Below are 72,089 nucleotides of genomic sequence, written 5' to 3' on the forward strand. Positions count from 1 at the left end.
GGGATCGAACCAGGGACCTCTCCATTTCCACTGGATCGCTCTTCCAATGGACCTTTTCCACATACCGACGGCACCAGGCGGTGGCTGCACGAACTAAAAATTGAGGAAGTGACCTACCTGCGCTACCAATCGATATTGGGAGCTACGCTACCAGTTTCTTCGCTCTCCGAGCTGCGGCGCGTGCCCAACGCGGCCCAACGCGAGCTTAAAGATGGGCATCCGTGGCGTCCACCCAAACGTTGTGTTTTTCCTTCCGTCCACTTTCTTTTTTTGTGTAACCCAATTAGATATATGCTGCAATTACCTGTTCTGCTCGCTCATACACAGGCTCATTCCAAATTTCCTCGATTTTTCGTTCCGACTTCCACCGCTTGGCATCGGGCGCTCGCGCGTGCGCAGAACGCTTCTCGGAAAAGGTCCATTGAGCTTATTGGGCGTTACATGTCAGTAGAGCAAACGGGTTTTAACAGCTGCCGCCAGTCTAACACCAACAAGGATGAAGACCCGAGAGGATGGATGCTTGGGCGAGTTGGGGACCATATTTTGTTTTCCTTTATTTGTTTTGCGGAGTTGTTTCCGCAGAGTGGGCAGAGATAAAGGCACAATGCCTGACACAGCCTCTGCCCCCCCCCCCCCCCCCCGACCATTGTACAGTTCAGCATGGAGCAACACAAGTTACAATCAAACAAAAAAAAAATATAAAAATAACCGCTGTAACGAGATAAAACAACGCTTTGCACAGATAACGTAATTGATGATATCATTAATAAACACGAAATGAAGCGTTCACAAAGACAGGTCAAACAATTCTTTGAAGATAAAAACAAAAACATCTGCACACTCTGTAGATGGGCAAATAACACAATATTCAAAAAGTTAAACAGATACTGCAATGCAAATTTGAACTACAGAAAAAAAGTGCACAACGTTACACCCAGAAAAGGAAAGAAAACAAATTATACCAAAGAAAATGCTACGTCACTTGCCACTAGAATTTTTCTGCAAAAATGTTTTAAACTACCAAACGGCTGGTCAAAGTTTATGTTGATATCTGTTCTATTAAGCATTTTAGTGATCTGAAAATGTGAGGCTTGTCGACCATAGTTTGTTCTTACGTATGGGGTTTTTCGAATTGAGTTTCGTAATAAGTATGGATTAGAACTGGTAATGGGCGTCGAGTAGAGTTTATTTCTATGTATCAATTGCAACAGTTTGAAATAATAAATTTGATTTGCCTTAAGAATATTATACTTGATAAAGATTGGCTGCGTTCTTAAAATCCTTATGTCGTCTCAATAATGTTCACATCTCCGTAGTATGTTTCGTACAATGATTACTGTATTGTAGCTTGTAGCTGTTGTTGTATCCCACACTATGATGCCGTAACTTATCCTAGAATAAAATAGGGAGTAATATAACGTTAGTTTAAGCCAGGCAGGAATTTATTTTGAATTTTATAAATCATGCCTGTAACTCGGGACAAGTCGGCTTTTAGTTTGCTGTCGTGCGTATTCCAAGAAAGGTCCTCAGTGAACCAAACACCTAGAAATTTTTGTTCAACCACCTGCTCAAGTACCGTGCCTTCAAATTTGGTGTTTATAATGCTGTCATCTCGGTTGCCCGTTGGCTTAAAAATGAGATACTTAGTTTTATTGGTATTGAAGCTTAAACTATTTATTTGTAACCATTTTGATAGTTTTGTAAGATATTCATTGGCTAATTTTTCTACACTCTTTTTTGTTAAACCTGGAAAAAACACATTTGTGTCATCTGCATACATTGTCGTCTCGGGGCAACCTGGTATATCCGTTATATCATTTACATACACTAGAAATAGCGTCGGCCCTAAACTAGAGCCTTGAGGAACCCCATAACGTATTTTCATTTTACTTGATATCATATCATTTACGCACACGTATTGGTACCGATTTGTGAGATATGTTTTAATTAATTTTAACGCCACTCCACGTATTCCGTACATTTCAAGTTTTTTAAGTAAGATACTGTGTTGTACGGTGTCGAAAGCTTTTTTTAGGTCTAAAATTAAACCTAGAGTGACACGTTTTCTCTCAATATTCTCAACTATTTTATCTTTTATTTCAATCAGGGCTGATTCGGCAGACTAGCTTTTCTGGAATCCATACTGGAATTTAGAAATAATTTGAAATTTTTGAAAAAAATCAATTAGCCTCCCATTGATAACGCGTTCAAATATCTTTGAAAACACAGAGAGATCAGATATCGGCCTGTAAATATTAACTTCAATTTCTCCTCCGCCCTTATACACATGGATTACTTTTGCAACTTTTAGCTCATCAGGGAACTCACCAGTCTCTAGCATCTTGTTTATTATATTCCATAATGCTGGAGTTATTATGGAAGCGGTGCATTTAATTGGGAAAGCTTTAATTCCATCTTCACGTGCAGCTACATTGTTATCTAAGCTTTTTATTATTTTGAAAATTTCTTCATAAGTCGTTGGAGCAAGCATAATCAAATTGTGTTGATTTTGGTTTTTATCTTATACAGTGATAATTTGTTTATTTTTAGCCGCGCACGTGCCAATAATAATAAAATGCGAATTCACTGCGTCTGCGAGCTCTTTCCATGCCACACTTACATGATCGATTATCAGTTCCGTGACACTACAGCGTTTTTGCTTTTTGTATGTTAGATCGTTTACTGTATTCCAAACTTTTCGATGGTCATTGTGAATATGCTGAGATTTATTTTGATAATTCTCACATTTTGCTTGCTTTAAGTCAGAGGTAAACTTGTTTCTAAATTTTTTAGACTCACAGAGTAAACTTAGATCCCTATGATGTATGAAGGCATGGTACTTGCGGTCTTTTATTTTTATTCTTTTATTTAAATTATTTGTTATCCACGGTTTTCTAATCTATTTAGGCTTTGTTTTAGTTTCACATAGAGGAAATGCTATATAATAAAAGCGTTCGAATCTAGACAGGAAGTAATTATAGGATTTTGTCGGATCATGTTCGATATAAACGCCTTCCCAGTTTTCTTGATCTATTAAGTAACCAAAATTTCTTAGCGCTTCTTCTGTTATTTTGCGGTGATAACGTTTTTCTTTATTTAGATTACTTTTCGGGGTTGAGAGAGTTGCAATGCAAAAGATAGGTAAATGTTCGCTTATGCCGTGCAAGATAACGCCAGCTGAGATCTGGTTACATTCTATGTTTGTTAGACAAGCGTCAAGTGATGTCGCGGTGGCTGAGGTAACCCTAGTTGGCAACGTTATGGCGTTGTTACAGGCGTATTGTTGAATAAGATCTCTGAATTGGCTTGCGTGTCCGTCATCCAAAGCAGAGTCTATATTCATATCACCAAGAATCATAAATGGTACGTTAGGCCACAGAGCACAAAATAAGTTTTGAATGAATAACATAAATGCAAGCACGTTGCCGTTTGGCGGCCTATACACAGCTGCGACTACAGTATGTGGGAACTTAACAATCAAACATTCTACATCATCATTTATTGTTGTTAACTCTTCTATAATCTGATATTGTAAGTTATCTTTTACATAAATGGCTCTGCCGCCCCCCCCCCCCTTTTTGTTAACTCCGCACACATTTTCACATCTATAACCACGCAGAAGTGGTGGCAAATCCTCGTTTTTTAACCAAGTTTCTGTGAGTGCGATTGCATCGAATTCTATATTTAAAGAGTGTAAAAGGATTTCAAGATTGTCAACCTTATTTTTTTACACTTCTTGTATTTAAATGTATTGCGGAAAACTGCCTATCATTTCTTTTGTATTTTTTGTTAAATGACAGGCAGTCGTACTAATTACAGTTGGTGAGAGCTTCTTCGGTCATCATTGCTACGATTGTCCAGAAGGGCTGTCACAGTGATTAGTTTGCTATCGTTTCAACATCCGACAGGCAAGCGATCCTGATGGCGTTCACATTTTCGGTTTTTCTGGCAAAGGCCTTGCCCCCAGATGACCACACGAACTTCCATCCTACGCTCTCTTTCTTTGAGATGGCAGCACCAAGTAGTCTTTTGTTTGAGCCAGTTAGGTGTTCGTGGAGGTGAAACGGGGTGATTGCTCCCCCCGTAGCCAAGGTCTTTGGTCGTGAATTGGTGCTTTTTGCTTTTCTGTAGGACCTTATCTTGTTTTGTGTGCTGCACGAATCGGACCATTATATTCTTATCTGATATTTTGAAAGACGGGACTCTGTGACACACGTCGATACCTGAATCTGAGATCGGCTCGTCTAGAATAGTTCCAATACGTTTTACAATGTCGTACGGGTCACCTTCATCTGGCACGCCTTTAATTTCAAGATTGTTTGATCGCTGGTGCTGCTCGAGCTCCTCAATCTTCTCGCTCAGCCTTCAGTTCTCGGAGGACAATTCTTCATTTTGTTTAGTCAGCTTTTGCATTTCCTTCCGAATTTCGTGTATCTCTTTTTTAATTTCATTCACACTATCGCATGTGTCACTGCAGTTTTTGACACTATCCTTGATATTTCGAAGGTTAACTCTGATTTCACGTCTTAAGTGATCAACAGCCGTTGCGATTTCCTCACCTGTTTTTTTGTTCATAGCTCAGACTAGGAACGCGAAGTTACGCAGTCTACACAGCAGAAATTTGACACTTTAAGAAGATCAATCACAAAAACAAACAAAAAAAGAATAACAATGTGCTGTGTTCGGCAGCAGTGCGCAAAACAGGTATATGTATATTCTCTTTTAAGCAGAAAAGTAATTCTCACCTGCAATAACAGACGGTTAGTGTATGCACTGCTTGCGCGCCACTGCCGAACTGAAGACCAGGCCGGTAGACTGGCTTCCGTTTACGAAAAAATCCGCCGCTGGTGTCGCCCTGGTTGCGTCTCGAGGTGTTATCGGGGTCGGATGATCACGATGTGATTCTTGAAGTGATGGGATCCTTGTATGGACACGGAAAACTGCAATAACAGACGGTTAGTGTATGCACTTCTTGCGCGCCACTGCCGAACTGAAGCGCTGTGACAGTGACAGAATGAAATAGTCGAACACACAAGAGTTGTACGTTCAGCGCGTGTGCTCGCCTTTCTGAGTATCTGGTGTGTGATTGTATCTGTGCGCTGTCACCGGAGAATATGAAGGTCTGCATTTTTTAGGTTATAGCGTTAATTCAATTGATGCAAAGGTGCAGTGAGCTGGGCAAGAATAACGATAATCCACGGAGAAGGGGAACAGGGGTGACAAAGGACAAACACAAATTTCCAAACACAGCTAGCTGATTGGTGCGCGACATAAAACGTCCGCCTATCCTTGTATCGAACCATGGACCGCTTCATTTGCAGCGGAGTGTTCTACTAACTGACCTTACCAAGAGTTAGACGTCAGTAGAGAAAAAAGGTTTTATCAGCTGCCACTAAACTAAAACCAACAAGGTGAGCGGCCAGAAATTTTAAGGTTATCATGGTAATGGCAGTGTTTGAAGATTTTTGTTCGTCCTTTGTTCCCATTGTTCTCGTTCCATAGGAATTGTTATCGTTATTCTTGCCCAGCTCGCTCACCTTCGCATTAATTGAGTTAATATCATAACTTTAAAAATGCAAGCCGTTCATCCTTGTTGGTGTTAGACTGCTGGCATCTGTTAAATCTGGTCTGCTCTACTGACGTCTAAGCCCTGGTTAGCTTAGTTGGTGGAGCGCTCCGGTGAAAATGTAGAGGCCCTTTGTTCGATACAAGGACCAGGTGGATTTTTTTTAGTCGCGCACCAGTCACCTAGCTCTGTTTGGAGATTTGTGTTTGTACTTGTCGCCCTTGCTCAGCCTGTCCACGGATTATTATCTTTATATTTGTCCAGGTCGCTGCATCTTTGCAATACTTGATTGAACATCCCAGCCTTAAAATAGCAGGTCGTTTACCCTCATTAAAGTATACTGATGCAGCTGTTAAAACCCCTTTAATCTCTGGAGGTCTAACACCTGGTTAGCTCAAAATAAAGATATCAAACCTGGTTTTCTCAGTTGGTAGAGTGCTCCATTTGAAATGAAGATGTCTCTTGTTCGATACCAGACGGATTTGTTTAGTCGCGCACCAGTCACACAGCTATGTCTAGAGATTTGAGCTTGACTTTTGTCGCCCTTGATCCCCTTCTCAGATTATTATTATCGCTATTGTGTCCAGCTCACTGCAACTTTGCATTAGTTGCATTGAAATCCCACACTTCAGTTGTTTTTTCCTCCTGAGGTCATCACGTTATTTTCATGTTGTTTTGTTTTGGCCATACAAAATGCATGCAGCAGCAATAAAAAATATATTTTCTGGCAAGGCTTCTGCGTGGTGTGCATTATTAAAGGAAAAGTAATGGTTACAAAACACCAAATATTCAGATGAGACACATGGTCTTCAAAATTTTTGGTATTTATTACAAGGTAGCGATGCAAATTATTGTATAAATAAACGCAGATTCACGGGAGGATCTTATTCCGCCCAATCGAAAAGGTTTTCGTCATGTTTTATCGTTGAAGTTCTACGCTATTTCTGAGGTTACCAATGCAATACGTAAGTAACGCTCTAAAACAGGGCCTCATTCTGCTTTCATATGGAGAGTTAGGAGTTTAGAGGGGGCGGGGGAAGAAAGTGTAGCTATAGTTGACCTCTATAAATTGTTCATCCTGAGCTATGGCTTTACGTTTTGCTTTTGACAAAGGGATATAATCTCCATGAAAGAAATGGTCTTGATAAATTGCAACCCCTTTGACGGCATCTACGTCGATGCTTTAAAAGAAGAAAAACACGAGGCCTCCAATTTAGTTTGCCTGTCGCTCGTTTTCGCAGGAGCGCTGGCACGGTGCCGTTATTTTCCCTCTCCATAAACATGCCGCCCGTCCTGGGAATTACGGCCGCGTTGATAAGGCTGTCCCGCAGCAGCCCTGGACCGCACAAGGCACGTTCCCTTGCTTCCTGAATTATGGCGCTTATCTCCCAGTTCCGAACAAAAACATTTTCTTACGGCCATTTCTAACTAAACCGCCATGCGTGAACATTGCACGCGCTAACCGTGCTCAGGAACGTATCACGCTCTCGTTGTAGCTGGCGTGCTAAAGCAATCTGTGATGTGATTTAGACTTCTCGAAGGCAGGACAGCAATGCCAAGTGTCACCCATAGGTTTCATTTCGCCGAATATGTGTCAAATTTATTATTCTTATATTGAGGTAGGTTCGCCTTGCAGTACGCCAGATGCAGATAAATAACACGGAGAAAACGGTTTAGTGATCAAGGATTTACACTTTGTTAAACATGAACAACACTAAAATTGCGAAGTGACGAGCGGCGCGCAGTTCTTGTCATACCTTATAAAGGTGACGCTCGTGCGGTGCGCGTGGCCACCTGGGTTTCTACAATGCAAAGCACCCGCCTACGGGTCCTGTTGTTTGCTATGGGAATCCTGATCACGGCTCGAATTTTGACAGAGGCATATTGCTGAAAAGGCTCCGTATAGCCTAGATTCTGGCTGTATGTCAAATGACCTTTGGGTGAACGAAATTAAACTTTAGCTCGCTGGGGCATGAATATGCGCTTCGTTGCTGCGGCATGTAAACCAACATATCTTGATTTTGTGCGACGTGCGCGAAGCATAACGCTTTTAGGCACCATGTGGGCAACATGACCGTCATGTCTGCGTGCAGCCAGGGCTCTCACATTCTGATTTCCTTTAATAATCAAGGTGCAAGTTTCAGCATCTCCTTTCTGGTATCTAGGAGGTGCGTACTTTAGAGATTGACTCAAGGGTACTTGAAGCCAAGTGGACGAAGTCGTCTGAAACGACTTGGTGTAATCGCGGTGCTGTGCTGCAGTAGCAATCTTCTGAGCCGTCCCTAGCCCTCCACCAACACTCAGGAAGCTGTCGTGTCCGACCTTAGCAAAAGTGCAGATCAACTTGGAGGGTGTTGATTATCCATTCAGGACGATAGTCAACGCCCTCCAAATTTGACGTCTTGAAACCATTGCACTCAGCCCCAGATACCGTGTCCTTCGATTCAAAAGCATGGGGCAATTGTGCAAAACAAAAACAAAGTGGGCGATGAGAAAAATTTAGAAATAAAAAACCGGAAAAAGCACGGGACAAAGTTGAAGAAACGCAACCACACACACAAACACACACATACACACATGACAGACGCACTAAGCGTGTTTCTCAGCTTTTCTCACGCCCTTCTTGCTCTTTTATGCTATGTCGATCAATCAGTTAGAATATCCAACTACTATTTTAGAGCCGATTCTCTTAAAACATACGCACACAGAAGAGTTAACGAATTTCAGCCGGACACTCAACACCCTTTTTTACAAATCCACACACAAACACACCTAATTGAAAGGGGATTAGCATTTCCCTCATTCTTGTGAGCTCGTCAGTCTCATCCCTCGGAGCTACGCTCTCAATAATTTCTTCCTCGATTTTCTTTGTACCTGAAAAAAAACAAAAAAAACGCGAGTACGCTGCAGATAAAAGTTTTAGTGAATAATCTGCAATGAACGATGATCAGAGCTATTAATTGTAAAGTGACGTTAATCAGCTTGTGTCAGGGCTCCTATTTGTTTTATTGAAATCTATTTATTTAAATACAATGTCTGTAAAGAACAAGGTAATTCGTTTAAAATAACGTTTTACAGAATTTTCATTTAAATTTTCTGCCATCATATTAACTAACACTTGGAGCACGAGTGAATATGATGTGCTCAGGTTACCAAACTACACGACTTACTATTTAGAACAATCCAATAAACGAGGCGTTGGAATTGCGTTACTGCTCTGCGACAATGCTTAATGCCAGTTACTTGATTGTTACAGTTTAATTACGGCGGACTATAAAGTACTCTCTCTGTGTTCAGATGACGCAGTGTACTTTAGCGCGATTCGCGGAGTGGGTATACTCACGTGATACGTTCACGGCGACGGATTGGCCGGAAGCGCTCGTCGCGTCCACCGCGGTCTACCGCAAAGCTGTATTTTACCGGCCACCTAATGGAGATATTCTGATTGTTTTTTTTTTAAATCCTACGATCAATTCCTAGCTTTCGTAGGATAAAACAAAAATGCATTAATGGCTGGAGTAGGTTTCAACATTGACCTGGGTAACAATAGCTAAGCTGCCAGGAATTTTAGTACTGCCATAATATCTAATGGTTTTTTCAACATGATTATTACGCTGACTATCGTCGCAACCGAATGCCAATCGATCCTTGATCTGCTTATTACAAATTTCTTGCAGTCGTGAGATGAGGCGGGAGTGAAATCCTGCAGCTTAGTGACCATCTCCTTGAGCTACTTGTGTAGAGAGAACTCAACTAGCAACTAACAAAAGCCCTAAAAGTATGTACTAGTTACGGATAAAGCCCTTAATTTTTTTCTGCGTTTCATAGCTGCTGGCGCCTCCCGTTCGGGAGGCGAATGATGTTTACAATGAGTTTATTGACATTTTCAAAAAGGTATATACTGACCACTTACCTATTAAAAAACGTAGACACAGTCAAAAAACACGGAAGCCGCGGGGTACGACGGAGCTGCGTAACGTAATAAAATTGAAAGACAAGCTATACAGATGCTTCCTGAATACTCGTGCACTTGATGATTTGGAGGATTTTAAACAGTACCGAAATAAATTGACGAAGACGCTGCGATCTGCGCGGACTGATACCACTCCTCAGTTTACACGATAAAGCAATCGCCATGACGTTTTATGGTTCAGACTAAACGAACTATTACGTCGTGGTTCCCAGCATGCACCTGTCTCAAAACTACAAGTAAATGGAAAAAAAATTGTCTGGCGTCGAATTAGCTGACGCTTTTATTTATTTCTTCGCAAACCTGACTACACATGGTAACTCGTCGGCTGCTCTCGAATATGTGAGCTCTTGAAATGACAAATTAATGTTTCTACATCCGGTCACCACACCTGAAGTTATATCAGTAACCAAATAACTAAATATTAGCAGTAGCTGTGATATTGAAGCCCTCCAGATACGGCCTGTAAAGCATGCAGCGGATATAATTGCGCCTATTTCACTGAGATATTTAACACCTGTTTAGAGACAGCTGTCTTCCCATCAAAAATGCAAGAAGCAAAGATTGCAGTGCTTTCAAAAAAAGGAGATAGAAAGGATCTGGGAAATGATAGGCCAATTTTCATCTTGCCAATTTTTTTCAAAGGTATTTGAAAAACATTTGCACTCGAGACTTTCGAGATTTATTGATAGTATAACTTGCTGACGCCACACCAATTCGGCTTTTGTAAAAACAAATCAAGCGAGTTAGCATTACTTGATCAAAAATATTATATACTCACACAATTTGTAAACAAATCCGTCGTTCTTGGTGTATTCGTGAATTTTTTCAAAGGAATTTGACTTAGTAATTTATGACATGTTGCTGGAAAAGCTTAAGTACTACGGTATCCGGGTGTTGGATAAAGCTACACTGATCAGCCGAGCTGATGAAGCTCCGTCGCTCGTGCGCATGAACTCGTGTCTTGCGCCCGTACCTGGAACGTTCCTGGCTCTGAGCCGATCGCCTTAATAAACCTGTGGTCTTACCGAGCTATCGTGTCACCGTTTCCTGGCGCAACTTGCAGCACAACTTGCAACACGGTGTAAGAAGTAAGATGCCGCCAACGATGAGCCGATTTCAAGAGTTCTTCGCGGGCAGTGCCGCGCGAAGCAGTGACCCACACGAAGGTAGGAGACTTTTCACTCGGGAATCTTCGGCTGCAGCTACGCCATAAATTATGCCTTCCTTTGTCATATTACCCCCGGAAGCATTTTGCTTCTCCTCGCCGACCGAGTGGTCGAAGTGGAAAAAACGTTCTGAACGTTGGCGCACGTCCTCCGGACTTATCGCCAAGCCCGAGCACTCCAAATGGATGCCTTGCTTTACATCTGAGAAACAAAGTGGAAGATATCGATGTCACGTTCCAGCTGTCTGCCAAGGAAGCCAAGAAGTTTACAGTCATCATGGAGCAGTTCGACAAGTATTTTATCCCGGGGCGAAACGTCATCTTCGAACGAGCTCGTTTCAACACGAGAGTTCAAGAAGAATGCGAGTCTGCGGAAGATTTTGTCATGGCTCTCTAGGCACTTTCGAAGCACTGTGACTACGGCAAACTTCAAGAAAAGCTCGTCAAAGATCGTTTAGTAGTAGGAATCAAAGATCAGAAGCTCTCAGCAAGACTTCAACTCGACGCCGACCTCACGCTTTAAAATACGCTTGAGACGGTCCGACAGGTAGTACGTCAACAGCAGGCTGAGCTGAATCCCGACAAGTCCACAGTCCACAATGTCATCTCGGCACGTCAACAAGGAGCAAACCAACGACGTTTAGTCAAGAATTCTGGGAAATCTGCTCGCCCGAACGACGAACAAGCTCACCCAGAAGTGGAGCCATCTTCAAGCTCGAGCAAGAGCGGTGTTCAGAGACCGTGTCGCTGGTGCAAAAGGGACCAGCATATCCGCGCCCCATGCCCAGCGTGGTCGGGAGTGTGCCGTAATTGCCGCAAGAAAGGACACTATTCGTCTGCTTGCAGGTCTCGACGAGTTGATTTGGTTGAAGTGGATAAAACCAAGAGCGAACAAGAATTTTTAGGAGCAGTCAAGTCCTGAAAAACTTAGGAATAGAAGACCGCCATCCTGGTTAAAGGCCAACCCGTAAAATTCAAAATCGACATGGGCGCCAACGAAACTATCCTTTCACAAGCAACATTCAACATGCTCAATTGTCAGCCTCTGCTTTCAGAATCACCTCGTCGACTCTACTTGCCCGACGCAAAGCTTTCGCAACTAAAGGCGTTGCAAGGCCCGAACTCGTCTACCGCGATAGGACAACAACCCAAGACGTCTACGTGCTTCACAACATCCACACGTGCTTGCTCGGGAAGCCCGCCATCAGTGTTCTGCTGATGCTCAGATTAGTCAACAACTTCGCCCAGAAGGTAATCCCGTTAGTTGAATTTCCTTCACTGTTCCAAGGTCTCGGCAAGTTGCAAAAAGAACACCGAATTCGCTTGCACGATGAAGCGGAACTATTTTGTATTAACTCTCCTCGCCGCATCCCGATACCCCTGTACGAGAAAACAGTTTTGGAGCTACAGCGAATGCAGACAATCTGTCATTTTTCCCGTCGACGAACCAACCGAATGATGTGCGTGCATTGTAGTCGTCCTCAAGCCAACTGGATCGGTAAGAATCTGAGTCGACTTTACTGGTCTAAACCACAGTCTCCTTTGTTTAATGTCTCACTGAAACGTCTTTCTAATAAGAAGAAACGTTTTTTTTTTCGTGCTGCGAAGTTCTCTGCCCTTACTGCTCGTTGGGATCTTTACAAAGAAGTTTCGAACTCCTATAGGAATGCTGTGAAAGAGGCCAAAACGATTTTTTTTAATGTAACCTTACCTACCATGTCATCCAATAGCACCAAGCAATTTTGGAATGTTGCGGACGGCCCCAAAAGAACTGTTCTTTCACTTACAGGGGATGACGGTGTAGATATTTCGAACGAGCACTATGCATCTGTACTAAACGATATTTTTGTGAAAGCGTTTTCTACTGATGTTGACTCTGATTGCCCCACTTACCCTGTTCGTAACTTCTTTGGAATGGACCCGCTTGTTTTTGGTTATGACGAGATTTTTAAACAAATCGATGATCTTAAAGTGTCCTCGTCGAGTAGTGTTGATAACATGAGCTCTAAATTTCTTAAATCTACAAAAAGTTACATTTCAGTTTCCCTTCTAAACATTTTCGAACAATCACTTGACCTTGGCATTTTGCTGGACGATTGGAAAATAGGAAAGGTGATTCCATTGCATAAATCAGGTAACAAACATAGTCCTCTTAATTATCGACCCATTTCCTTAACTGCACGCCCTGTAAAATTTTAGAACACATCATTTACTCTAATCTAGTTAGTTTCTGAGATTCTGATTCTTTTTTTTTCACCCTCGCAACATGGATTCCGCAAATCCCTGTCATGTGAAACTCATTTTCTAACTTTCACTAATGACCCCTTTTCCATCCTTGACCGTGGATCTAAGGTTGACTGCGTCTTTCTCGACTTTCGCAAAGGCTTTGATAAAGTATCTCGCCAACTATTGTTTCTTACGCTTGACAAACTTAATATTGATCCTAAAGTCTTGTCCTGGATTAAATGTTTCTTAACTAATCGATCACAGTTTGTTACTACCAATCAGGCAAATTCTTGCCTCAGTGCCGTCACCTCTGGTGTTCCCCAGGGGTCCGTTTCGGGAGCCCTTCTGTTTCTTATTTATATTAATGACTTATCAATGTGTGTATCATCCCCTATTAGCTCATTCGCATATGATTGTGTAATATATCATGAAATTACTAACGAATCCGACGCGGCACTTCTTCAAGCAGATTTATGCGTGGTATCGGAATGGTGCAACTTATGGCAAATGACTCTGAATACTAACAAATGTAAAACTATGAGGGTGTCTCGTCGTAACACATCACCGTCACCATACTCAATTGTATTATTCAGCTGGCATCTGTAACCTCTTTCAAGTATTTCGGTGTTCACGTCACTTCTAACCTATCATGGAAAACTCATCCAGATCATATAATTGCTAACGCAAATTCAATATCTTGGATATTTAAAATGAAACTTTTCCTTAACCCCTATGTCCCTAAAACTTCTCTTGTATAAGACTTTAATACGTTCAAAGTTGGAATATGCCGCAGCAATCTGGGATCCAGGTCACTCAACACTTATAACAAACATCGAAGCCCTGCAAAATCGCGCCGCATGATTCGTAGTCTGCAACTATCATCGCACCGCAAGTGTCTCATCTATCAAAACTACCCTAGCCCTGCCTCTTCTTTCCTCACGTCGGAAAATATCTCGTCTATGCCTCTTCCATAAAATCTATCCTTCCAACGCTTCACTGAAAAACAAACTTTTCATTAGCCCCCCCCCCCCCCGGCTTCATTTCTCCCCGCACTGATCACAAACTTAAAGTTGGCATACCTCATTGCGAAACTTCTGTTGACATCAACTCCTTCATTAGTAACTATTCCATCAATGGATTTATTTAGAAAAGCTCTAACTACTCACTTTTCCTAGGATTATGCCGTACTAACATTTATAACCAAGTTGCCTTGTTTGAATTTTATGCAGAGCCAATATTTTATGTCACCACCTCTGTAATGCCCCTGGGCCCTGAGGGTATTGAAATAAATAAATAAATAAAACATCACGTCCTGCGAGAATGACATTCCATTCCTTACGTTGAGCACACACTCAGACTGCTCCACGGCGTGAAGATATTTTCAAGGCCAGATGCTAATTCGGGATGTTGACAAATTTCAGTAGACGAAGGCAGCAGGAAGCTCGCCACCTTCATTACGCCGTTGGGAGGTTTTCCTTCAACAAACTACCTTTCGGCATATCGTCTTCTCCAGAGCACTTTCAAAAGCAAATGTCTAGTTTTTTGCAAAGCATTAACGGTGGTCTGTCACATGAACCACATCCTCATCTGGGGCTCAACTGAAGAGGAACACAACGAGACGCTACGCACTGTACTGCAGCGATTAACCAAAGCTGGATTGACGCTAAACGTAAACAAATCCAAGAGCTCAAGTTCTTAGGCCATCAACTATACTACAATGGCATCAGACCCGATGAGAGGAGGGTAGAAGCTATTCTGAAATTGAAGCACCCGACAAACAAAAGTGAGCTGCAAAGAGTACTAGGTATGGCCACGTACCTTGCACGCTTTGTGCCAAACCTTTCAGAGGTTCTTCAGCCACTTTCATCCTTGTTGTCGAAGAAGCAGGAGTTTCTTTGGGACTCTCCACAGCAACAAGCATTTGACAAATGGAAGACACAACTATCTTCTCGTCCCGTACTGGGCGTATACGACCCCGGAAAGGATACAGTCGTCAGCGCAGACGCTTCCTCCTTCGGACTTGGAGCACTGATCCGGCAGCGACAAACAGATGGCAAGTTTGCTGTCATTGCGTACGCCTCAAGATTGCTCTCAGACACCGAAAAGCGCTACGCGCAGATATTGAAAGAGACTCTTGCCTTAGTCTGGGGATGCGGGAAGTTCGAGGACTACCTGGATGGAAAAATGTTCAAGCTGGAGACCGACCACAAGCCGCCCGTTCCTATTCTCATGTCAAAACCTCTTGACGACTTGACGCTAGACTCCAGAGGCTAAATATGAGGATGATTCTCTACCAGCACAGCGTAGAATGTGTACCAGGAAAAGACCTACTAACCGCTTACAAACTTTTCCGAGCACACCTACAGCAGAAGGGGACACAGACCTTCAAAAAGACGTTGACGCTTTCGTCTGTTCCGTGAACAAAGCTATCCCAGTCAAGAACCATTGTCTACAATGGCTAAAAGAAAGCCAAAAATCGGACACAGTTTGTAACCAGCTACGAAAACTAAGCTCAAAGGAGTGGCCAGCCAGGAGAGACTTGTCACAAGGCCTGAAACCTTTCTTTGAGCACTGACACCAGCTCACAGTAGAAGACGACTTGCTCCACTATGCAGCCCGTGTCATCGTTCCTGTTTCCTGCAGACAAGAGATTATGCGTCTCCTTCCCGAAGACCACTTCGGCATCACAAAAAAATAAGCAAGAGCAAAGGACTGTGTATCGTGGCCGACAATAGCCGCAGAGATAACTGTCACAGTAAAGTCACGGAACAAACGTATCTAAACCGCGTGCAACCGCAAGATGCCACTTCAAAACACGGAATTTCCTGACCGACTATGGCAGCGCGTTGCAATGGATATTTTCTAGTTCAACAGCCACTGGTGGTTGATAATGACAGATCATTTCTCAAGGTACCCTGAGACATCACTGTGACGGTGTCGCGTGAACGCTGGAAGAAAAGTAAAAGAAGAAGAAGATCGAGCTGGAAAAGAAAAAGAATGTCACCACGCCTCAACGGAGCCGAACATTAAAAGAGATATTTCGACGACCAATCGAGCTTCGTCGCACTTGGCGCCCGAACGGGGACTCCGTAATGAGGTAAATTTATGTGGGGACGGCGGTCACTATCAAATCGCCCATTGAGCTCTTCGCATCAACGAGAAGGCTTAACTACAACGTCAGCAACGATGGATGAAGACGGCGCAAAAAGCGGCAGTGACGCGTCGTTGCAAGCTAAAGTTGAGGCGGCAGTTGCACGGAGCGAAGAACTTCAGCAGATCCTTCCGAGGAGGGACGAAGAAATCGCTGAATTGAGGCAACGCATCGCAGAGCTTCTTAGCCGACAACAGACTGTACCCGCACCGACGCCTGCCTATTCTGCAAGTGCTGCTGGGGATAGCGCTTCTCTGAAAGCCATGGAGACCCTGGTGTGCGGATTACTGTCCCCAGTAATCGAGAGACTGAACTGCTTGGAGGCCGCGAGCTCGAGAAGTAACTTTGAAAGCAGCGACGAGGGCTCCAAGCACCAAGGGCAACCGAATAAAATATCCAAGAAAAAGAAACGGCAGCAGCGGTCGCTGGATACCGAACTACAAGAGAGCGTTCCAAACTCATGCAGTACATCTCAAAGCAGAGACAAGGGCTCGAACCAGCAAAGCCAGGGGAGAGGACTGGGAGATACCATCAACCATCGAGTTCAGCCATCCACCTCGGTCGTAAGTGCAGCTCCCCTCCTTGCCACTGACGTAGTTGGTTGGTTCCATCAGGTCGAATTTTGGCTGAAAATTTACGGGCTGCCGGAAGATATCGCACTGCCGCTGCTCATATCAAAGCTACCTTCCAAAGATTTTGCTTGGATGCGCTTCGAGCTTAACTCCAAGAAGATGAGCACTTGGAATGACGTGAAGTCCGCGTTTCGGCGGCACTACAATTTAGAAAGCCCTGTGGAAAATCAAAGAGCAATGTTCGCTCGAAGACAGACCTCCACAGAAACGTGCATGGAGTACGCTATTCAGAAGCTGCAACTGATAGAAGAATGTGTCTTCACAGGAAGCGAAGCTGAGAAGTGCGAATTGCTTCTTGAATCGCTGAACGACAAGACAAAGCGGATGTATTTCGACAGAAGCTTCACATCGCTTGATTACTTGCTCGACTCTTTTATGAAGTTTGATCGGGCAAGCGGAAAAGCCAAGAAGCCCGAAGAGAAGTCATTAAAAGTTTCAAACTTCCACGAAGGAGGGGCCGATGAGCTGTGCAGTTTCGTCAAACTTGATCGGCAATAGCAGCCTGGGGAAAAACGTCAGGAATGCGATGCAGCGAGCAGTGCGAATGACAAACCGCGACCAGGCCTGACCTACCAAAGGGAATTCCGCCGCCAGAACAATGCAGCCCAGACCAAGGCTCAAGGATCCCGTCGGAAAGTACTCAAGCTTTGCCTAAATTGCAAACAGGAAGGCCACTTTGTTACATGGTGCCCCCAGCCTCTCACGCAAGAATTTCTTGAATGGCAGCGCGCATTTCAAGCGGAGCCTAACGTTCCGACTGACCTGGAAAACTCCGACCTGGTGTCTTCGGGGCCTGCGGGGAGACACCAGTAGTGCAGCGCGTTAGCTGTGAATCTTCTGTGGGCGTCAAACGGGTCCCAGTCTTTATGGGATCCCTTGAACTCAGTGCAGTTTTGGAGTCTGGTTCCACCAGAAGCCTTGTGAATGAAGCTGTTTGCCAGAGACTTCAGATGACACCTTCAAAATCTTCCCTGAAACTTGTGGGAGCAAATGGGCTGCCACTTGAAAATAATAGAGAAGTGAGTGTCGACATTACGGTGGACGGAAGGTCATTCGACAGACTTTTGTGGTTGTCCCACATTTAAAGGAAGACTTAGTCTTACTTGGAGATGACTTTCTACGCTCTTCAAAAGCATTTATCGACTGGGGTACAAACACGTTTTCGATCCAAGCCGAAAAACCACTCAAGGTTTATGCAACGACCACCCAAGTAGTACCGCCTCTTTCCCGGAAAGTCATCGAAGTCGTTTTGGAAGTCCCAGACGGCGAGACAAGTCGCGATATCTTATACGTAACAGGTTCTCAATCAGCTATTGAACGGTACCTGTTGGAACTGCAACCGACAGTCATCGATGCAGGGACAAAGACTTTCAAACTGCTGGCTACAAACTTTTCCTTGAGGCCATCCAAAATACCTGCGAGGGCATCTTTAGGATCAGCAGAAAAGGTAGAAGCTGTTGAAGCGGTTGACTTGTCTCCCATCGAATGGGAATCAGTCCTGCAATGTTCCAGTTTTTCTGATCTTGAGAACCAGGAAGATGTGCCAAAAGTCCGCAACGAAACGCAGCAGATAATAATTGATGAGTTGAGCTTCAACGTGGGAGCTTCGCTGAACTCCGAAGAGCTGGAGGCAGTAAAACAACTCTTGATGAAATATCGTTCTAGTTTTGCAACCGACACTGCACACCTGGGATCTTGTAAGATATAGAAACATTCCATTTCTACTGGTGGTGCAAAACCGATTGCACAATACCCAAGGCGAATTTCACCGGCTCAAAGAGATTTGGTGAAGGCAATGATAAAAGACCTAATGGATGCAAAAATTATCCAGCCCTCCAAAAGCTCCTGGGCATCACCACTGGTTCTAGTCTAAAAAAAGGACAAGTCAACAAGGATGTGTGTAGACCACAGGAAGCTAAATGCTGTAACTGAAAACGTTGTCTATCCACTACCACGAATCGATGATGCTCTGGCAGCATTGAGTGGGAGCAAGTATTTCTCAACATTGGACCTCCTTTCAGGATTCTACCAAATAGAGGTGGAACCTGGCGACACCGCTAAGACAGCTTTTGTTACGCAGTGGGGGCTGTATGAATTTCTGAGAATGCCGTTCGGGTTAAAAGGGGCACCGGCAACGTGTCAGCGAACTGTAGATGCCATTATCGGTGATCTAAAGTATCGCAACGCACTGGTCTACATGGACGACTGCATTGTTTATAGCACAACGTTCCAAGATCACCTTCGACAACTGGGAAATATTTTCGCGCGTTTTGAGGCCGCAAATCTCAAGTTCAAACCGCAGAAGTGCCATTTTTTTGCACCAGAGTGACTTACCTTGGACATATTGTATCCCAGAAAGGTATTGCACCTGATCCAGAGAAAGTCGATGCCGTAACGCGATTCCCCGTTCCTAGAACTGCGGCTGAAGTTCAATCGTTCTTGGGACTGACGTCCTATTTCCGAAAGTTCATTTGGAACCATAGTGCCATCGCAGCCCCCTTGAGAAAGCTCCTGAAAAAAGAAGAAGTCTTCACATGGGGTGCTCCACAAGAACACGCCTTCCATGAACTGAAATCTGCCTTATGTGGACCTCCCGTCCTGAAGCACTTTTCAGAAGACTCTAAATACGGCCTCCACGTCCACACTGATGCTTCCAGAACCGGCCTCGGCGCCATCCTCCTTCAGGAAGATGAAACTGGGGATTACAGGCCTGTTGTATACCTCAGCCGTTCTCTTCACGGAGCTGAAGAGAACTACACATCCACTGAACTTGAGGCCCTTGCAGTTAAGTGGTCCCTGGAGCAGCTACGCCCCTACCTAATGGGCAGAAAGTTTCATGTTGTTACAGATCACCATGCGCTCTGCTGGGTTCTTCGTTACAAGGAGGGAAACCAACGCCTGCTCAGGTGGTCTCTCCTGCTCCAAGAATTCGACTTTGAAGTTGTGTACAAGTCTGGCGCATGTCACACTGCCCCCGATTGTCTGTCCCGTATTCCAAGCCGCTTCTGCTCAGGGGAACCTTCGAGTACCAACGGCTCGAGAGAGACTGGCAGGACCCGCACTTGCGATGTGTTTGAGGTCAAAGAGCCCAACTTAACTTCCGAGCAGAAGGAGGACCCGTTCTGTACAAAAATCATAAAGATACTGCAGAAAAAGGCTGGTACAAAGAAACAGCAGAAGAGAGCAAGTAAACAATTCGTGCTTTTTCATGATGTATTGTACAAAAGGGATGCAGGACCAACGCATGAACGATTTGTTTTATGCTTGCCGGCGACGAAGCGAGCGGAAGTACTTCACGAATTTCATGGAAGTCGATTCGGAGCACACATGGGAATCCGTCGCACATACGAGAAAATCCACAGTAAATATTTCTGGCCTCGACAGTATCTGGATGTCCAACGGTTCGTGAAAAGCTGTGACCTCTGTCAACGGATGAAGATGACTACGACGTGCCCTTACGGACTGCTGCAGCCAGTTGAAGTCGATGTGCCATTTCATACAGTTGGACTCGACATAATTGGGCCCTTCCAGGCTTCACGAAGGTACAAGTTTGTCATAGTTGCGATAGACTACCTAACCAAGTTTGTTGAGGCGAAAGTTGATCGTAACATTGAGGCTTCCACGGTGCAGAAGTTCATCGAGAGGAGAATTATCCTCAAGCACGGATGCCCCACAGTACTAGTTACGGACAGGGGCACACTGATGACTGCCAGATCAACTTCCGATTACCTCAAGTACCGTGGTATACGTCACGCAACGACTACAGCTTATCACCCAGCTGCCAACGGCCTCGTCGAACGAGCCAACAAAACGCTCAAACAGATGATGTGAATCACCACCTCATCTGGAGAGAAGTGGGCTGATGTTTTGCCCTATATAGTGTTCTGCTATAACACAGGATATCAGGACACAGTTCGTACTTCACCTTTTTTCCTTCTGTATGGACGTGACCCTGTTTTCCCCTTGGATGTGGCTTATAACAGGAAAGAGCTGCAAGAACTGCAAGCAAGCTCCGAATACGCGGTGCTCGTGCGTGAGCGCTTGAACGAAGCGCGTAGATTGGCCGCACGACACATCAAGTTGGCTCAGGAGAAGCACAAGAGACTATTTGACGAACACCGAACTGACATAACGTTAGAACGAGACCAGTTGGTGCTGTTGAGGGCCCCGCCTGTGGGGCTTAAAAAACGGACAATGTACACTGGGCCTCATCGAGTTGTGGCCAAGCTATCGCCGGTGAATTATGAAATAGAGTTCGGTGATGGTTCAGGGCGGGACATCGTGCATGTAGAAAAACTGAAACCGTATCTAGAGCCTGTTGCAGAATTTTCACTCTCCTAAAACTGTTCAATAGAAGACCGTTTTATACTTGTACAGGAGTTGCAATTACCACGTGGGACGATTGTGTCGTGTTTGTACTTCAATGTTGTATTATATGTGTACAGGACTTGCATTTACCGCTTCGGACGATTGTGTTTTTTGTGGGCTAGAATACTGTTTTGTACGTGTACAGCACTTGCAACTATCGCGTGTTTTGTGTGTGCTTTAAGTGTCTTCATTACACCAGTTTCTTTGCGTGTTGTGTGCGTCGGGTCGACGCCTTTTTGAGGCGGCGGCATGTGACGGTGTCGCGTGAACGCTGGAAGAAAAGGAAAAGAAGAAGATCGAGCTGGAAAAGAAAAAGAATGTCACCACGCCTCAACGGAGCCGAACATTAAAAGAGATATTTCGACGACCAATCGAGCTTCGTCGCAATCACCACCTGAGAAACTTACATCGCCTGCAGTCATTAACCACTGCAAATCAATCTTCGCTCGCCACGGCATTCCTGAAGTGTTAGTGTTCGACAATTTACCTCAGTTCTCGTCATCTGACGTCGCTACTTTTGCTCGAGAATACGGGTTCAAACACACCACCTCAAGCGCCCATATTATCCTCAAAATAATGGTCTTGCGGAAGCGGCCGTGAAATGTATCAAGAAATCAATAAAAAAACAAAAAACAAAAAAAATAAAACACGAAAAACCCGTACTTAAACTTTCTCTCTTGCAGGTCGACTCCGGTGAAGAAGGAGTAAAGGCCTGCCGAACTGCTTATGGGTCGACGTTTACGAACCAAGCTCCGTATTGTTTCCGAGATGCTCATTTCCCACAGGCCCGACATGAGAAAACTTCGTGACTTTGGAGAACTGTACCGGGGACACCAGACGAAATACTTCAATCGACGGCATGGCGTACGCGCACTGCCTGAGGTCCTAAATGGAGATGAAGTTTGGATCACCAACATCAAGCAGAAAGGTACACGACAGAGACCAGCAGAGGAATCCAGGTCTTACTTTGTGGACACTGACAAAGGGGTTGTGCGACGTAACCGAGCTCATCTTGTTTCTTTGCCTGAAAATGTCTGTGATGCGGAAGTCGTTGACAGCGAAGATGTTCAAGGGCCACTTACAAAATGCGAAGGCAATCCTCATTCACACACGAGAAGTGGAGGATCCGTCAAGGCTCCCCAGAGACTTGGACTCTACTTTTCGGGGAGATGTTGGATAGAGCTACACTGAGCAGCCGCGCATGAACTCGTCCTTGCGCCCGTGCCTAGAACGTACCCGGCTCTGAGCCGATCGCCATATTAAGCCTCTGGTCTTACCGAGCTATCCTGTCACCGTTCCCTAGCGCCACTTGCAACACGACTTGCAACATTGCGGACGGTTTTTATTGATTCTAAAATATTATTTATCTAATCTAAAACAGGTCGTTTAGATTAGCAATATACGCTCAAAGGCGCAACGAGTGCTTTGTGGTGCGCCATAGGTAACACATTGGGGCCACTACTCTTCAACGTTTATCTTAACGAAATTGTAAATATTAGCCCTACAGCCTAATTTATAATACGTGTGGATTATACTAGTATATTTTTCTCTGGCTATGAAATTCGTGAACTTATAGATCAATGTAATGAAACTATGAAAACACTCAAGTAGTGGTCGGCAGCTAATTCTACGCAGGTCAATGAAAGAACCAACAAAGACAGTTCCCACACATTCAGAAACCTTCATTAGTTCACGTCGTATAAAAGAGATAGACCATTCCAAGTGTCTCGGTGTCATATTTTCCGCCGACATGTTGTGAGACGTTCACGTAAACTACCTGCTAACGAAAATAGCTACAATTACAGGCATGATTCGACGGACTAGATACCTCTTTTCCACACAAGTTGAGGTGCTTCTTTATAATGCACTGTTTTACTCACACTTAAACTATTGTTAACTAGAGTGGGGGACAACTACATCTTCAAACCTACAGCGTATTCATTTATTACAAAAGAAATGTGTTCGGCACATTTATAACGCCGCTAATCGAACACCAAGTTCAACTTTCTTTCGTCGTGTTTGCGTTGTCAGAGCACACAACTTGTACAAATATTGTTTGAGTTACCACTACGAATTAGAAACACAGTGAAATATAAGCAATATACGTAATCTGATTTGATCTGATCTGACATGACCTGACCTGACCTAACCTGACCTATCCGGTCTGCCTGCCCGCCTGCCTGCCTGCCCGGCCGCCCGCCCGCCTGCCCGCTTGCCAGCCTGCCTGCCCGCCCGCCTGCTCGCCTGCCTGCCTGCCTGCCTGCCTGACTGCTTTCCTGCCTTCCTGCCTGCCTGCCTGCCCGCCAGCCCGCCCGCCCACCCGCGCCTGTCTGGCTGCCTGCCTCCCACCCGCCTGCCCACCCGCCGGCCTGCCCGCCTTCCTGCCTTTCTTCCTTCCTTCCTGCCTGCCTGCCCACCCACCCACCCGCCCGCCCGCTCGCCCGCCCGCCCGCCTGCTTGCTTGCCTCCCTGCCTGTCTGCCTGCGCGACTGCCTGCCCGACCGCCTATCTGCCTGCCTGCCTGCCAGCCCGAACGCCCGCCCGCCCGCCCGCTCGCCCGCCCGCCCGCCCGCCCGCCCGCCCGCTTGCCTGCCTGCCTGCCGGCTTGCCTGCCTGCCTGCCTGCCTGCCTGCCTGCCTGCCTGCCTGCATGTCCGCCCGCCCGCCTGCCTGCCTGCCTGCCCGCATCTTTCTTTCTAGAGTATCTGTATAAGCTCCGCCTGCGGAGATCTTTCTATAATAACTGTATACGCTCCGCCTGTGGAGCTGGGCGACCAAGTTGAATTCAAGGCTGCACTGCGGGAAGCGACCGCTGCTTCTGAGGGAGACACGGTGGCGCGGATGGCGTGGCTATCAGGCAGTCTGCAGAGGAAATATATAGTGCAGCGACTCGCCGCGCGCGCCCTGTCGTCCCGTCATTTGTCTCTTGTTTTTTTGTATCCCCTCGGTAGAACGTAACAGGTGATGAAAACGTCGTCCATTCGGAAGCCGTAGCTCCACGCTGTCTGGTCCGAGGTGCCCGTATGTCCGGGTTGCGCATCACCCTGCGAGTGCCGCAGGCGCGAGCAACGCGATCGCTCTCCGTGTAGTGGGCTTCGCAGATTTTGGAAACATGTTTTAAAACATCGCTCGGGTTATAAAAGAACGCGGTTATACAGTAGCACCGGCTAGATATAATGTTCAATGGTCAAGGAACCTTCCAGTTTGTTTGATTTTAGTGTAGAAAATAGCGGGCAGCGATTTGGCGGCGTAAGAGGAAGCGAGAGCGAGACTGACTCAACAAGGTCGCGGGCAACTCCTCATCCAGTGTCCGTCGGCATCGCGAAAATTCGTTCCCTGAAGTTTCGAGAATCGAGCGTTCGCGGTGAGGATGATCGGGCACTTTAGAGAACAAGAAACTAGGGCAAAATGATAAAAGTTGCCTCCCGAGTAAGAATAAACTCGAATCTTCTAGAATACCGTGACTGGGTGCTGCTTGCTCGGTCCTGTGCGTGGCATTAGTTTGCCTGACCCTTGTTGTATTGGTCGGCTTGCTGCACTCTAAACACGTTGAGGCTTTCCTGAGCATCTAGCAAGCTCTCCGTCAAGCGCCTCCTGTTGATTTGTGAACTGCGTAGTGGTGCGCTGCATGCTTGTTAGCTCTGTACAAAGAATACTATTTCCCAGAGGAAGCGTGATCTCTTTCCCTGAGTTAAGTTGAGCGGAAGGAATACCCGTAAAACGGGTTATTTTCATGCCTGTAGCAAATGCCATTTCTGAAAGTTTCGCGACTCAGTCTGTGTGTCCCTCTGCGTCGTGCTACAAGCATCACCTTCAGGTTACGGTTCACTTTTTCCGCGATGTTCGCTTGTTAATAGTACGACGAAGTTCGCTTGTGCCATATCCCTAATGCATTTCACGTTTCTATAATAGTCTTGCTTACAGGTTAGGTATCGTTGTCCGTAAATAAATTTTCGGCAAAGTGAAAGCGGGTGAAGACCTAAAGAAGGTAGTCCGAGTTTCTTAGAGTCAGGCTTGTTCAAGGGAAGCACTTCGACTTTCATTGCGAAGCAATCGGGCACTACTAGAAAATATTGATAGCCACATGGACTGCGGGGAAAAAGACCGACAACGCCAGAGGCAATGCGCTCCAAGGGGTGCTTATTCTTGACCCACTGCTTTAAACCTGGTGGTTTGCCAACTCGTGGTTTCACCTTCTGGCATTCCGCAGAGCCTCGTGCCTAGCTTATTACATCCTGTCGCACGCCTCGCCATGTTGCAAATTGGAGTAAAGTGGAGTGTTCAGCTAGTTGGTAAAGTGAACAAACGGCGTGCAGATCCCCATGGCTCGCTGCTGGCCGGCCTCAACGAAATCTGGACATCTGAAAATCGAACTGCCATCTTCCGCAATAACAGCAATCTACCTCGTCGTCATCTTACATGTACAAAATGTCCACACAAAAATTTCAGTTTTTTTTTTTTCACCGGAAAAATAAATTACGCATCGCCGAATGCTCATTTACCGCCCAGAGGTAGCGCTAGAGGTTCGAACCAGATGCCAAAGTTTCAGCACGAACCACTATTTTATTCAAAAATGGTGGCTGCCGGAGCTTTCTAATGTATATACCTGTAGATATTCATCGCATCAACATGTTCATTAGAATCGGCACCGCGGGTCTTCTTGGTTTTTCCGGACTCTAACCAAAGTTTTATTAAAAACACATGAACCCCACGTTTCAGGACCCGCTCCGTCCCTTGGTCACGGGTGACTGTAGGTAGGGAGACGACGCCATCGTGGTTCTTCCCGCAGACAAAGGCAACGCAACGGTGGTCCTGGACAAGAGCTCCTACAACCAAAAGGTGACGGAAATGCTCTCCACTTCGGCGTACGCGCCCCTACAAAAAGACACCACCGGCAAGATCCAGAATACCATAAACAGGGCCCTGTCTATCATTTCCCTATTGAAAAAACGTACAAGAAACAAACATGCTGCTTGTGTAGTTCTGGTAGGACACCACCATAATTTCTTGTTATTATGGATGCAGCTAGTTTGGTTTGGCGTTCTGCATAACTGGAGATACCGGCACCGCTTTGACTTAGGGTTTGTCTATACCGGCAGCCAGTTTGCTTGCCGATATGATTCGGTGTGGCTGGTATGATTTTGCGTCCGATGACGTAGCGACCGACATCTTTCCAACAAAACGCTTATACCACAGGACCACCGCTATAACCAAATCATACATGCAGAAAGACGACCGACATCTTCCAACAAAATGTCCATCGTTTACCTCCGGTATCGTTACATAGTTCAATTCAATTCAACTTTATTGACTCCAGTTTGCAGAAGGAGACAGGGAAAAAAGCTACATTGCGTAGCTTGTCAAGTCCCTGCCTCCCATACAGACTTGGGCAAAGTAGTCGGCACTTGCAAAAAAAAAAAACAAGAAAAGAATACATACAGAACATTATACAGCTTTTGATATGCTGAACAGCACAGAACTTTTAAAATATTATTTGTTGTTAAAATACAATTGTCTAATTTGGTCATTTGACATATTTTCAACAAGGCGGTAAGTTGGGTTAGTTGGTTTAACATCGTCAAACGTGAAAAACAGCGCAAAAAATTGAACAAAGGACAAGTGAAAGGACAAGGGCAACCGGGAGCCAAGGACAACGTGGTGTTAATGGGAGGTGCCACCGTTCCGACACCAGTGAGGAACATTCTGGATAAGGGTCCTCCCTGTTGGAAAATATCGATGATGGAAAGATGATGGAAAAGGCTCATACAAGCGTAACCGTAATATGGGACATCCTATACAAGCGAAAAGGCAGCTCCAGTATAGTGGATTACGGCGGAACGATACAGGTAGGCGGAACCATACAAGCTTGTCGTATTATGGGACATCATATACCGGCGTAGTGGATTATGGCGGAACCATGTAGGCGGACGGAACCATACATGGATAACGTAATATGGGACATCCTATACCAGCGAAAAGGCGATACCGGCATGTTGGAGCCATATGGCTCCAACATGGTGGTTTCGCCTTTTCACTGTTGTACACGGCAATTTAGTTTTAAGCTTTACATATATGTGTAGAAAGGTCGTGAAAGCTAAATTAATGCGATTTGTGCAGGCGAGTTATATGGCCAGGCGTACGTAGTATAGGGACCTAGTCGTAACGATCAGTCAGATAATTAAATACAATTTGTTAATTAACTTTTTAATTAGTGAAAATGAAACTATGGTTTCTATTGGAAACTTGCCGAGTCACTGAAAACCACAAAATCAACTCTTTTTAGAAGGATATAATGCAGGGGTAGCATTTTACGCGTTCTGTAAAAATGCTTTATTTGGACGAGTTTCTAGGCTTCAGTTTCTTATCAGAGCTCATCTTTGCGCCCACGGTCCTGTTCCCCAGGGGCTTAGACGTGCAACACACGTGCGCCTTGCTTCCCTCCATCCTACGAGGGAGGCGAGGGGGCGGCTTCGCACTGCGGCCACCGGGCAGCAGGACCGTAGGTGCAAAGATGCGCTCTGGTAAGAAACCGAAGTCTGGAAACGCGTCCAAATTGACCATTTTTTTAGAACACCATAAAATGCTGCTCTTGTCTTATATCTTCACAAAGAAAATTGATTTAGTGTGTTTTGATGATGCTTAGAAGATTCTAATTGGAACCATGGGTCTATTTTCACTGATTCAAAATTTCAGGAACATACTATACTTAGAGAGAGGCTGAAGCGGTTTTGTATTTGAGAAAACACTTTTAAATCTTCTTCATTTGACCTCCAGAATCTCAAATATCAAAATTATTTGCTAATTTAATTAATCGAGGCTGCATAGAGTCATTTTTAAAGCGCTTTGAAAGCACTTCCCTAGAGAGCGACGTCACAAGAGCAGCTTTCAAAATCTTTGTTCACGCATCTTCAGCGCCTATGAAAGCTATGCACGCACATGCTATTTTTTAAAGGGGCAGAAAAATGTGTCACGACTGGTGCCAATGCGGGAGAACATACCTAGAAAACTTGCGACTGGACGCGCGGCCCTTAAGCGACACACACTTGGCGGCTGAAAGGTCTTCTTACGATGTCACTATTGGTAGGATGTTTTTTTTTGTGTTTTCTCACGTTTAGTTATATCTTTGTGGAAAACGAACGGGATATTCAGATTCGCGGGATAAAACCACGCGAGAATGAACCTCCATCTAGTTTTCTGAAAGAAGTCTGGCACATCTCTGTAATAAGCCGACTGATCATTACAAATTAGCCTTTTATACTATGCCGCCCTGGCCATATAACTCACGTTAACAGACTGCGTAAATGTAGCTTTTACGGCTTTTTTTTTAAATCTGTAAAATATACAAAAAAAAACACTCTGTAGAATGTCCCCCAATACAATATGATTGTATGCTTCCTTTCTCGCTTGCATTGTTCAAGAAAGACTTGTGGATATCCAGCGTTTCATTGGAATGCTGGATGTCAATGAGTCTCTACATCAGTGAGTGGTTTCAAACAATTATGATGTTTGCACACCAGTAAGCTCTTATCTGAGGCTCACCAGGAGCACTAAGAGCAGAGGCAAAATGTCGTGACCTGGTAAATTTGGTTGCAGGTATTTATTTTTAGAAGAACTGCATGCAGCAAAGCTTAACTTTGCTCAAAAGAAGATAATTAAAAATTCAATACTGAACAATGGTGTCCCTTGAGCTGTCAGACCAAACTCCCACTCTTGTCACTCAGGAGTTCCTAACTTGTGCGTAGAGGATCAGCACAACCCAGATTTGTGCTGCAAGCGCACCTGCAATATAAAAGTTGAAAAAACATGAGATGAAATATGAGACGTTTACAATTCTCTGTAATGAGAAAATACAGTACAGCTCTCGAAGAGGAAGATGGGAGGGTATGACCCCCCACTCCCTAACCCTCCAACTCTTCTGCTCCCTCCCATTTAGCGAAAAATTTCCCTGAATTTAGCGGGAAAATTTGCCCACTAAATTTAGCGGGTTAAGTTTTCCACAAAATTTAGGGCGGAAATTGATGTCACATGACCTCAACACAAATGCAGTTTTCTCGCTAAAAGTAGCGGGGAAAATGACGTTGCATGACCGTGTCATGTCATCCATAAAAAATTTAGTTTCTCAGCTAGACTTAGCGGAAATATTAACGTCACATGACCGCAACATTAATTCAATTTCCTGCCAAGTTTAGTTGGGCGGTTACGCCGAGGGCGACGACGCGAAACGCGGAAACGGGTGCTAAGAGCTGCGCTAAAAAGACTAAATGCATCAGGTGAAATAAGGTGAAAATTAGAGATAAGAAAAAGAGAAGAAAATCTAAGATACCGTTCTCAGATCCTTCCTTTTGTCCGTTCTCAAATGTTTTGATTTCAAGAAATGTTTATATCTTTATTCATACCCAGAGAACCCCTCCCAGTTTCAGCATGAGTGCAATAAATCAATGCAGACTAGACCTTGTAAACTATAATGCACATGAAAATGAATGTTCGCCACATAGTCATGTATGAGTCAGTGGCTCAGATCTCTAAATACATTTGTATTGAGGAACATTCTTGAATAAAACTTCTGGGCTTTGAATTCGACAGTTTGTACTTCCATAAGGAACACTGTATGGCACTGATTTTTTTTGTGACACATCAGAAACAGCAGTGTCATCCTTGCCTACCTAACAAGAATTTGTATTTTTTTTTTTAGCATGGCATGTGCTATTTTAATGCTTATACAGCCTCCTTTAACAAAATTTCCTTTGTAGAGCTTTTTATTGGTTCTTATTTAGCTCGCACGACAGATTCGGTACCTTGAATTCTCACTCGGCATCAAGAGTTTTATATATTAATGTAATAGCGAAAGACAAGATGTATGGACTTGTGTACGGTTCAACAAGCACAGATGTTGAGAAAAGTACTGAGGAAAACTCAAATGTCAAAATAAAAATAAGCCGGAATGTGGATACAATTATGGACATGGTCATGAATACAGTTAGCAGATTCAATATAAAGAATATGTGTTAGACGCACGCTCAAAGAAACCTGTTGCATCATTATTCATTCAAATTACTTCGCAGAACCCAGCGCTGCAGTATCGGGTGCGAGTTCGCTGAATGAGTCCACTGAAAATGAGTGCAGACGGAAAAAGCAGTTTGATCTGCGAAAATGAGCATTACATAGGCAAGTGACATGGCATTATTACTGTTACAGTGCCGAATGTTTCAAACTGCCAGTCGCATCATTCTGGAATTCCATCCGTACATTACAGGGTTTGGCTCTTTCGAATGCTTTGCGAGAAAAATGATGAACTGGAAATATCTAGAGTAGTTCTAGAAAAACTATTTCCAGAATCTTATCTCAGCATCGCAAAGAATATAAAAAGTTTCTGAAGACAAGGTTAGTGCAGGAGTTGAATAAACTAAATACTTTGTTTTTCGAAACCATCTTGCCGTAGTAAATGTATGAAGTTCCCCTAGGTAGAGCTAGTCATTACGGATGATTGTGCCCATTGCATACCATAAAAATTTAATTTGCGACCTACAATATTTACAAACTCAATTAACTCTGAATAAGTGGACCACTTGGCATTAAAGATTGGCCTCACCATGACTGTCTGCCAACATCTACATAATAATTTTCATGAACCTATGTATTTCAAGAAAATATTTGGTGCGAGCTGCTTAAAACACAATAGCACTTTTTAACAAGTGCTGATTGTTGGGCAAGTTGGTACGGTATGTTAGAAAACATAATTGCGCTTTGAAGACGGGGACATAGGAAGGACAGACACCACCGAGTGCTAACTTTCAACTGATTTAATTCAAGAACCTCAGCGTAAAAACACACTGCGTCACCGCACCACATCTCAACCAATCCGTGGCCCTGCCACGGACCGCAAGTATGCCAACTCCTTATCCGCCAAGTCAATTGACGCCACACTGACACAACACGTGCCAGAACTATTTATAGCATCAGCCTCCATAATCTCTCTAACAGTCATATCTTTGTGCCCAGCAAGAACAGTAGACAAAGCAAATAATGGTTTGCACTCGCAGTGATGATCTGTCGTGTCACTGTCATGACTGCGGGTGCAAACAATTATTTGCTTCGTCTACTGTTCTTGAGAGGCACAAAGATAGGACTGTTAGCGAGATTATGGAGGCTGACACTATAAATAGTTCCGGCACAAGTTGTGTCAGTATGGCGTCAATTGACTTGGCGGATAAGGAGTGTGCATACTTGCGGTCCGTGGCAGAACTGATTGGTTGAGATGTGGTGCGGTGACAAAGTCCGTTTCTACGCTGAGGTTCTTGAATTAAATCAGTTGAATGTTAGCGCTCTGTTGTGTCTGTCCTTCCTATGTCCCCGTCTTCCAAGCGCAATCATGTTTTCTATCACACTTTTTAACACTAATAGAAAGCCTGTAGTGGGCCACAACTTAAGCAGTTTTCACTTCATTATGAAGAGCAATTACACATATGTGAACCATGAATATAGGCCTGCACTGAATTTTTTTGTTAAGCTGAACGTGCAAGTTCTTGTTTTTTTATATTTCACATGTCCCGACTGCTGGGTGTGGTAGGGACGTAAGATTGATGACACCAACGAAACACAATCATTATTTTAAGAATTTGTTTGGGTAAAGCACGAACAAGGCGATCTGCGGGAAGTTATTTCTGTGACACCGTCGAACCTACATCCGCGGGCTTTAAGTTCACATGTTAATCATGTCCGCAGACTCCATTTTGTAATTGGAACTCCATCCAACCCAATATTTGAATATGTTTTTTTGCATTTTAGGCTTAGTAGTGCTTTTGCTGTTCTAGTAATAGGTAAGAAAAATGCTTATTTCAAGTGGCATACCTAACACCTGGTGGCACGAGAACTCCCCTGTCGTGACGCTGATCGAAAGTCATAGGCAGGAAGATACTGCGATGCTCTTCTTGCTGGGATTATCTCCCCCATGGTCCTGGCCAGACCACAGAAAAAGATTGAGTCCAAGCTTGTGGCCACTAGGATCTCCAGATCTTGAGGCACCCAAGTAGCTGAAAATAAAAACAAATCACAATCAAGTACTTGGCAGAGCTACATTAGAATGGCTAGCATATTCTTTCGTGATCAGCACATAGATCCTCTTATTTTAGTCACAGTCACCCCCCAGGACAAGGCCACGTAGGCGTTAAAATGATGGGCACCGAATTAAGGCGAATGATCAAATGCATTCATTTAACCCTCTTTCGCCCCAACCTGAGAGACTTCTGTCAAATATTCACATTCAACTGTAAAGACTACAAATAAAACTACTACTGCAATGCAAAGCCGTATAGTCTGTTCTCAAATGTTTTGATTTTAAGAAATCTTTATATCTTTATTCATACCCAGAGAACCCCTCCCAGTTTCAGCATGAATGCAATAAATCAATGCAGACTAGACCTTGTAAACTATAATGCACATGAAAATGAATGTTCGCCACATAGTCATGTATGAGTCAGTGGCTCAGATCTCTAAATACATTTGTATTGAGGAACATTCTTGAATAAAACTTCTGGGCTTTGAATTCGACAGTTTGTACTTCCATAAGGAACACTGTATGGCACTGATTTTTTTTGTGACACATCAGAAACAGCACAGCAGTGTCATCCTTGCATACCTAACAAGAATTTGTATTTTTTTTTTTAGCATGGCATGTGCTATTCTAATGCTTATACAGCCTCCTCTAACAAAATTTCCTTTGTAGAGCTTTCTATTGGTTCTTATTTATCTCGCACGACAGATTCGGTACCTTGAATTCTCACTCGGCATCAACAGTTTTATATATTAATGTAATAGGGAAAGACAAGATGTATGGTCTTGAGTACGGCTCAACAAGCACAGATGTTGAGAAAAGTACTGAAGAAAACTCAAACGTCAAAATAAAAATAAGCTGGAATGTGGATACATTTAAGGACACGGTCATAAATACAGTAGCAGATTCAATGTGAAGAATACGTGTTAGACGCACACTCAAAGAAACCTGTTGCATCTATATTCATTCAAATTACTTCGCAGAACCCAGCGCTGCAGTCTCGGGTGCGAGTTCGCTGAATGAGTCCACTGAAAATGAGTGCAGACGGAAAAAGCAGTTTGATCTGCGAAAATGAGCATTACATAGGCAAGTGACATGGCATTATTACAGTTACAGTGCCGAATGTTTCAAACTGCCAGTCGCATCATTCTGGAATTCCATCCGTATATTACAGGGTTTGGCTCTCTCGAATGCTTTGCGAGAAAAATTATCAACAGGAAATGTCTAGCGTAGTTCTAGAAAAACTACTTCCAGAATCCTAACTCAGCATCGTAAAGAATATAAAAAGTTTCTAGAGATAAGGTTAGTGCAGGAGTTTTGCGAAACCATCTTGCCGTAGTAAACGTATAAAGTTCCCCTAGGTAGAGCTAGTCATTACGGATGATTGTGCCCATTGCATACCATAAAAATTTAATTTGCTACCTACAATATTTACAGACTCAACCAACTCTGAATAAGTGGAACACTTGGCATTAAAGATTGGCCTCACCATGACTGTCTGCAAACATCCACATAATAATTTCCATAAACCTATGCATTTCAAGAAAATATTTGGAGCGAGCTGTTTAAACTGCCATAACAATTTTTAACACTAATAGAAAGCCTGTAGTGGGCCACAACTTAAGCAGTTTTTACTTCATTATGAAAGGCAATAACAAATATGTGAAGCTTAAAACTAGGCCTGCACTGAATTGCTTTCTTAAGTTGAACGTGCTATGCTCGGTTCAATATATTATCTTTGCAGAGCTGACAATGTGCAAGTTCCCATTTTTTTTATATCTCACATCTCCCGACTGCTGGGTGGGGTAGGTACATAAGATTAATGACACCAACGTAACACAATGATTATTTTAAGAATTTGTTTGGGTATGGCATTAGCGAAGCCATCTGCGGGAAGTTATTTCTGTGACTCCGTCGAACCTACATCCGTGGGCTTTAAGTTCACATGTGAATCATGTCTGCAGACGCCTTTTTGTAATTGGAACTCCATCCAACCCGAGATTTGAATGTTTTTTGCATTTTAGGCTTAGTAGTGCTTTTGCTGTTTCACTTCAAGAATAGGTAAGAATGCTTATTTTGAGTAGCATACCTAACACTTGGTGGCATGAGGACTCCCTTGTCGTGATGCTAATCGAAAGTCGCAGGCAGGGAGATACTGTGATGCTCTTGTTGCTGGGATTACCTCCCCCATGGTCCTGGCCGGACCACAGAAGAAGATTGAGTCCAAGCTTGTGGCCACTAGGATCCCCAGATCTTGAGGCGACCAAGTAGCTGGAAATAAAAACAAATCACAATCAAGTACTTGGCAGAGCTACATTAGAATGGCTAGCATATTCTTTCGTGATCAGCACATAGATCCTTTTGCTTTTATACTTTGTACTTGTACCTATTAAAAAACTGCTCCTTCACAGCCACAGTCATAGACACACCCCAGGACAAGGCCACACAGGCCTTGAAATGATGGGTACTGAATTAAGGCGAATGATCAAATGCATTCATTTAACCCTCTTTCACCCCAACCTGGGAGATTTCTGTCAAATACTCACATTTAACTCTAAAGACTATAAAAAAAAAACTACTATTGCAATGCAGAGCCGTACAGTGGGAGAGTTTAGCCAGTGGGTGTGGTGACAAAGGTGGTGGAAAGGAGGAAAGGGAGGAGAGCGCCGAAGGAGGGAGAGAGAAGGCAGCAAAAAGGAGACGACCACTATTTTGACGCAACGCTGTTGGCGCGGAGCACTGTTGAGGCTATGTGTCGTCTGCTACTGGCTTAATTCATTTTTGCCTTTATAAAACTTTGCGTTTAAACATGGAGAAACTTCTTTCTTTACGTTTTTAAGCCACCGAGGAATAACACTATATTATTTTATTGCCAGAGCCTGCCAAATAAAAGCAAAGGGCAGGTGTCTGGATAGAAAGAGTTTAGTTGGCGCACCAAGAGGCTAACCAATAAAAATGGGTACCACTCTGCGCAAAATGCCTAAAAGCGTGCATCTCTACTTGACACTAACAGCGGCATACACTATCTATTTTACTGACTAAAGGGTACTAGATCATTATTTCCAGCTAACTAGTCAAACTAGATATTCTTGCCGACTTGCTTTTTAGGAAAATTTTTAAATTTACAAGAACTATTAAGACAACAGCTAAAAAAAAGCAATGGCAAAACCAACAATCGAATTCGCCTGCTCTCCAGTAGCACGACATCTATAGAAGGCAGACCTGCAGAATGAGCAAGCAGTCTAAAAAAGAGTATGTCCCATGTATAATTTGTTTCCATGCTGCAAAGCAAGTGCTGGAAAGAGGTTTCACGACATTAACAAAATTTCTTGCAATCAGTTGAGAACAAGTTAGAGCAGTGAACTTGTCCTTGCCCTTGGCATAACGTCTTAGTGTTGCCCATGGAAACTCAAATAAATTTGTAAATAAAAACAAAAAAAACTAACCTTTATAAAAAAATCTAGCTTTCGCAAAGAAAAGTTATCTTGAACAAAATATGCGGGATACGGTTGTACAGCATCCATTTCTGTGCTGAACCAATTTTGAGGCAAATCTGCGACAATGAAAAGAAAACGCCCGAGTACATTAGGGAAAGACAGAAAGGATGCATACCTACAAGAAAAAAATTTAGAACGACCACGGGCAGGAACCTCTGGTGAGGCTCTCGGAGTGACTCCCTGCAATGGGCCTGCGCAGACCAGAGAACAAGATCGGTCAGAGCTTGCAGCCATAAGGTGCTTCATACCATGAAGTTCCAGAAGTAGCTGCAATTGGAAGCAAAGTGCATTTCATTTCTCTGCAGAATGGAGAGTTTAATAGCTAGTATGCATTCATAAGGTGATACAGTCACGAATGCAGATTTTTCAATGCAGCACTATATCACCAAATTGTTAACCGTGCCGGGCAACACTAAAAACCGAGAGCATTATTCCAAACTATCTCAGTTTAAAGTTAACCACGGCAGAAGCTGCAAGCCATGTGACCTTCAAGTTGGACGCCATGGTACGTCGAGCTTATAATCATGTGTCACACTGTTTTTGCTGCAATGGCTTGTAGTGTCAAAGGTGGTCCAGCTTAAAGAGATGCAAAGTATAGACGTTTGTGAGTGGGGCCCTGACCTAGTCTTGAGCTACATTGCGAGGAAGGACGTTTCAACCGGGATGTTTGCTGCCTGTATCAACACAACCAGCTTGTGGACAGCGATTGCTCGAGCCGAGTACATGTCCTCGACAGTGCCATTATTTGACAAGCAGTTTTATGAATGTTAAACATGACTGACTTACAGAGAGACTGCATCTCAACGACTAATGACTTGGGATACCTAACTGAATACTGATATAATAACTGAATGCAAAACAAATTACCTGGCAGGCATTAAATTTATCAACAAGGTGGGTCGACTCCGCATTAAGTTGGAGTCGATGCGTCAGGCACGTAGCCAGGATTTCGTTTCAGGGGGGGCCCACTCATAACAAAATGCTGTATGAGGGGAGGGGGGAGAGGAGGACCCATGCAAAATGGAAGATATCGGGGGGGGGGGGGGGCGGGCCTCATAAGCCTCCCCCTGGCTACGTGCCTGCGATACGTAATAGGACAATACAAACAAAGATATGCCTTACAATTCCTCTTGCACCCCCAAAATGATGTGTTTTTGAAGGTAAGATACACAATGTTCTTGATTCAGAAAGTGCCTCAGCTGTACAAATGCATATGCAGTAAGGGCACTCGCCAAGCCTATTCTCCTCAGCTCTGTGCAGGTTAAGCTAAGTTAGAGTATAGAGGTACACGCCCACTAACAGCATGAGGAAGGCAGGGAGAAGTCTCCGTTGTTCCACCACCAGCCCGTCTGCTACCTTCGATGACGTTTCAGCGCCTCATGAGCCTGGAGCGAGCACATCTGTCCAAAGTGGGGTAAAAAGCACAAGCACGTGCTGGAGGACGCCCAGCCATTCTCTTTTTGTCATCGGCTATTCTACATATTTTAGTATGACATATTTTTAAGTGAGAAAAAGTATTGCAAATATGCAGTCCAACTTTGACCATAATACAGAAGTCTGATAAAGATAACAGTTGCCATTCACCATTTTCCAAATAAGTGGTCCCATGTATTGGAACATCTACACATGTGGTGCGTGAGTGGGTTCAGGACTGAGACGCTAGAAAACAAAGCGCTCACAAGGCTTGTCTGGCCCTTCCAACCATGCGGGTACATTCATCGCAAATCCCCGATTTTTAGACAAAATGATTTAGAATGAGCAAATCTTGTCTACGCCCGAGGTAGAACATTGAATTGTGATTCCCCCATATTGTGCCAACCATCCTTCAACCTGCGGTACCACCTGCAAATAAACTATGTTGCGCTGCGGCACGCGTCCATGCTGCCTACTTCAGGGAAAACCACTGCTCGTGTTGAAGACGACATCCCACTGTGTACAGGCAACAATGTTTAACGAACTAAAACAAAATTGATATCATTCAATAGACACAGATAGGCTCACAAAGTGTCGACACCATGATTGTTGTTGTTGGTTTTACTCTTGCATACGAACAAAAGTGACTTCCTCTTTCCTCCGATGTACAGTAAAACCCCCTTATCTCCGTGGCCCCTATTTCTTCTCGAATCGGTCACAGAGCACATAATCGCAGCCACTGAATTCTGCAAAATTAAAGGCCGCGAAAATTAAAGGTTCGCCAACATTAAAGAGTTTACTGTTCTTCCGTGTGTCACATGATGTTAACATTTCAAGGAGGCTGAAGGTATTGGTTTAAGAAAAAATTGACCAATAAAAAAAATGCCCTTCTCTAGGTTAGGCACGCGAGGTTCTTTTGCACTACCTATAAGGCGGCAAGTTTGTTTCGGCAGAGCTTTTGGTTAAACGGAGTCACAAAAGTAGCTATACTTGGAGTCAACTATTTTGTGCTGCATTATAAAGCTAGAGTAAATTCCACTGTGCTTCTGCACAGCACTGCTTGTTGCGAGAGCATATGTGGTTTAGTGTTGCATCCCATTTGCATGATCTAGAGAAACTAGCACTAGCAGAGTTGGAGCACTCAAAAAGAAAAAAAAAACACAGCTGACTGTGGAAACATTGAGAGATGCACACATGCGAACTGTGCATTTCTTAAAAGTGGATTCCAGCAAAGGTAAAGACAATATGTATACTTACGGCGGCCATACTTGCCTTTCCCAAGCATGACCACTTTTCCCTCGGTAGCACCATCCAGTAAGCAACAGCAACACGCCCATGAGACGCCGCCGACTCATGGATTGAATGACGACCCGCCTGAGGTCTTGGAAGGAGATCCGGAACACTGCTTTAGGCCAGATGTGGTATCTGGAGGGGGCAGGGACTAAAAGTAAAAATTAACAAATTTATCTGAAGCGCTACATTCCTATAGCATAAACTCTAGAATAGCAGTATTTTTTTTTTTTTGAGGTCAGTGATGCATTTTAATTAAACACAAATGGTTGGTTTATATGATGAACCAGCAGCCCCTATTTTCCTTAAGTGTAACGGAGTGTCTAACGTTACGTCCGACGGAACCCGAAATAAAAATTAAAGTTACGCCCAACGTAACTGTCAAGCATTCGAGTTGCGTCCGACGTAAACCAAAATAAAAATTAAAGTTACCGTATTTACTCGAAAATAGGTCGAACCCTATCTACTGGGTCCATAGAGAATAAAAAAAAAGTAATTCAAATATAGGTCGACTTTTTTTTATTTTTAAGAACAGTGGAAATTTTGGGCAAAAGAAAGAAACAAACCTTTATTTACATCACTCTCAGCTAAATCACGGGGCGATGCCAAAAACTTCATCACCGTCAGAACTTCTGGACATGTCATCGTCGTCCGAAGCATCTTCAGCTGGGTAGACATCCTCGCGTATTCGCAGCAATACTTCACTGACACCGTTGTAAAATGACCGACAGGAAACGAAAGAAGGTGCGAAGCGACGGAAGACAAACTACAAAGACGCAAGCAAAGCCGCCGTGTCGCCATGAGCAACACGCGAGCCGAGCCGCCTCAAGCAACTAACAAAAGTAACTTTTTTTTTTCTTTTTTTTTTTTTTTGTGTGCGCGTTTGCAAGGATGGATGGTAAAGTGTGTGGCGCATCGCGTTCCTCTCCTTCCCCGTTGCCCAGTAAGGGGAACGCTAGAGGCGCAATGTCGAAATCCGACGCCCGAGGAGCGGCACGGGCCACCGCGGGCGGCGAGCCATTTCGGTTACCAAAAGCTTTTTGAAACAAGAAGCGGCGCGGCTCTACGGCAACGCCGGCTCGGTGACTCGATAGCTTCATGCCTCCGGTAGGGTCGCAAAATTTGGTCGCGAATACAGGTGTCGAAATTCTTTAGTCACAATTTCCGAAAAAAAAAAAAAGAAAAAAAAAAGGTCGACTTATATTCGAATAAACACGGCCGCGCGACGACACACACATTATGAAAGCGATTGGTGCGAGCGACCAAGGCGATGAGCGACGTTTTCTAGAAGCCCAAGAACCGAGCGGCGCAAGCAGCGGGAGTGAGAAATCTTCGTCGCTCGGCGCCGGCACTCGTAGCTTCTCGCCGTCGCTCGTCTCGTTGATCGCTATATTGCTTACATGCCGTTCAGAAAGGCGCTCTAAGTGCTTAACATTGCATTGGGACCAGCCTCATATCCAACCGTAACCAGTCTTGACTTTCTTTAAAGCCGCACAGGTAGAAGTTAACATCGTACATAGTACAGAGCGCGACACTGTTAGCGCGAACATGCGATCGTCGGTTTTTTCAGTTTTTCTCTTTGAAACCAAGGGATGCCATCCAAGTTATTATTGCTACGGAAAGAGCTCATTTAGTTCTATAATGTAAGCGATAACATTTCGTGCTCGCTAATAATATTTAGAAGTAAAATGCGAAAATGCACCGATGTCGTGTTCGCGCTAACAGTGTCGCGATGTGTACATCGTTTTCAAGCATGGCTCCTCGTTCATTGCTCGATTTACTCCTCGTTCATTGCTCGATTTACATTTGCGGTAAATGACAAACCGCAATGAAGCACAATTATTCTAGTTCAAAATTGTCACGAACACTTGGCACGCATGCTTACACAGTAGCGCACCAAACGTAATTTAAAAGTAGAACGAAAAGGGACGAGATTCGCTTACCGTTTCACGGAGACAGACGCCTTCGGATCCCAGGCCTAAAGAACTCGGAAGTCGCCGGCGGTCCGGAGATCGGACGAGGCGAGCCGACCGCGCTGACCCAGGCCGACCACACCTGGTTGAACTATGAGAGGCGCCGTCGAGTTTAGAACCAGAGACGCAGTAGAAACGGACCGCAAAACATCTGTCCCGTAACCGTAAACGAGCCAACGAACCACATCGCGCTATCTTCGCCATTGTTCGCCATCTCCGCGACGACCGAAAGTGGAAGCCGCGAAGTTAAAAAAGCCGCGGCAGCGGAAGCCACTGGGCGGAAGCCTTAAGTTTCGGTTTCGGTTTTCTCCAACGCCGGCTACGGTCGCTACGGTTGCGGGCTGGTGAGTTTGTGGCTGGTTGCGAGGACGCGAGGGGCCACGAAAAGACGCCGAGTTTGCCGAGTACGAGCAACGGGCCGTTTGCCGCTGTCGACCGGCGATGCGGTATCCGCGGCTTGGTGTTACGATCGGTTTCTTGCCGTGCACGTTAACTCAAAGCTCGAAGTTCCGCAGTTCCGTTCCGGCACCAGCCGCACCACGTTTTCCGGTGCATCGCACGTGGAGTCCTTTCGACGCATTCAGTGAAAGTAAAGATCGTGTCCGCTGTCTTCGGTGCTGTGGAAGAAGTTGCGAGACGGAAGAAGCATCAAAACCAAGGCGTTTAGGACTCCAGGCCGGGCCGCCGGTTCACTCTGAACGAGAGGCGACGTGTGTGCGCACGCTTTGAGGAAGCCTCCGCGTTTCGCCGCGCCAGACCTCGCCGATCGCGACAGGACCAACCGGACCCCGAGTCCGAGAGGCTCTTGCGCAGCCAGGAAGGGCACCGAAGTAGGAGCTGCTCGTTCTGCGCTACCATGCAGTGCTCTACAGCGCTCGGAGCTCTCGGTGTCATTCGTGCTTGCACTGAAGCCATTGTGACCCCTTCGGACGCGGAAGTCATACTTCGCAAAGGTTTGGACGGGGCCGCCCTCACCGAGCAGCTCCGCTATATTCCGCTTACTTATGATCGCAACAAAAGCTTGCGTTTGTTCTCGGGAAAAGAAATTGCGGGACCGCTCTCCGCGCCGCTGACGAGGTTGGCCGCCGCCATGTTCTCAGCTGTTCACTCGCTCCTGCAGCGAGCGCCTTGCGATTATCCTTCCCGTTCCAAAATGCGATGCGCTTTGCGCATTATGCCGTTTACATGATCATATATTGAATGCGGCAACTGGATTCAATGCGACTAAGTCGCATTCATGTAAACGCGGCTTATGTTCTTTTTCGACATACATGGTGTATGTACGATACCGGTGGTGAACGATGGACGTTTTTGGTGGAAGATGGCGGTCGTCTTTCTGCATGTATGATTTAGTTATACCGGTGGTCCTGTGGCGTAAGCGTTTTGTTGGAAAGAAGGCGGTCGCCTACGTCATCGGACGCAAAATCATACCAGCCACACGGAATCATATCGGCAAGCAAACTGGCTGCCAGTATAGACAGACCCGGAGCCATAGCGGTGCCGGTATCTCCAGTTATGCAGAACGCCAAACCAAACTAGCTGCATACATAATACCAAGAAATTATGGTGGTGTCATACCAGAATTGTAAAAGCGGCAGGTTTGTTTCTTGTACGTTTTTCCAATAGGGCTAAGCCACGGAACCGTTGGTCAGGCCTTCGGAACTGCTAGCCCTGGTGCGGCAGGTGTCTGCGAAGACGTCACAGGACAATAGGGACCGGTGTGTTCATGAATGTGTGGAAGAGTTGATAAAGGGGAAAGACCGAAGGCCTTTACCTTGGGTGAAGCTTGGACCCGTGGTCCAGTTGTTCAATGAGTCGAAGTTGAAACTGTTGCAGTCGGACAAAGAGGGAGGTTTTGTTGTAGTGCCTGAGGGCTTGTTTCAAGAAAGAGCGAGACGGGCAGTGCTGAAGAATTTCAGAGGTGTGCCGGGGGTGGAGCTGAAGAAGGTTAAGGCGCGGGCCGTGAGGCTTTGCGGCCAGCTTGGGTTGGACAACCTTAAGAAGTCTGTGTCGGGCGCTAAAGGCCTCAATCTCGAGGTCTTCTTCACAGTAAAGACCCACAAGGAGCTCAATCCGTTCAGGGCGATTGTTACCCGGAAAGATTCTTGGCAACTTCATGTATCGTCGTTTCTTCAGCGTCACCTGTCTCTGCTTAAGTTGGACGACCCTTTTCTCATTCGCAATTCTGATGCCCTTGTGGATTTCCTAAAAAAAGACAATCCGGGAGGCTGTGAGTTCGTGTCCTACGATGTTGAGGACATGTTTTATTCGATTCCTCATGATGAATTGATGCTAGCTGTGGGAGACTGCATAGAGGCAAGTGGTTCGGTTGCCTTCATGAACTCGACGGGTGTTGCGGTGGGTTCCTTTTTGGAATTATTGAGTTTTTACTTGAGCTCCACATATGTCACATTTGAAAGTGGAATTTACTTGCAAAAGAGTGGGATCTGTATCGGATCGAGTTTGGCACCGGTCCTCAGTGATATATATCTGGCGAGGTGTGACAGGTCTATTGCAATGTCTTTGGGGTGTCGGGTTTTGAGAGTATTTCGGTATGTGGACGACTACCTAGTGCTGTACAATGACAACCAGAGCCTGAGCCCTCAAGGCGCGTGTTTGGATTTCTTGGCCTGCTTTACGAAGTGCTCCCCCGGTTTATCCTTTAAGTTCGAGACACCATCAGCAGGAGCACTACAGTTTTTGGACCTGAGGCTAACTAAGCAGCCGTCGCATATATGTTGGTCCTATGAGCCACGTTCAAAGAAGGGTGTTCTTCCATTCGGTTCAGCGCACTCTAAGCTTGTGAAGAGGGCGGTTACTACGGAGTGGATGAGGGCTTCTCTGCTGAAGTAATGCCACCATAGGTGTGAGAACAGTCTTTTGTTTCAGGTATCTAGGCTGAGATCGGCGGGATACCCTCTTACGTTGATTGTGGGCGTGGCTGAGTCCCTCCTAAAGGTGTTCAGGGGCCGCCCCAGTCCTAAGATTAGACAAAAGCCGACAACAAGACCGGTGGTGGTGCCTTATCTCCACGCCCTCTCTCATCAGGTCAAGCGAGTGGCGCGTAAGTTTAACGTGCCAGTGGTGTTTTCGGCACCCCAGAAGCTGTCACGCCTGTGCACTGCTGTCAACCGAGGGAGGAACAGTGATTTGCAATGTGATGTAAACCACCGCACTCCTTTTGTACCATGCGCAGTGGGGGTTGTGTATCAGATCCCCTTCACATGTGGTAGGGTGTACATTGGACAAACGGGGAGGTGCGTGAACGAGAGGGCGAGGGAACATTCCCTTTCTCTCCGTTCCTCCCCCGCTGGCCACTTAGCGGTACATTGCAGTAGGTGCGGCTGCGTACCTGTTTTTCATGACTTGACGATCTTGGCGCGCAATAAAAGTAAGACCGCCAGGGAGATTGACGAGGCATTTTTCATTTTATTTAAAGGGGAAGGGCAATGTGTGAGCGCACCGTCGGTGCACTTGGGGGATGATGAGGTCCTTTTTATCAGGGAGAACGGCAGGCATGTATGAGGGTGATGACGTGGTAGAAATCTTGTCGGTTGGGTTGTAAATTTTTTGTGTCTTTATTGGTTCTTTCCATGCTCTGTGTTTATTTTTCTGGTTCGCCTGAAAATTAAACTTTAGTTGACAGTCAGCGCTTTGTCCGTGCACTCCTTTCACTTGTCCTTTGTTAAATTTTTTGCGCTGTTTTTCACGTTTGACGACATATTTTCTATGTGAATATTATTTTTTATGAGTTCATTAATGGTAGATGGCACGGTATACTGGAGCATTTGAAATCCGTAATTTGTTCTGGGATGCGGCACTCTCCAGTGCTCTGGACTACGCGTATGATAAAACGAAGAGTTTTCTTCCGGCGAAGCTAAGGAAAGGAATGATTTGTTATTATAATAAATACTATGTTTATATTTCTTTATTGATGTCTGTGTATATAAGCCAAAAATACTTGTTACCTTAAATTTTGAGAATAAAATATCGGCATGACTACTATATGGTACATTGGCTACTAAACGTAAGATCTTTTTTTGTGCGATATATAATCTGTCTAGGTTTAATTTTGTCCTATTGCTCCCTGCAAGTTGACAGTACTTTAAATGTGAAGCAAACAATGTGTTATATAATATATTCTTGACCCTTTCTGGTAAACAAAAACGATGTTTATAAGTAATACCTGTTATTTTTGATAATTTAGATATAACATGTTCTACGTGTTCGTTCCAACTCATGTATTGGTTAAAGAACACCCCCAGTATTTTTACCGTTGGAACAACTTGTATGGTTGATCTATCTAGCTTAAGTGGTATATCTATTTGCCCCACAGAACTTTTAGGGCGAAATAGAACGGCCTTTGTTTTATTGCTTTTGATTTTTAACGAATTTGCCGTTGCCCACGAACTAAGCACATTGAGAAAACTATTCCCTTCAGATGAAATAATATTTATGCCCGTTCCTTGAAAAATTATGCTCGTATCGTCCGCATACGTTATTATCTGGGCATTATGTGAGATATTTATGATGTCGTTAATGTATAGGTTGAATAATATAGGTCCCAAAACACTTCCTTGTGGTACACCTGCCTGTAGTTGTTTTAGATCAGAGAAGTGGCCATTGAGGTGAATGCACTGAAAACGGAAGCTCAAATAACTTCTTATTAACGCCGCCGCATTTCCACGAATGCCATAATTGTAAAGTTTACTCATTAATGTGTCATGATTTAACCGATCGAAGGCTTTCGAAAAGTCTATAAAAATTCCTACCGTTAGAATTTTATTTTCAAAATTTTTCAGATTTCTTTCATATTCAACAGCGCAAGTTCAGTCGATCGCCCTTTTCTGAATCCAAATTGAGAATCTGTAACTGAAAATTTTTTCACAAAACTGGTTTAATCGAAAATGTATCAGTTTTTTTAAACCCTTTGAAAATATCGGAAGTACAGAAACCGGTCATAATTTGATAAATCATTTTTATCTCTAGATTTATAAAGTATCGACACTTTTGCTATTTGCATTTTTTTGGGAAAAATACCCTGTGATAACGATAGATTAAACAAATGAGTTAAAATAGGTGCAATTTGCGCAATCACATATTTAACGGGCTTTATTCGGATGCCATCAATATCGCAACTTTTACTATTGTTAAGGTTACAAAACACAGAGCTGACCTCATGATCATCCGTAGGATAAAAGAAGATACTTTCATTTATAAATCTCGATACATATAGCAGTGCTTCATTCACTCTACTGCGATCATTACTGACTAAGTTAATAAAATAATCATTAAATTTGTTGGCTAGTTCAGCTCCTCCGAGTTCTTGTCCGTTTATTTTTAATGTTTTAGTTCTAAAAGAGGCTGACGTTTTTCCTAAAATCGAGTTGAGTTTCTTTCATATACTGGCACTGGTACTTAAGTTGGTAAACATGTTAAAGTAATAAATAGATTTTGCTGGTCTAATTAAGTTTGTTACCTCATTACGACATTTCTTAAAAATATGTAGTATTTCTGGATTTTTTGTACGAACAAATTGCTTAAAAAGTCTATTTCTCGTGTTTATTTTTTTTAGAATTTCGCCTGTCACCCAGGGTTTGCGAGAGCCTTTTGGGGCCCGATGTGTCTTATATTTAAAATTGTTCTTGTAAATTGTAGTGAATATCATTATAAAGCAGTCATATGCGTCATCAACAGAGTCCGCAGAGAATACCGCATCCCAGTTCGCATGTTCAATTTCATACTTAAATCTTTCTAAAGCGGTAAATGACATGTCTTGAAATGTAAATGAAAGAGCATCATTTATGCTTACCTTGGGCAAATTCCGATGCACAAAAATGTATATGGGTAGATGATCACTGATTGAACAGCCCACAACACCACTTTGTAACAGTGAAGCATCAACGTTTGTAAGAAAGAGATCTATAAGTGTGCTAGAGTTTGAAGTCAAACGAGTAGCGAAATTGATAGTATTAGAAAATCCACAGCACTCAATACACATACTAAACTCTCTTTTTTGTTTTGATTCACTTAACATATCAATGTTAAAATCTCCCCCCAAAATTATTCTTAGGCCGTTGTCTCCTACGAAACAAAATAGGGACTCAATAAATGTAGTAAACTGAGCAATATTACCGCCTGGTGGGCGGTAAAGAACTAAAAACAAAAAGTCGTTATTTTTTAAAGTCAATATCTCATATCCTCATTAATCACAGAAAATTGTTCTACGAGTTTGCACTCGATACTATTTTTTGCTTGGATACACACACCGCCACCACGTCTAGCAGAGCGATTTAAATAAAATGTTTTGTAGTTCTCCAAGTGTATAAAGTCACCTTCTTCATAATACCATGTTTCCGTGAACATTTGAATGTCAAAACTAAACCCAAAGTTGTTTAGTAAAATACTAAGTTCATCCTCTTTATTACGTGCAGATTGTAGGTTAAGATGAAATACACTATATATCTCATGTTTAGTTGTGTTGAATGTTTTCTTAACTTGTTCTGGCAGTAAGTAATTTTCGTCAGACATTTTAACACAAACTCAACAACGAGACACGATTCAACACTTATTTAATCTTCTCGAGGTCGTCCGCGTGCGTGACTTCCAGTATAGGGGCGTTGTCCGTTTTCCTGGCAAAGATCCTGCCATTCCGGACCCACACAAACTTCCATTTATGTTCATGTTTTTTTGCCACTGGCATCCCAAGCAGTCGTTTATGTAGATCGGGGCGGTACTAGTGGACCCAGATCTTTGTTTGTTATGCGCTTCTTTTTTGCAGCATCCAGAACAGCGTCTCGTCGCGCCCGGCGTCGGAGTTGAACGATGTTGTTGCTTTCCTTATTTCGTGTCGGCACGCGGTGACACACTTCTATCTCATTCACTGCTATCAGCAACCCGATAAGGTCGCCGATCTTCTGTACCGTATCTGTCACATTTTAATTTTCTTGTTTCGGAATTCCTTTTATCTCTAGACTTGCGTTCCTCGAGTACTGTTCACAGTGAACGAGACGTATTTCTGTTTCTTTCATCGCCTGCAGCAGCGTTTCATGCGATTGTTGCAGACTCGTATTTACCCGCTTAAGCTCTACGTTTTCTTTTGAGAGCACCTCAAACTCTTTCTTTATATCTTCGAATGCCTTGTTTATGAAATCCATTCCTTTTTTCACTTCCCTCGCATCAGTTCTTAGTTCGCGAATCTCTGTTCTAAGCTCCCTTTCGAGCGATTCCTTGAACGTCTTAAATTCATGTTTCAAGTCCTCCTTCAATTCATTGCACACTTTAGCAATACCCTTAGCCATGCTCACAACCAGAAAGACGCTTGGCAGCAGCGACAGCAAGTCCACTGCATAATTTTGTAAATGTTTTTGTACTAACCTGTAAGGGTTTGCGTGCGATTAGGACCGTGCCGTGCCGCCACTACTGCCAAGTGCCCTGCCGTCGCTTCGTTGTCTTTTTTATAAGTGAGCAGCGGTTGTGACGTATGAGGCGCTGGCCAATCTGCGCCGATGTCCTGTAGTGTCGCGCTGGACGTCGCGGAGGCGTCAGCCGCCGTTCCCCGCCCGGCGTGTCCCATTCGCGTGACGTGCCTTCCTTGCCTGCTGAACTTCGCTGGCTCTGGTGACATACACCATACATGTCGAGAAAGAACATGCGTTTACATGAATGCGACTTAGTCACATTGAATCCAGTCGCCGCATTCAGTATGCGGTCATGGAAACGGCATAATGCGCAGAGAAAGCGCATCGCATTAAAGTCGCTAGACAAAGGTGGATCGAGATGGCGAGTGCGCATTCATTCAGCCCATGCAAACGGAGGTCGCGTCGCATTTTGGAACGGGGAGGATTATCGGAAGGCGCTCGCTGCGGGAGCGAGTGAACAGCTGAGAACATGGCGGCGGCCAACCTCGTCGGCGGCGCGGAAAGCGGTCCCGCAATTTTGTTTCCCGAGAACAAACGCAAGCTTTTATTGCGATCATAAGTAAGCGGAATATAGCGGAGCTGCTCGGTGAGGGCGGCCCCGTCCAAACCTTTGCGAAGTACGACTTGCGCGTCCGAAGGGGTCACAAAGGCTTCGGTGCAAGCACGAACGACACCGAGAGCTCCGAGCACTGTAGAGCACTGCTTGGTTGCGCAGAACGAGCAGCTCCCACCTCGTTGCCGTTCCTGGCTGCGCAAGACTCGGGGTCCGGTTGGTCTGGGCGCGATCGGCGAGGTCCGGCGTGGCGAAACGCGGAGGCTTCCTCAAAGCGTGCGCACACACGTCGCCTCTCGTTAAGAGTGAACAGGCGGTCCGGCCTGGAGTCCTAACGCCTTGGTTTTGATGCTTCTTCCGTCTCGCAACTTTTTTTCACAGTACCGAAGACAGCGGGCACGATCTTTACGTTCACTGAATGCATGGAATGGCCTCCAAGTGCGATGCACCGGAAAACGTGGTGCGGCTGGTGCCGGAACGGAACTGCATAACTTCGAGCTTTGAGTCAACGTGCACGGCAACAAACCGATCGTGACACCCAGCCACGGATACCGTATCGCCGGTCGACAGCGGCAAACGGCCCGTTGCTCATATCGTGGGCCGTGACGTCGCTTGGCACATTCTTTCGCTTCTTCTTGTCATTTTACAACGGTGTCAGTGAAGTATTGTTGCGAATTTGCGAGGATGTCTACCAAGCTGACGAAGCTTCGGACGACGATGACATGTCCAGAAGTTCTGAGGGTGATTAAGTTTTGGGCATAGCCCCGTGATTTAGCTGAGTGTGATGTAAATAAAGGTTTGTTTCTTTTTCCCAAAATTTCCCCTGTTCGTAAAAATAAAGAAAGGTCGACCTATATTTGAATTATTTTTTTTATTCTCGGTGGGTCCAACAATTAGGGTTCGACCTATTTTCGAGTAACTTTTTAAACTTTAATTTTTATTTTGGGTTACGTCGGGGTAACTCGAATGCTTGACAGTTACGTTGGGCGTAACTTTAATTTTTATTTCGGTTTCCGTCGGACGTAACGTTAGACACTGCGTTACACTTAAGCAAAATAGGGGCTACGGGTTCATCATATAAACCAACCATTTGTGTTTAATTAAAGCGCATCACTGGCCTATAAGAAATACTGCCATCCTATAGAAATGTAGCGCTTCAGACAAATTTGTTAATTTTTACTTTTAGTCCCTGCCCCACTAGACACAACATCTGGCCTAAAGCAGTGTTCGGGATCTCCTTCCAAGACCTCATTTGGGTCGTCATTCAATCCAGCAATCGGCGGCGTCTCATGGGCGTGTTGCTGGTGCTTCTTACTGGATGATGCTACCGAGGGAAGTGTGGTCGTGCTTGGGAAAGGCAAGTATGGCCGTCGTAAGTATACATATTGTTTTTAGCTTTGCTCGAATCCACCTTTAAGAAATGCACAGTTCGCAAGTGTGCATCTCTCAATGCTTCTACAGTCGGCTGTTATTATTTGGAGTGCTCCAACACTATCAGCGCTAGTTTCTCTGGATCACGCAAATGAGATGCAACACTAAACCACCTATGCTCTCGCAACAAACAGTGCTCTGCTGAAGCACTGTGGAATCTACTCTGGCTTTATAATGCAGCACAAAATAGTTGACGCCAAGTATAGCTACTTTTGCGACTCCGTTTTACCAAACGCTCTGCCGAAATAAACTTGCCACCTTATAGGTAGTGCAAAAGAACCTCGCGTGCCTAACCTGGAGAAGGGCACTTTTTTTTCATAGGTCAATTTTTTCTTAAACCAATACCTTCAGCCTCCTTGAAATGTTAACATCATGTGACACACGGAAAAACAGTAAACCCCTTAATGTTGGCGAACCTTTAATTTTCGCGGCCTTTAATTTTGCGGAATTCAGTGGCTGCGATTATGTCCTCTGTGACCGATTCGAGAAGAAATAGGGGCCGCCAAGTTGGTTTTACTGTACATCGGAGGAAAGAGGAAGTCACTTTTGTTTGTACGCAAGAGTAAAACCAACAACAACAATCATGGTGTCGACACTTTGTGAAACTATTTGTGTCTATTGAATGATATCAATTTTGTTTTAGTTTGTTAAACATTGTCGCCTGTACAGTGTGGGATGTCGTCTTCAACACGAGCAGTGGTTTCCCTCTGAAGCAGGCAGCATGGACGCGTGCCGCAGCACAAGATAATTCATTTGCAGGTGGTACCGCAGTTTGAAGGATGGTTCGCACAATATGGGGGAATCGCAATTCAATGTTCTACCTCGGGCGTAGACAAGATTTGCTCATTCTAAATCATTTTGTCTAGAAATCTGGAACTTGCGACGAATGTACCCGCATGGTTGGAAGGGCCAGACGAGCCTTGTGAGCGCTTCGTTTTCTAGCATCTCAGTCCTGAACCCACTCATGCACCACGTGTGTAGATGTTCCGATAGGTGGGAGCACTTATTAAGAAAATGGTGAATGGCAACTGTTGTTATCTTTATCAGAATTATGTATTAGCGTCAAAGGTTGAATGCATATTTGCAATACTTTTTCTCACTTAAAAATATGTCATACTAAAAATATGTAGTATAGCCGATGACAAAAAAAGAATGGCTGGGCGTCCTCCAGCACGTGCTTGAGCTTTTCACCCCGCTTTGGACAGACGTGCTTGCTCCAGGCTCATGAGGCGGTGAAACGTCATCGAAGGTAGCAGACGGGCTGGTGGTGGAACAACGGAGACTTCTCCCTGCATCCCTGCATGGTGTCAGTGAGCGTGTACTTCTATACGCTAACTTAGCTTAACCTGCACACAGCTTAGTAGAATAGGCTTGGCGAGTGCGCTTACTGCAAATGCATTTGTAAAGCTGAGGCACTTCCTGAATCAAGACCATTGTGTATCTTACCTTCAAAAACACACCATTTTGGGGGGTGCAAAAGGAATTCTGAGGGATATTTTTGTTTGTATTGTCCTATTACGCATCGACTCCTTCAACTTAATGCGGAGTCGACCCAGCCTCTTGAAAAATTTAATGCCTGCCAGGTAATTGTTTTGCATTGAGTTAATATATCAGTGTTCAGTTAGGTATCTCAAGTCATTAGTCGTTGAGGTGCAGTTTCTCTGTAGGCCAGTCATGTTTAACATTCATAAAAATGCTTGTCAAACAACGGCACTGTCGAAGACATGTACACAGCTCGAACAATCGCTGGGCACAAGCTGGTCGTGTGGTTACAGGCAGCAAACATCCCGTTTGGAACGTCTTATTTCGCAATGTAGCTGCAGACTAGGTGAGGGCCCCACTCACAAACGTCTATACTTTGCGTCTTTTTTTTAAGCTGGACCACTTTCGACACTACAAGCCATTGCAGCAAAAACAGCATGACACATGATTATAAGCTCGACATACCATGGCGTCCAACTAAAAGGTCACGGCTTGCTTTATACACTGCATTTGCAAGGATGGCTTAAAGCTTCTGTCGTGGTTACCTTTAAGCTGATATAGTTTGGAATAATGCTCTCGGTTTTTAGTGTTGCCCGGCATGGTTAACAATTTGGTGATATAGCGCTGCATTGAAAAGTCTCTGCATTCATGACTGTATAGCCTTATGAATGCATACTAGATATTAAACTCTTCGGTCTGCAGAGAAATGAAATGCACTTTGCTTCCAATTGCACCCACTTCTGTAACTTCATGGTATGAAGCTACTTATGGCTGCAAGCTCTGACCGATCTTGTTCTGTGGTCTGCGCAGGCCCAGTGGAGGAAGTCGCTCCGAGAGCCTCACCAGAGTTTCCTGCCCGTGGTCGTTCTAAATTTTTTTGTTATAGGTACGCATCCTTTCTGTCTTTCCCTTAATTGTACTCAAACGTCTTCTTTTCATTTTGGCCGATTTGCCTCAAAATTGGTTAAGCACACAAATGGACGCTGTACAACTGTATCTTACATATTTTGTTCAAGGTAACTTTTCTTTGCCAAAGTTAGATTTTTTTTAATGAAGGTTAGTCTTTTTTGTTTTTATTTACAAATTTATGTGAGTTTCCATGGGCAACACTAAAACGTTATGCCAGGGGCAAGGACAAGTTCACTGCTCTAACTTGTTCTCAACTGATTGCAAGAAATTTCGTTAATGTCGTGAAACTTCCTTCCAGCGCTTGCTTGCAGCATGAAAAAACATTATACATAGGACATACTCTCTTTCTTAGACTGCTTGCTCATTCTGCAGGTCCTCCTACCATAGATGTGTTACTGGAGAGCAAGCGAATTTGATTGTTGGCTTTGCCATTGCTTTTTTTTTAGCCGTTGTCTTAATAGTTCTTTTAAATTTAGAGATTTTCCAAAAAAGCAAGCCGGGAAGAATATTTAGTTTGATTAGGTAGCTGAAAATAATGATTTAGTACCCCTTAGTCAGTAAAATAGATACTGTGTGCCGCTGTTAGTGTCAAGCCGAGATCCACGCTTTTCTGGCATTTCGCTCAGAGTAGTACCCATTTTTATTCGTTAGCCTCTTGGTGCGCAAACTAAACTCTTTTTATCCAGACACCTGCCCTCTGCTAGTACACTCTACCTTCATGTTCAGCGAGTGTATGAACTGGAGTTGTATCCCCAGTCGACACTCGCTGAGCACGAGGGTAGGACAATCTTTCCATTGCAGCAGAGCCATATATGGGGAGAGTCTGGCAGTCTATGATTTCGCTGCCGTAACGTCTCCGTTCCGAGTGAGCTAATCATCGCGCGGCACAGAGCGAGAGGCGTAAGCGCATGCTCCCAGCTGAGTGGGGAGGGCCGCCATTTTCATTCATTCGCCCGGCATGGGATCGATATCCAAATTTCGGTTCTTTCCTTTTATTTGGCAGGCTCTGGCAATAAAATGATATAGTGTTGTTCCTCGGTGGCTTAAAAACCTAAAGAAAGAAGTTTCTCCATGTTTGAACGCAAATTTTTGTTCAGGCAAAAAAAAAAAAAAGAAAGAAATAAGCCCGTAGCAAATGACGCGTAGCCTCGACAGTGCTCCGTGCCGACAGCTTTGCGTCAAAATGGCGGTCGTCTCCTCTTTGCTGCCTTCTATCTCCCTCCTATGGCATTCTCCTTCCTTTCATCCTCTCCGGCGCCTTCGTCGCCACCACCCACTGGCTAAACTCTCCTACAATATGGCTCTGCATTGCAGTAGTAGTTTTTTTTATAGACTTTAAAGTTGAACGTGAATATTTGACAAAAATCTCTCAGGTTGGGGCGAAAAATGGTTAAATGAATGCATTTGATCATTCGCCTTAAATCGGTACCCATCATTTTAAGGCCTGCGTTGCCTTGTCCTGGGGGGTGACTATGACTAAAACAAAAGGATCTATGTGCTGATCACGAAAGAATATGCTAGCCATTTTAATGTAGCTCTGCCAAGTACTTGATTGTAATTTGTTTTTATTTTCAGCTACTTGGGTGCCTCAAGATCTGGAGATCCTAGTGGCCACAAGCTTGGACTCAATCTTCTTCTGTGGTCCGGCCAGTACCATGGGGGAGGTAATCCCAGCAACAAGAGCGTCGCAGTATCTCCCTGCCTGTGACTTTCGATCAGCGTCACGACAGGGTTGTCCTCGTGCCACCAGGTGTTAGGTATGCCACTTGAAATAAGCATTGTTTTTACCTATTAATAGAACAGCAAAAGCACTACTAAGCCTAAAATGAAAAAAAAAAACATTCAAATCTTGGGTTGGATGGAGTTCCAATTACAAAAAGGAGTCTGCAGACAGGATTAACATGTGAACTTAAAGCCCGCGGATGTAGGTTCGACGGTGTCACAGAAATAACTTCCCGCAGATCGCTTTGCTCGTGCTATACCCTAACGAATTTCTGAAATAATCATTGTGTTACGTTGGTTTTATCAATCTTATGTACCTATCACACCTAGCAGTCAGATGATGTGAAATATAAAAAAAACAGGAACTTGCACATTGTCAGCTCTGCAAAGATTTATATAATAAACAGAGCATAGCACGTTCAACTTGAGAAAACAATTCAGTGCAAGCCTATATTCGTGGTTCACATATGTGTAATTGCTCTTCGTTATTAATGACGTGAAAAGTGCTTAAGTTGTGGCCCACTACAGGCTTTGTATTAGTGTTAAAAATGCTATTGTGTTTTAAGCAGCTCGCACCAAATATTTTTGTTGAAATACATAGGTTCATGGAAATTATTATGTAGATGTTTGCAGACAGTTATGGTGAGACCAATCTTTAATGCCAAATGGTCCACTTATTCAGAGTTGAGTGAGTCTGTAAATATTGTAGGTTGCAAATTAAATTTTTATGGTACGCGATGGGCACAATCATCCGAAATGACTAGCTCTACCTAAGGGAACTTTATACGTTTACTACGGCAAGATAGTTTCGCAAAACGAAGTATTTAGTTTATTCAACTCCTCCACTAACCTTGTCTCTAGAAAATTTTTATATTTTTACGCTGCTGAGATAAGATTTTGGAAATAGTTTTTCTAGAACTACGCTAGATATTTCCAGTTCATCCTTTTTCTCGCAAAGCATTCGAGAGAGCCAAACCCTGTTGTACGGAGGGAACTCACAGAATGACGCGAGTGACAGTTTGAAACATTCGGAACTGTAACAGTAATAATGACCTGTCACTTATGTAACGCTCATTGCCGCAGATCAAGCTGCTTTTTCCGTCTACACTCATTTTCGGTAGACTCATTCAGCAAACTCCCACCTGAGACTGCAGCGCTGGGTTGTGCGAAGTAATTTGAATGAATATAGATGCAACAGGTTTCTTTGAGCGTGCGTCTAACACATATTCTTCATATTGAATCTGCTAACTGTATTCATGACCATATTCATAATTGTATCCACATTCTACCTAATTATTTTTTTTTGACATTTGAGTTTTCAACAGTACTTTTTTAAAACGTCTGTGCTTGTTCAGCCGTACTTAAACTCATACATCTTGTCTTTCGCTATTACATAAATATATAAGACTGTTGATGCCGAGTGAGAATTTAAGGTACCGAATCTGTCGTGCGAGTTAAGTAAGAACCAATAAAAAGCTCTACAAAGGAAATTTTTTTAAAGGGGGCTGTATGGGCATTAGAATAGCACATGCCATGCTAAAAAAATGCAAATTCTTGTTAGGTATGCTAGGATGAGTGCTGTACTGTTTCTTATGTGTCACAAAAAAAACAAAATCTGCCATGCAGTGTTCTTTATGGAAGTTCAAACTGTTGAATTCGAAGGCTAGAAGTTTTATTCAAGAATGTTCCTCACTACATACGTATTTAGATATCTGAGCCACCGATTCATACATGACTATGTGGCAAACATTCATTTTCATGTGCATTATAGTTCACAAGGTCTAGTCTGCATTGATTTATTGCATTCATGCTGAAACTGGGAGGGGTTCCCTGGGTATGAATAAAGAGATAAACATTTCTTGAAATCAAAACGTTTGAGAACGGACAAAATGAAGGATCTGAGAACGGCATCTTAGATTCTCTTTTCTTCGTCTTATCTCTAATTTTCACTTTATTTCACCTGAGGCATTTAGTTTTTTGAGCGCAGCTCTTAGCAATTGTTTCCGCATTCACGGCGTCACTGTCGGCGAAACCGCCCAACTAAACTTGGCAGGAAATTGAATTAATGTTGAGGTCGTGTGACGCTAATATTTCCGCTAAATCTAGCTGAGAGACTGAATTTTTTTATGGATGACGTCACACGGTCATGCGACGTCATTTTCCACGCTACTTTTAGCGGGAAAACTGCATTGGTGTTGAGGTCACGTGACATCCATTTCCGCGCTAAATTTAGTGGGAAACTTAACCCTCTCTATTTAGTGGGGAAATTTTGCCGCTAAATTAAAGGGAATTTTCCCGCTAAATGGGAGGGAGCAGAAGAGGAGGAGGGGAAGGGGAGGAGGGGCATACCCTCCCATCCTCCTTTTCAAGATCTGTGCTCTAATTTCACATTACAGAGAATTATAAACGTCTCTTTTTTCATCTCTTGTTTATCCAGTTTTTATATTGCAAGTGCGCTCGCAGCACAAATCTGGGTTGTGCTGATCCTCTACGCACAAGTTAGGAACTCCGGAGTGGCAAGATTGGGAGTTCGGTCTGACAGCTCAAGGGACACCATTGTTCAGTATTGAATTTGTAATTATCTTCTTTTAAGCAAAGTCAAACTTTGCTGCATAAATACCTGCAACCAAATTTACCAGGTCACTACATTTCGCCTCTGCTCTTAGTGCTCCTGGAGGTCCTCGGATAAGCGCTTACTGGTGTGCAAACATCATGCTTGATTGAAACCACTCACTGGTGTAGAGACGCGCTGACATCCATCATTCCAATGAAAGGCTGGATGTCCTCAAGACCTTCTTGAACGATACAAGCGGGGAAGGAGCCATACAATCGTATCGTATTGGGGGACATTCTACAGGGTGTTTTCTTGTATGTTTTACAGATTTTTTTTTTAAAGCCGTAAAAGCTACATTTACGCAGTCTGTGCACGTGAGGTATATAGCCAGGGCGGCATAGTATAAAAGACTAATGCGTAATGATTAGTCGACTTATTGCAGAGAAGTGCCAGACTTCTTTCAGTAAACTAGATGGAGGGTCATTCTAGCGTAGTTTTATCCCGCGAATCTGAATATCCCGTTCGTTTTCCACAAAGATATAACTAAACTTGAGAAAACACAGAAAAACATCCTACCACTAGTGACATCGTAAGAGGACCTTTCGGCCGCCAAGCTTGTGTCGCTTAAGGGCCGCGCGTCCAATCGCAAGTTTTCTAGATATATTCTCCCGCACTGGCACCAGTCGTAACATATTTTTCTGCCCTTTTAAAAAATAGCATGTGCGTGCACAGCATTGATAGGCGCTGAAGATGCGGGAGCAAAGATTTCGAAAGCTGCTTTTGTGACATCGCTCTCCAGGGAAGTGCCTCCAGCAGTACTTTAAAAATGATTCTATGCAGCCTCAATTAACCGAATTGAAAAATAATTTTGATATTTGATATCCTTGAGGTCAAAAGGAATATTTTAACGTGTTTCGTCAAATGCAAAACCGCTTCAGCTTCCCTTTAAGTATAATATGTTTCTTATAATTTTAATTTGTGAAAATAGATCCATGGTTTCAATTAGAAACTTGCTAAGTATCATAAAAACACACAAAATCAACTTTCTTTATGAAGATTGATATAATTATATCTATCTTCACAAAGAAAGTTGATTTTGTGTGTTGCTTTTGTTTTAAGACAAGAGCAGCATTTTACGGCGTCAGATAGGAAACTGAAACCTAGAAACTCATCCAAATCAAGCTTTTTTATAGAACGCGTAAAATGCTACCCCTGCCTTATATCCTTCTAAAAATAGTTGATTTTGTGGTTTTCAATGACTCAGCAAGTATCTAATTGAAACCATATGTTCATTTTCACTTATTAAAAAGTTGATTAACAAATTGTATTTAATTATCCGACTGATCGTTACGATTAGGTCCCTATACTACGTACGCCTGGCCGTACAACTCGCCTGCACAAACCGCATTAATTTAGCTTTCACGACCTTTCTAAAGATATATGTAAAGCTTAAAACTAAATCGCCCTGTACAACAGTGAAAAGGCGATACGAGCATGCTGGAGCCATATGGCTCCACCATGTTGGTATCGCCTATTCGCTTGTATAGGGTGTCCCATATTACGTTATGCATGTATTGTTCCGTCCGCCGACATGTTTCCGCCATAATCCACTACACTGGTACAAGATGTCCCATAATACGACACACTTGTATGGTTCTACCCACCTGTATCGTTCCGCCTTGATCCACTATACTGGAGCCGTCTTTCGCTTGTATAGGATGTCCCATGTTACGGTTGCGCTTGTATGAGCCTTTTCCAACACCTTTCCATCATCGAGATTTTCCATCCGGGTTTCAAGGAGCACCCGGATTCACGCAGCCTTTATCTTAGGTTAATTTGTCCCAACGGGTCCGCTCGCGCTTTGTTCGGTCTACCAAAAATCCACAAGCCGGAGGTCCTCCTCCGCCTCATTGTGGACTTCACTACTTCCCCACTACGTGCAGTTTCGGCTTGCCTGCACCCGCTCATCTCCCCCCATACTGGCACCACGGACACGTACTTACGAGATTCGAGTCACTTCATCGATCCCGTCAAAGGACTAAAGGTGAACGCGGATGAATATCTGGTTTCCTCTGTCGTCGTGTCACTCTTCACGAGTGTGCCAGTGCCCCTAGCATTTTCTGTGGCCAGGATGGCCCTTTCGGCCGATTCCGGCTTAGCAGAACGAACCTGTCTGTACGTGGACGGAATTTGCCGCCTTCTGGAGCTGCGTCTCTCGAGCACATATTTCTCGTTCAATGGGCGCTTCTACAAGCAAACTTATGCAACTGCCATGGGAGCTGTGATCTCCGTTACCATGGCCAACCTCACGCTGGGGTACATCGAACAAAAAGCTCTTTCTTGCTTTAATCCAAAGCCCAAGACCTGCCTCCGGTATGTGGATGATTGTTTCTGCATCGTCGAAGCCTGTGAGGTTGAGCGCCTGTGCCAGTGTTCGAACTCCGTTGAACCGTAGATTCAGATCACGGTGGAGCGAGAGACGGACGGCGTGCTCCTTTTTTGGATGTGAGCGTCAAGAGAGCTTCTGACGCGCTCAACTTCGCGGTATACCGAAAACCTACGTACACCGGTAGATACCTGAACTTCGAGTCATATCTCCCCACATTGGACAAGGCCTCAGTGGTCAGCGCCCTTTTCCGACGAGCGCTGTCCGTGTGTTCTACGGAGGAGGCCCAACGAGAAGAAGTTAAGAAGATCAAAGCTGATCTATGTTAAGAACGGTTACCCAAAACGGTTCATTAACGACATCTACAAACGCCTTCGCCGCCCCCCTGTAACTCCGGCCTCGAGACCGTCTAATAGGATCTGTCTCCCTTATGTGAAGAATGTGAGTGAGACCGTCGAACGCGTCCTTCGGAAACACGGCATTGCCGTCTCCCACAAGCCCGGGTCTACCATCCGTCGGCGGCTTCCTCTCCCCAAAGACAGAGCAGAAAGGGAAAGGGCTCAAGGTCTCGTGTACTACGTTCCTAGCGCGGATTGCACGGTCGCTTATGTGGAGGAAACGAAAAACTTCCCGGATCATATTTGACGACAGAAATACGACGTGAGAAAGAAAGACACTGAGACCTGCGCCCTGGCAGAGCACGAGCGAAAAACAAGGCACTCTTTCGCCCTCAACGAGACCCAGATCGTGGCCACCGAGGGACATTGGAGGAAACGCCTTCATCTAGAGTCCTGGTCTATCCAAACAAGTAAGAACGTGAACCGGTCCAAGGGCACTCTCCCGAGCGCGTACGTGTCTGGACTTCGCGCCCTCTGGGGTAAGCGTTAGTGTCACAGGTTCGGATGTTAAAGATCCCATTTAAACAAACAAATTTGTAATTTGACTTGGACCGCTGTCCAGGTGTTAGGACCACACCTTGGCGATAGACATCCTGAAAGGCTGGAGGAATTGAGAGCAAAGCATGCCGACGTTACGAACAGTATTTTATGTAAAATAATTCAAAAGTAAGGAAAGGCGCACAGGACGTACACACAGTCGAAAGAAGGAAAGAAAAAAAAATATCAAAAGTCAAATCGAGGTTGTCATACAGTTTTGGAGGGGGAGAGCCGAGTCAGCGTTCCAAGGTGCAGGTGGAGGTCCGGTTCGTTGCGCCGCCGGTCGGGGTCGAGAAGCCATGGTGGCTTGGGTGTCGTAGTGACGCACAACACTCACTTACAGGCACTCACACCCCTCTCCGTTGAATACCTTCCCGGTGTTCGAACAACCATACCGCCGCGGACCTGCCCAGCGTCGACCATCCAACCGTCGCAACCTTGCTCCGCGGTGTGTTCCATAAAACCTCGCGCGCCCGGGCTCCCGTCTTTTTTTATCTTTTCCTCCGATCTCGCAATAAAAAAAATCCTAAGCTCGCGCTCCTGTAATCGGCGCTCGCGCACCCCACTCACAAACACGGGAACGGAGTACACCATAACCATTGAAGGACAAAAGCAGTTATTGAATTCTGTGACAGTTAGCAAGGCCGAACGCCTGGGCAACCTTCCACACCGCGCCCCCTCCCCCGCCCCCCCCCCCCCCCCCAATACCTATCGCGCCCTCTAGGTTAAGCCTTAGCAAGGCCAACCACCTGGGCAACCTTCCCCATCGCGCCTCTGCCTACAGTCACCCGTGAGCAAGGGACCGAACGGGTTCCCGACGTGTTTTTTTTTAAAAGCTTTGGTTAGTGTCCGCAAAAACTATGTAAATTTCTCCCTAACCAGACAGACCTTTGTCGAAAATGTTTACGTTTAAGTCTCTATGGTATGTGCGGTGACGTGGCTCTCCAGAGACAAATAATAATAATAATATTAGCATTATGACATCATATTAAAAAGAGCGCACAAGCAGTGAGAAAGTCAAGAGGAGAAAACACAGGCTGCTGGCTCCCAAGTCCCAACTGATGTATTCTGAAACGAAGTGGAAGACAAGGCATCAGAAATTAAATACACGCACCATAAGAAAGAGAAAAACAGTGGTGCATAAATGAGTTGTAGAGTTTTTTTTCTAAAGGGAAGAGAGAAAAAAAGAAAATCACCGACGAAAACCAATAAAATAAAATAACTAAAAACAAAAAATGTCATATTCTAGGCCTCCCAAAATCGATCGCTATATGCGTAGCTGAGGAAGGCTACTTCCTTATTACTCAAAGAGAGCGAGGGTGGCTCAGACATCGCTGACTAGTTTTTTGAATAAAATAGGCTTCTAAAATTGATCTGCTTTGTTGATCTTAATATCTCACTATTTTTGAGTTCTAAAAAGTTGTTGAGCACTTGCACGTGAACCATGTAAGCGCAGCAGGCCTGCCACCGTAGCGTGAAGGGAGCAAACATTTCCTTGTGGTCTGTCGTATAGGCATCGTCCAGCCTGTTCTATATAACAACCCCCACACCTTAGGGGGATCTTGCACAGAACACCCTCCGGTCAATGATCGAACTTGCGGTTGTGACACTTTTGGCACCCGGGTGCCGAGCGATTGCAAATTATGAATCCCGCCCTAGAACAAATCTTGGCCATCTTTTGGGGAGCTGAAAACACTAGTGGGACCTCATACTCGTTGGCAACTTGTTTCAAACAGTGTGAAAATTTATGCTAGTAGGGGCTTACCACAGGTTGGTTCCTTTGTTTATTTGGTCTTTTTTTGTGAACACCTTTAACATTCTTCAACACAAACGCTAAAACCACTATGAGCACCTGTGAGGGAAACCCAGCAGCCCTTGGGCGTTCAGGCTGTGAACTACAACTATCTTTCACAGCACGGCAACACGACTTTACCAGGGCTGAAGCTAGCATGAAGATGGCTATGCTTATTTTTACTGCTTTAGAATGGGAGAACAAGTATAGAATTGGTTGGTAAAGGCGAGCAGGTTGAACATGAACACATAAAATTGAAAGAATAAAACACGGAGGACAAGCACAGGACAGCCACGTTCTTTGTAGTTCACGTGGTTGTCCTGTGCTTTTCCTTCGTGTTTTATTCTTTCAAATTTATGTGAGTATGGAAGAATGCCATTTTTGATTGGGGAGGAAACGACCAGTAAAGGTGATTGGTCTGGAAGGTAGCAATGAGGTCTAGAAATTGCAAGGTGCCATCGTTGGGTTGCTCAAACGTGAACTTGAGGAATAAGCCGCAGTTGTCAAAGATTTCTAGCACCTTAGCTACAGTATTAGCACACGCGTCTTTTTCATTTGCAATCAACAAGTCATCAACATATCTAAAGTGTTTTGTACAGGTAGGGGTTAAGGGAGTCCTGAATGGCACGATCAACCCGTGACAGGAAAAGGTCGGTAAAGATAGGTGCTAGGACATAAGTTTTGAGGCGATGTATCTGCACATCTGGTCGCCTGGTGGGCGTGTGTTTTTAATCTCTATGTGTGTAAGCTGTTTCACAAGTTTCTTTGGTTCACCTTTCTTTCAATAAACTTCAGTTGCGCAGCCGTTGTACTTTCGTATTCTTTACCCGTTTCAGGCGTTGTCCTGTCCTATTCTTTACCCGTTCAAACGCAGCCGTTGTCCTGTCGTATTCTTTACCCGTTCAAAAGCAGCCGTTATCCTGTCGTATTATTTACCCGTTCAAAAGCAGCCGTTGTCCTGTCGTATTCTTTACCCGTTCAAAAGCAGCCGTTATCCTGTCATATTCTTTACCCGTTCAAACGCCAGCCGTTGTCCTGTCGTATTCAAAAGCAGCCGTTATCCTGTCGTATTCTTCACCCGTTCAAACGCTGCCGTTATCCTGTCGTATTCTTTACCTGTTCAAAAGCAGCCGTTACCTTTCGTATTCTTTACCCGTTCAAACGCAGCCGTTGTTCTGTCGTATTTTTTACCCGTTCAAAAGCTGCCGTTGTCCTGTCGTATTCTTTACCCGTTCAAAAGCAGCCGTTATCCTGTCGTATTCTTTACCCGTTCAAAAGCAGCCGTTATCCTTTCGTATTCTTTACCCGTTCAAACGCAGCCGTTGTCCTGTCGTATTTTTTACCCGTTCAAAAGCTGCCGTTATCCTGTCGTATTCTTTACCCGTTTAAAAGCAGCCGTCATCCTGTCGTATTCTTTACCCGTTCAAAAGCAGCCGTTGTCCCGACATATTCTTTACTCGTTCAAAAGCAGCCGTTATCCTGTCGTATTCTTTACCCGTTCAAAAGCAGCCGTTATCCTGTCGTATTCTTTACCCGTTCAAAAGCAGCCGTTATCCTGTTGTATTCTTTACCTGTTCAAACGCAGCCGTTGTCCTGTCGTATTCTTTGCCCTTCAAAAGCACCCGTTACCCTGTCGCATTCTTTGCCCGTTCAAAAGCAGCCGTTATCCTGTCGTATTCTTTACCCATTCAAACGCAGCCGTTGTCCTGTCGTATTCTTTACCCTTCAAAAGCAGCCGTTATCCTGTCGCCTTCTTTACTCGTTCAAAAGCAGCCGTTATCCTGTCGTATTCTTTACCCGTTCAAACGCAGCCGTTGTCCTGTCGTATTCTTTACCCGTTCAAAAGCAGCCGTTATCCTGTCGTATTCTTTACCCGTTCAAACGCAGCCGTTGTCCTGTCGTATTCTTTACCCGTTCAAAAGCAGCCGTTATCCTGTCCAGGGTTGGGCAGTATCGCGATACAAATGTATCGCGATAGTATTTCAAGAATACATTTCGTATCTGTATTTCTGTATCGCGATACATTTTTTTCGCCAGTATCTGTATTTCTGTATCGAAATACATTTTGAATGTTCCTTTGTATCGCGATACAATCAGGGTGAAATGTATTTCGTTACATTTCTTGAAAAATACACCCCCCCCCCCCCCAAAAAAAAAAAAAAAAGAAAATCCGAACGCTTTTTTTTTCTTGAGGGCACAACGGTCAAGGAGATGCTGGGGCATTGTTACCATGCTGACCAAGGTTCCTTCCGATTCTCCAAACCATTTTTCGATGCGTCGTCTCCTCTCTTCTGAGAACTGTTGCGCAGTCGGGAACTCAAACTAGGTGGCGTGCCAGGAGTGGATTCAGCGCATCTTGTGCCGCAGGTCCTTAGGTAGGGGTTTCTTGAGTCATTGTTTGCGGGCATCCAACGCCCGCTGCTAACTGTCTCTCTTGCCTTAACGTACACAGTACACCCATCCGGCAAAGCCGAGTCACAGTCCGTTCCAGCACGACCCTGGCGGTGGTTGACTTGAAATAGTAGAATAACTCGCGCAGTGAAGTTCAACAGATATTAGAATGCGTCTGCGGCAGCGCCCGTATTGCACGGCTCAAGGGTACGTCATCAGCCGATGTGAAAGTGACCCGCTGCTTTGGTTATCCGGAACCTAGGAAGGAGGTCAGACATGACCTCGCTGTGCCGACCCAGACTTCGTACACCTGCGACTCGTCTCGAGCGCGCTGTTTCACGGAGAGCTCGCACCTCTGCGGCAATATGAGGTCGTAATCCACAAGGTCTCTATTTGGAGTATGCAAGGCAAAACTCGGTGACTGCAATCCCTGCGTCGGTGGCGCAGGGTAAGCAGGAAGCACTTTCACAACAGGGATGCCACCATATCGTTTTTTCAACCGTAACAGAAGATAAGGCATGTGTTCCAGGAAGTTTCAGGTGGTCCACCATTCTCGAAAATCCTGCACGATCTTCAACGAGGTAACCTACAACGAAAGTGCGTATTGCCCTTTCATACAGCAGCGTGTTAAAGTTTCATGTTCAAGGCCACACCTGCAGATAAATAATACCAGTTCATTCCACCGTGACGTGATGTGATAAATGTTGACAGGGGCGTCCTTCTTTGAGAGGGGCGTGGTGACGTTTTGATGGGCTTTATTATGACAGAGAATTTATTTAGAAGTCGAAGACTTTTCGCATCCCTCGTCAGACAGACAGGATGTCAGGGAAGGGACAACGGTCAGTCCTTGATGGAATGTTTTTCTGAGCCCATTGAAAACTCCTCGTCGTCCGAAATCACTACCTACAAGGAAAAGTGCCAAGCTTACGAGAAAGTAATTTCAGGATCAAAAGCTTCCACTTCCAACTCCAAGCTACTTCTAATTTGGTCTCAAATAAATTTGAAAAATGTATTGCAGTACATAAGTATTTCCGTATTTCTATTTCTGCCCTCCCTAAAATGTATTCCTGTATTTGTATTTCCAAATACTTTTTGCCTCTATTTAAAATGTATTTCCGATACCTATCGCGATACACTTTTACAGATATATCTCAGTATCAGTATTTTAGTTACTATTTTAAAGTATCCCAGTATTTGTATTTCCAAATACATTTTTGAGTATTTCTGCCCAAACCTGATCCTGTCGTATTCTTTACCGGTTCAAACGCAGCAGTTGTCCTGTCGTATTCTTTACCCGTTCAAAAGCAGCCGTTATCCTGTCGTATTTTTTATTCGTTCAAAACAGATGTTGTCCTGTCGTATTCTTTACGGTTTATTCTTACTGTTGAAATAATTAAGTTTCCCAACTTAATTATTTTCATCCAGTTTGGGGAAATACAACAAAAACAAATATAAATAAACCACATATTTTACAAAAGAAAGCTGTGCGTGCTATTGTTAATGTTTCATACTATTATCATAATGAACACTTGTTCTCATTGTTTAATATAAAACCAATTTCAAATATTTACAGGTCCCGACTTCTTGTGGCGCACAAGAAGTCTACGCAGTTTAAAAACAAAGTTTTCGAGGAATTACGTAACCTAGTCCTTTTCACTTCCTGATATCAACTCTGCCCTAAAAAATAATTTGTTTCATCATTAGATATATTATACTATAACCACACACTAAATTACCAATTAAATACTTTATTAAAATATTTATTTTTAAAAGGTGTTGATATTCATGCAATGACGCTGGCAGAGGTACGAGCATTATTTTTGGGTTGTTTTCTTAGGTACGGCTAAGACATACGGATCACCGTACAATTGTATACTACAATGAATGTAATAATTTCATGTTTTCTCTTGTTTTTGTTTGATCTATGGTCTGTACATTTAAAATAGTGTCCCTCCTCTCAATGTAGCTATTTTGTTCGTTTTTGAAATTGTTTGGGAATCGCCTACTGTAAAGGGGGCCAGGACCTCCGACAAGCTGCTGCAGCAGCTTTTTGTCTTGGTCCCCCGTTTCAGTTATGAAACAAAAATAAAGATTTATTATAAAAAAACAGCCGTTGTCCTGTCGTATTCTTTACCCGTTCAGCAGCTATTGTCCTGTCGTATTCTTTACCCGTTCTTCGTCCCTGTTTATCTCAGGCTGTTTTTCATAATGTTTAGCGCATTTGCGTACGCGTACCTTTTTTTAGGCCTTTCAAAATGCAGAACAAGGGCCGGCAGTAGTGCACTCCAGTGTGCTCTTAAGATAGACGTCCACTGAGGTCTCGGACAGCAAAGGGCAGAGAGCTAAGTCCCTCCCACTCACACGCTAAACTCCCTCCTCGAGCCTCCATCCAGCTATGTGAGCTAGATGGAGGCCCCTTTCCGGTCATAAAACCGGTGGTTGGTTCCAGGCTGCTGAGGCTTGTCGTCACACAGTACCCACACGGAACCTTCAACGAAAGGAACTTGCTGCCACCACTCCGAATAAAGGAGGCGGCCAAACTTCCCGAGTATTCGGTCGTTGGGGCCATCGAACCAAAGATAGCCTAAAGTTCGGGTGGGCAAAAGGATCCACTAGAGTATCAAGAAGCAACTGTGGCCTTGTATACGTACATAGCAATGAGTGAAGAGTATGCGTCGGTGTTAGAGAGGTCATTACAACACTGAAAGGAGTCCTTTGTTGTATAAATTAGCTTAAGGGACAGGATAACTGGTCTAATTGTTATGGGTTTATCTGAAAGAGCGCGAATGAGGTGGACGTCTACCGTCCACTTCATTCGCGCTGTTTCAAGTGCTGACTAACAGTTGAGTGTTTTTTCTCAATAAATTGTGGAAAAACATTCAAGGACACTCCAAGCTCGTCAAAAAAGGCATTGCTGGGTCATATATTCGCTCAGCGGTAAAAACGATACTGCTTCCACTGAAGCGAAGGAAGCTTTCCGCTCAGGCAGGAGACTCAAAGACGCTGGGTACTCGCAGTTGGTAACCGCCTCCACCGCGGGAACAATAGCAACACGTAGAAAAGAAAAACGCGGGTCAAACTTACAAACAAAAAGCCTCCGATTCATGCTGCGAAGGTGGTCGGAAGGCAAAGCTGTGGTATCACCTGCACCGATGGTGAGATGAAAACGTCACCAGGTGGTTCTCTAGTCTTTGACGTGCCAGAGAACTTTAGCTTTAAAAAGAGAATAAACAAAGGACACTTTAACACTGCTGCTTGATATAGAGATGAAATGTTTTACCACCAATTCTCTAGGTGAACGCCAAAATAATGAAGGAATGCGAGATCTGTTAAAATGTTTCGAGTAAAGCAGCTTGCCTCCTCTAAGATACAATATTGTACCGACGAAGGCCCTCGTTAAATCTCCAACTTTGTTGTCCGTGTAGTATATATGCTTTCTAGCACTGTTGGCATAGGCAAGCTTAACAGGCTTGCAAGGACGGTGCGACGGGCAATCGATTGGTACTCAAGCGGCAGTTCATGATAGTAAACAGCAAAAGGGTCTATACCAAATGATAGACGGAAAAAAAAAGTAAGCGGACTATGCCAAAACGTTTTTATATATGAAAGACCGTACGCAGCCGTTGCCGCGGCAGCTTATGCAACCCCAATTGTAAAGACCGACTTACGAAACCATATTCCGCAAGGTAGGAGAATGCCTCTCGCGCCCCTCTTCTTTTCATCCTCTCCCGAAAGTCACGCGACGGGAGGGGCTTCTTTTGTGTCGGCTTTTCCTGTAGGGGTAATCCTCAAAAAGCGCAAAAGGAGCGGCTAGCTGAGAGCGCCACAACGACCTTGATGCTTCCAGGTGTCTTCCACTCGTTGAGGCGGGCACGCTCAATCCGCGAAACTGAAAAAGTCAGCGCGGCCGAACGCTTTTTTTCATGAGCTGGTGGCCCGAGGCCGCTGGGTCAGTGGAGATGAAGTGGCCGTGGTATGATGGGGTCGTTCCGGCAGCCGCCCTCTGGCATCGCGCGGCTGCTAAAGCCATTCCCATGTCTGCACAAGGATTGGCCTGCGCAATAAAGGGTTCAGGTCGTCAATAATACATTTCTTTTCGAAACATATAAAAAAGCGGCTTTCCCTGATATCTGCATTACTGTTAGAAACATATATCTCCTCTCATATGTTGTTCAGCCCGTTTTGCACTATTTTGCGTATTTATTCTTCCTTACCTCTGCTTGATGACTGTTTTATAACTTGATAAAGGCCTTTAAACATTGACCCGGGCTTGCGCCATCAACGCTGCAGCGAATTTATCCAATATTGGCGTCAGGAAGGTCGAAGAAGCAAACCGAAATTCTGGCCTCGTATAAAGACGGCGCAGTTGTTAGATAAGTCTTTGCTTCGCCCACATCCACAACGCCCCATCGTTTGCACTATCACAACTTCTCAGTAACCTATAGCTGTATACCACATTTTACTCATGCTTACTATAGATGTGGCCCCAGAGGCTTTCCCGTTATGGGAGAGTCGACTTTTATTGACCGGTGACTCTCCGTAGTTAGAATAAATATTATCATCGCCCCACAACAATCACCCCTTTCTCTCTCTCCTCCTCCCCCCATCCCCCCTTCCCTAGTCAGGGAAATATCAGGCCACTCTAGGAAGCATCCTGCAGACTGCGCTTTTCGGCTACTCATTCTGAAAACATTCAAACGTGGAAGTAAACACATTGCATGAACATCGCCTAGTTTTTTTGCAAACTAAATAGCGTGGCTCTACTGTTGGGACCCAATCAATTTCATCATCAATCAATATCTCTTATGATTTCATGGTTAAAGTGTGTTCGTCGTGATGGCACAGAAGTGATCGATTAAGAGGGAGAAAAAATTGTAAGGGTGCAGGCGAGCTGGTGGAAGTTAACCATAGTTTTGTTTAACCCGAGACTGGGGTATTTCGGAAAAGGGACGAGAAGAAAAGAGACCACAAGGCCTCTTTTCTTCTCGTCGCCTCCTTGTGGCCTCTTTTCTTCTCGTCCCTTTTCCGAAATACCCCAGTCTCGGGTTATACAAAACTAAAGAGGGAGAAATAGGTCCTCGTATTTATTTTTCAGAAATACTCGCTCCTGTGACGTTCCAGTGTGTAAGGTCAAAGCACCAGACGCAGTGCGTAATACTTTACAACTGTCGTTGGCGATGAAATATTTGTGGGAAGTGCGGAAAATAGTTTACACCATATTGTAGTCTCCATATTGTAGCCTCCTAAACAAAAGCATACCTAAACTCAACAAAATGCCGCAATCGCAAAAAAAGGAAATAAAAAAGAGAAAATGAGCGTGCGAAAACCGTTGCCCCCCCCCCCCCCCCCCCTTCCACACTTTTTCTCTTTTTTTCAACTCCCGCTCCACTATAAAAAAAAAAAAAGCAGCCAAGCAACGAATCTGTACCAAAACCTCGCTTCTTGGAGAAAGGACTCCAGGGTACATGGTACTGAATCTGTCAGGTAGTTTGTAGAAATAATAGGCGACCATTGAATCTAGCCTTGTGCTCAAATCATGCCTTGAATATTTCTATTTTCTTTCCACGCGAGAAGGCGAGACGCTGGTAGAATTCATGTGGACTAATACGCTGCTTCTAAGAGAGTATCAGATCTGTAGTGCATGTCAATTTAGATGTAAATAGCTTAATCACTGTAGACATACAATCGCGGCTTAGAAAATGACATGGAAGCATGGCGGAAAGCAGCTTGCTGGAAATGGAAGTCAATTCCATTGCACTGGTGTGAAAAGTTATTATGTATTTTTGTCCTATTTCTGTGCCAAAATAAACAGTGTTTAGAAACCGAACACTCTGCGTTTTGAGGAGCGCGGAAAGGACATAAAAAACCGGAACAACCTGAGCAATACGAGGCGCCTTGCGTCAATCAGCTTGTTCTGGCTTCTTGTTTTTTCGGAACCTTTCAAAAGGGGGATGAAAAATTATAAACCAACTAACCCGACCTATCACATTAGAGCAGTTCATTATCATTACGAGAGGCTCTCTTCAAGCGTCTTGCATAGTTCAGCTTGTACTGCTCCGTTTTTATTTTCGGTTCCTTTAAAAAAATTAGCTCTAAGCCACCGCACCACCCTACCACATTCATAATTTTCGGAACCGGAAAAGTGAAAATGCGACAAATGGAAAGCATCGCCCGCATTATTTGAGGCCTATAGAGAAGCGGACCAGATAGAAGGGGCCAAAAATTAAGCTAGTTACGTTATGACATACATACGAAATGATATAAGCTGCATTGTGCGGGAGAGAGAAGATTGCCGCCGATGTTAGGAGACAATTAATAAATTTGTTTAAAAGCTGTTTTCCTCCAGACCTTTTGCCGTTAATTTTCAGTTCCGTTAGAGGTGAATAACAAGGCCTGGAAACGAAGGTTCCTACAGTGTTCCAGATTGTATGATAGTCACCCAGATTGCTCATAAATGTATGTATATAACAGTCACGTCGTGCCTTTATTAGGTCTGAGTTTAGTCTGTTTCAAGCTCTTTTATATTGACAAGTATACTTTTATTTGTCAGCCTAATAAATGTATCATAAGAGGAGTATCGACATTTTAAAATTTTTATATATCGTATAGTCGCCCCAGGATTTGTTTAAATTATTGGCTTTTTTTGGTCAGTTTTTTAGCGGAAAGGCGTGGTCATATGAAGATAGAAAATTGCTCCCAAAAAGATTTATATTATGTTCTGGATCGTTTTTATTTTACACAAAGTCTCAATCAATATTTTACACCCAGGAGTAAAGCATGTCAAGTGTTTCTTTTCTGATATGTTGGTATGTGAGCTCTTCCTAAACCTCTTAAATAAAGAAAATGTTGGCAGATGATTGCTTTCATTCAACGTCAACACTCCCTTTGTGAATTTATTTGGACTACAGTTCGTACTATAAAAATCGATTACAGTAGCGTTTCCAGTGTAACTCTTATAACTATATCAATGACATTACTAAAGCCATTTCATTGTACAATCTTCGCAAGTTTTATACACGGTGAGCTAAAAAAGACATTAAATCGATTTTGAAATCGCAGATGAACGCCAACGGGAAATCTAAAGATGTACCATAGTCCATTAGGTTCTCAATAAAGCCAAGATAATTTACAATTCGCTTGAAATAAATCAGAGTTATAATCATTCGTCCACAACCTTACCCATGGAAAAAGCGAGGCTGAAATAATTTTGATAGGAATCGCTTTCCTTATGTGTCCCGTCAACCCTCCTTCCTACTGAAAATAAAATAAAAAATAAAATAAAAAACATAAGAGAAATAAAATGATCAAACCAGAGGGAATGCCTCTTCAGTGTGCTTGCGATAGCGACAAACCCAATGCGTCCCCAAGAAATCTAAAAAAAAAGTAAAAAAGATTAACAAAGTTTGTGTCACGAAAACTTGAACACAATTGAAAAGAAAGTCATGGAAGTAGTCCGTTACAGCGCACTAACACTTAAAAAGTTGCCTTTCAGAGAGCTATCAACGTAACATTACAGATGCGCCACTCGATAGATAGAATAATTGACCCCGGGAACGGCTTCACCGATGTGCAAACTTGGTCTTCCTATTTGAATATGGAAATATGTGAAGAATGAATCTTGCAGGAATTAAGCTTAGAAAAAAAAAATTACCTTTCTCAATGCGTTGTGAGAGCTGCCTAATTTTCCTTCAGAAACGCTCATAAATAACAGGTTACAAAAGCGGTCACTTGGAAGCTGTTCAAGCTCTTATAGGAAATCTGGCCCTAGAAATGAATAATGTGCCAAAAAGTTGAGAAGCAGTTCTTTTTTTTCCCTTTTATTAAAAGTACCCCGAAGTCAATTTGTTTGGTGTTTGCTGAGTAATAGGACCAAACAATTTCCACTGAGAAACCGTAGGGGCTGGGGTCCTGCAATATCCTTTTAAACTGCTTCATGATCACATTCCGACCGAACATTTTGCCATTAGAATGCCTCTGCCATCAAACATATTTCTGGAAGAGCAAACGCTTTCAACTGATTATTCGTTACACAAGTCGTCGATGTCTAGCACAGCCTCCCAACTTACATTGTCACCATTATAGAGACGGAAGATTCCTAGCCATGTTTAAGATCACTAAGATTGGTTTGGGCTAGTTTTACTGAATAAAAGGTTAAAAGCGCGAGCAAAACGGTGACGATGAAGATACACACATATCGTGTGCTTAACATC

At 44.1% G+C, this 72,089-nt stretch overlaps 1 pseudogene; it reads left to right on the forward strand.

Moving 5' to 3' along the window:
- The first annotated feature begins 20,040 nt into the window (after positions 1-20,040).
- On the forward strand, positions 20,041-43,405 carry LOC115318917 (annotated as a pseudogene).
- Positions 43,406-72,089: the final 28,684 nt, after the last annotated feature.

This window comes from Ixodes scapularis, unplaced genomic scaffold, assembly GCF_016920785.2.
Source record: "Ixodes scapularis isolate PalLabHiFi unplaced genomic scaffold, ASM1692078v2 PGA_scaffold0__279_contigs__length_252992795, whole genome shotgun sequence".
NCBI classification, from domain to species: domain Eukaryota; kingdom Metazoa; phylum Arthropoda; class Arachnida; order Ixodida; family Ixodidae; genus Ixodes; species Ixodes scapularis.